This window comes from Puccinia triticina, chromosome 12A (genome assembly GCF_026914185.1).
Source record: "Puccinia triticina chromosome 12A, complete sequence".
Lineage (NCBI taxonomy): Eukaryota > Fungi > Basidiomycota > Pucciniomycetes > Pucciniales > Pucciniaceae > Puccinia > Puccinia triticina.
Window position 1 is genome coordinate 824,592 of NC_070569.1, and position 52,452 is coordinate 877,043.

The 52,452-nt window shown below is 50.5% G+C and overlaps 7 protein-coding genes across 7 annotated transcripts; 2 read left to right on the plus strand and 5 right to left on the minus strand.

The window, feature by feature from the left end:
* Nucleotides 1-100: 100 nt before the first annotated feature.
* On the minus strand, nt 101-3,647 carry PtA15_12A76 (uncharacterized protein; the record flags this gene model as incomplete). The annotated part of the gene is made up of 2 exons (XM_053162237.1): nt 101-514; nt 3,213-3,647. 2 exons carry the CDS (start codon nt 3,645-3,647, stop codon nt 101-103), a joined length of 849 nt encoding a protein of 282 aa, XP_053025646.1.
* Nucleotides 3,648-16,789: 13,142 nt separating this feature from the next.
* On the minus strand, nt 16,790-18,505 carry PtA15_12A77 (uncharacterized protein; the record flags this gene model as incomplete). Its single annotated transcript, XM_053162238.1, has 3 exons — nt 16,790-17,004; nt 17,837-18,064; nt 18,148-18,505. The coding sequence occupies 3 exons, from the start codon at nt 18,503-18,505 to the stop codon at nt 16,790-16,792; spliced, it is 801 nt and encodes a 266-aa protein (XP_053025647.1).
* Nucleotides 18,506-25,688: 7,183 nt separating this feature from the next.
* PtA15_12A78 (uncharacterized protein) lies at nt 25,689-26,390 on the minus strand (the record flags this gene model as incomplete). Its single annotated transcript, XM_053162239.1, has 2 exons — nt 25,689-25,865; nt 26,001-26,390. The coding sequence occupies 2 exons, from the start codon at nt 26,388-26,390 to the stop codon at nt 25,689-25,691; spliced, it is 567 nt and encodes a 188-aa protein (XP_053025648.1).
* A 458-nt stretch (nt 26,391-26,848) lies between these two features.
* Nucleotides 26,849-27,721, plus strand: PtA15_12A79 (uncharacterized protein; the record flags this gene model as incomplete). Its single annotated transcript, XM_053162240.1, has 4 exons — nt 26,849-26,859; nt 26,940-27,060; nt 27,167-27,279; nt 27,373-27,721. The coding sequence occupies 4 exons, from the start codon at nt 26,849-26,851 to the stop codon at nt 27,719-27,721; spliced, it is 594 nt and encodes a 197-aa protein (XP_053025649.1).
* A 13,083-nt stretch (nt 27,722-40,804) lies between these two features.
* Nucleotides 40,805-41,769, minus strand: PtA15_12A80 (uncharacterized protein; the record flags this gene model as incomplete). The annotated part of the gene is made up of 3 exons (XM_053162242.1): nt 40,805-40,999; nt 41,060-41,449; nt 41,710-41,769. 3 exons carry the CDS (start codon nt 41,767-41,769, stop codon nt 40,805-40,807), a joined length of 645 nt encoding a protein of 214 aa, XP_053025650.1.
* Nucleotides 41,770-45,117: 3,348 nt separating this feature from the next.
* Nucleotides 45,118-46,835, minus strand: PtA15_12A81 (uncharacterized protein; the record flags this gene model as incomplete). The annotated part of the gene is made up of 3 exons (XM_053162243.1): nt 45,118-45,332; nt 46,162-46,389; nt 46,478-46,835. 3 exons carry the CDS (start codon nt 46,833-46,835, stop codon nt 45,118-45,120), a joined length of 801 nt encoding a protein of 266 aa, XP_053025651.1.
* Nucleotides 46,836-47,114: 279 nt separating this feature from the next.
* On the plus strand, nt 47,115-47,374 carry PtA15_12A82 (uncharacterized protein; the record flags this gene model as incomplete). The annotated part of the gene is made up of 2 exons (XM_053162244.1): nt 47,115-47,263; nt 47,335-47,374. 2 exons carry the CDS (start codon nt 47,115-47,117, stop codon nt 47,372-47,374), a joined length of 189 nt encoding a protein of 62 aa, XP_053025652.1.
* Nucleotides 47,375-52,452: the final 5,078 nt, after the last annotated feature.

Consider the following 52,452-nt stretch of genomic DNA (forward strand, 5'->3'; position numbering starts at 1 on the left):
CTGAAACAGGAACTGAATAGGCATGTTTCAACACCAAACACAAGTACATTGTACTAAGCAGAATTTGTAAACAATACAAGAAATCAAACAAACAATCATGTCAAGGTGCGTGTGCATATGGATTAATAGTACCAGATTGATGATCTGTTTCTTCATCAACAGAAACAGGAGTTTCAGCTGCTTCATGGAAAAGATTGGCGCGCATTGTTTCAGAGAGTATATGTTCCATGTTTTCGAAATATTCTTGCTCGTTGTCATCTTCATCTGGTCCATTTTCATTGAGAGGCAACAGCAAGTCCAGGTGATTGTTTTGATTCATAAATGGAACAAGATCAGCACAGTCGCCTGGGATGCCTGAGAGAAGATTGTTAGTGATTGCATGTTTGATTCGCAAAACTTGTTTGTTCCATGTGCTGAGTAGATTCTTGTCTCCATCTTGTGACATCGTCCTTTGAAACACCTTGATAAGTTTGTCGTTCCAGTCTAGCTGTAATGTGCATACTTCAACATAAGCCTGATGAATAAGTAACTCAACAGCACAAATATTGTATATATCAAACTCATTGCTCTGCAGGAGAAAATGGTTAACAAGTGGAACCAACGGCGGTGGGATTGGTACAGGTTCAGTCTGTTGGTCATACTCGTCTTGATAGTGTACTAAGAGGGTCAATAAAGATAACAAGTGACTGTGATGTTGAACAGCCCATCTTGCAGTGCGTCTAACTTCCCATGCAAGGCGTCTTTTTTCTTCAAGAGCACGGTTTCTACAGGCAAGCGCTCGAATACCTCGTTGAGTCAGGGGGTCAACTGCCCATGCTTCATTCGCATTGGTGAATAAACCGTCATTCCAGAACGTGTCGTCCGGCTGAAGGGCAAGCAGTGCAGAATAGTCAATGATGGGCGGGGCGGCATGTGTTGGATTGCTTTGGATAAAACTGCGAGCTAAGCGGTTGTAATCATTGAGGGTAGTGCGCAGCTGCGCTACTCGCTTGCGCAGGGCTTCTGAAAGTTTCTGCTGTCCTTGGGTCCCTGAATTGAATTTTGAGTGATTTTCAGTGAAGACTGATGGACGATGTGCAAACTTACCAAGGGTGGTTGCTTCACCTGCACGACATACACAAAGCAAGGGTTGCTTCTCTTCCACAAGTGCTAAGAAGCTCCGTCGCAGCTCGGTCTTAGCAAACCAGACCTTGCTCAACTTGTCTTGATTGGATGCTGGATTATATTGCTGCTCAGCTCGGGGTATTAGATCATTATTGAGCATAAAATAATCAGCTACTCACCAGTCAAGTTGCTATTCTCACTGTTTGGGGGGGCCAGTCTCCTTTGTGCTTCTAGCTTCCTGGCGAGGGTGGCACAACTGCGTGCGCGTGTCAGGGCTTGCTCTGGCGTCATCGCAATAGCAGACCTGGTTAAACAAACATTGCAATAAGCTGGATATTGTTTGTCATTTAAATATCAAGCCCATTTCTTGGTGTCATCAACTCTTACCAGGCGTCATTCAATTCTTCTTCCATACATAACAGACGTCCAAGTTCAACCTGTGCTCGTTCAGATGACTGGTTAGTTGTAACATGGTACGCTTGTTCATCACGCCATTGCTGCTCAAAAAAAGAGTTTGTATAGTTGCTCCCTGGGGTGTGACGGTTAGGCTCTTGATGAAGCTTTTCTAAAGCCGCAATCAAGTCAATGTATACTGAATGGGCATATTCTAGCTTTTGCAGAAGCCAGTGAGCTATGAAGATGAGACCAGTTAGGCATTTTACTTTCGCTTGAGAAGTGCAAAGTTGATACTGATAGAAAAGATGAACATCTTACCGCCCATCTCATTAAGCAGCTTGGTGTAGTATTGTGATCGTGCATCAAGAGAATTGAATCGGTGCAATCGTGTGGAAACACGGTTGGTAGAGATCAAGGGGGACTGAAATGACCACAGCCTCTCTAGTCCCTCGCCATCTGAAAGCCCCCAAAATTTGTTGAGGCGGGGGTTATATTTTACCTGGCAGGACCATTCATGCACATATGCATGAAAGACCGATGTCCCAAACCGTAGATCTGCTCGACGCTCCTCTAAGAGATTCCGCTGCAGATGTTGAAGGCAGTGAGTGAGACTACTGCAGGTCAAATTACTAAGAAATTTAACAATACCATACCCTGTTAACATGGGCTTCCATGTGGCAACCAAGGTCGTACAGGATTCCCACTTTGTGCTGGGGAAAGTCGGCCAAGATTGTCCGAAGAATTGACACCGGATAGTATAACCTACAATTGTCCGTTCTCAGATGTGATTGATGAGCAATTGAGGGGAAGGGAGTTACATACTTCTCCCCCGTCTTGTATATGTTGATGTACTTGAGTGGTATGTCATGGCAACATGCACTGGCAAACAACCCATTGTCATCACACTTCTCCCAGGTTGTTTCATTGCGGGTATCATTGGCTGCCTTGTGTGTGTCGGCGCATGGTGGCTTCAGGAGTAAACCCTGTTATCAGATTAAATGCAAGGCGGTTTGTCAAGAGCAGATTGATGAAACTTGCTCACATCAATTCCAACTGCAGCAGCTTCGGTGGAAGTGAAAAGGGTGGCATTGGGGGCAATCTTTGAAGGAGGAATGAAGCTAGAGGGATATTTTGACTCGGGAGGATTGTCTTTGCTGGCATATGCGTAGTGACGCTGCTGGAAGTTCCCATCCATGGCAATAATTATGTCGGGTTCGTCTTGGTGAGCTTTAATTTCGTTTTCTTGAGGTCCAAAGCAGCGGGGGCACTTCATTGCCCATTGCTCGATGGCAGTTAGTTGCATGCCTTCATTTGTAATCTTAGTTTGGTTGGTTAAGACGCGCGAGTAGAGGTCGGTACTGTTGGAGAAAGGGACTTCAAGGTTTTGTTTTCAAAAGTTATTGCCACAAGCGTAACACGGCTTTTTGTGGCGAGTATTCAAATATGACAAGAGCGCTTTGACAAACGACGAAGTTGATAAGGCTGAGGTTTGCCAAAGCATGTGATGGAATTGGAGAAGTCGGATTGAGAACGCGGTGCGGGGTGTCTCGGGAGAGCTGGCAATGTATCCAAAATACACCAATCAAACGACGTCAGGCAAGCATTTGCAAAAGGGGACGGGCTCGCTAGTAAGTTGAACTGTGCAAACAAGTAGATATGTTTAGTGAGCAGTGCAAAATCGGCTAGACAACTGGAATGTGAAAACAACTTACAGAGCATGTCAAATAGGTCAACCTTTCTCGTGTGTATTTCTGATGGGCTGCAGGTGCAGGTATCTGGGGGTAATTCGTACCCACTTGGTTGCGTGGTGAAGTTGGTGGTGATTCTCTGACGAAGAGTGAATGTAGCTGTGACACTTGACTCGAGTTGACTCCAGAGTTGACTGGTCCTCTCCCGTGTCTCTGCATAACGGCGGGCCCGATGGTATGCAGCATGCGCAGTACTTGGGAGGTCTTCTTCAGGTGTAGCAAGTCGATCATCATTGCCGCCAAGATGTGGCTCAAAAGGTGGGTATTGATTTTCGGTATTGAGAGCTTCTTGAGCCACTGCTTGAGGAGGACGACGAGGGGGCGACACATGTCCCAGCTGTTCGGCGATGGAGCGGTCTCGGAGTTCAGCTGATCGTTCTCGCCTCTCCATAGAGGCATTTCTCATCTGAAATCGTCGGGTCCGAGTACGGCGGGAGGACCCAGTAGAAATTGAGTGAGCGACACTGTTGGCCTCATTTCGGCGTCCGCGGGCCATGCTGTAGTCTAAGGAAAAAGTAATCAATAGAAGTATAAGACAAACATTGAGATGGTTTGGTAGGAGTCAAAAGGAAAGCTGGCGGGAAAGGATTTGGGGAACCTACTATTGGAAACAGGCAGTTGTCTATTTTTGGCCAGAATCCGCGTTGAAAAACAGGCAGTTGTCTATTTTCGGCCAGAATCCGCGTTCGAGGTTGACTTGGACAGACAGCTGAGCAGAGAGATGAGAGCGAGTTTTCCCGTTGAAGTGTTGGAATATGTAGTCGGATCAGGGACCGAGTCGAGCAGAGAGATTGATGGGGAAGTGCCGCGATGGATATTGTGTTGGGTAAGGTTAATGTCAATACCCTTATCTTTAAAAGGTAGGTCGGCGATGCCGACGGATACCGGATGCGGGTTGCCTTGTCCCGCGGTACGACCTCAACTCATGGTCGATCCCGACGGGCGGGCCGGCTTGTCCCGCGGGGGCCGGGGCTGCAGACCGGGACATGTACATGTATTTGCATACAAGAGGGGCGGCGGGGGCCGATGCTCAGCGAGCAGAAGCGAGATGGAGATCATACTATAGTAAAGCCCCGAGGCAGGCTTCCCACGGGCTATACTATAGTCTGTAGAGTATCGCATGGGGTGGTTCCCATCGCAAGTCGTGATCACTCTGTGCAGCTCTGTGCACTCCGGGCCACGTGTGACGTCAGGCCGGCCGGAGCCATTCGTGAGCATCGTTGGCCTGGCCGGCGCCCTCTTCTATAAATACGTAGGCCCTTCCGGCCTGGTCACCTTCCGCACACACCTTACGTAGGCCGCATCACCCCGTTGTGCACTTCCACTCTCTGAACAAACACTCGCTACCACTCGTCTTCCTTCGAGCGCGTGAGACATTTAATTCTCGTCGTCCGACACAAGCTCCGGCTGTCCGATCTACATAAATATATTCCCATCTCGTGAGCCCATTTCATCTTCTGCATCCCCGTTCCAGCGGCGAGACAGCGTCCTAAACACCCTTATGTCGCGCCAGGAACATGGTCTCGTTCTCGGCGATCGCGCGCACCCCGCTTGCCGTCCTCTGCCTGGTCTTCGTCGCCATTTACTCCGCCCACGGGACCGTCATCGATCAAGGCTTGTCTCAAAAGTGTTACGGCGGCGCCTGCAGGATGCGCATTGGTGCGGGCCCCTCTCGGGGCTGCCAAGCTGTATACGGCTGCGTAATGTAGCCCGTCCCGGTCGAGGTTCCCCCAAATGGACCGATGCTCTGTGGTCTCCTCACCCTTGCTCCGTCCACCCACTTTGTAATACACAGCCTATTTATCATACTTACATAACACTCTTTCCAACCAGCCCCACCTTTTGCATGCTTTCGCCGCCTGTCGCTTCGGTCTTGTCGTCTAAGCTGTTGTATCGAGGCTCTCAACCATCTCGATGGCCGACATCTGCCCTAGTCTACCACGTTCTCCCAATCATAATCTTGCGTTGAATGGGTTCAGCTTTCTTGGTATTTATATCAGTTTTCAACCTATTGTGTTTTGAAATAAGCTTGGTCTCAAAAACACGAAAAAGTGAATTTCTAAATGAAATTTCATCTTAGATTATGGCTTTGAAAAAACCATGATGTAATCACCAATCATATGATAATGATGACATCACATCATCAGTGATCATAACTCGCTCCAAACTCCGCCAGACCAAGCTCCGCTCCAAACCCCGCCAGCCCAAGCTTCATCAAGGATCGCCTTTATTATAAACCCTACAGCATGTCACAATTGGGGATCGACCTCTTCGCAAGGGACCATCCTCCACGGTCGATGGGATACCTTTCGAATTCCGAGTACGCTCGCATCCATGGCAATGGCTTAGACAGGGAACAAGCAGCTCACGTCAACGTGAGTATTTTCCTTTCAAGGTTGGTTTGGTTCAAAGTTAAGTTGAACTTAAACCTTTTTGCTTCTGACAGCCGCAGACAGTGCATTGCAGCACATCCTTTAAGCTCTACTGCCCGAAGCAGGGCAGCAAAACAGGGTCAAACCTTGTTAAATCCAAGAAGGTTTTTGCTATTGCCTTCGAGATAGGATCATTAAGCCTTGGAGCCTTTCGAAACCTTGTTGCTGTCGAGGCCGGGAAGGTTGTGGACGGTGCCGATGGACTCATGAATAAGGCGATAGCCTCAGGATCTCCGCCTCTTTCCTGGCAGGTCTCCTTGGCTTTCAAGTCAACCCCCAAATTCCACAAAAAGCTGAACTACACCGTTAACGATGAAGCAACCTATGCTCATTGGATCCAAACCATGAAGGATCTCAATGCGGATCACATTCAGGCCGGCCTCCATGTTGATATGGTGGATCCGGTGGCCATCGCAAAACAAGCTAGGATCGCCGTTGATATCAAAACCCATGTTTTGACTCAGATGGCGGCTCAGAACGCAAACGCGGCTGTTGGCTCATCTTCATCAGCGGCTTCCAATCCGGTTTCAGCCAGTGATTTCAAAGGGATCAACGTGATCATGAACCAGATTTACGCCAAGCATCCCCCCAACGTCAAGTATCTGGCGAAATGGCCAGTGTTCATCGATCCAACTGACCCCACCCAATACATCCCTTTGACCATGCAGAATGCCCAACTTTGGGCACATGACATAGTGAGGTTTTTTTTTGTCATCTCGCCTGAGTCTGATGACTGACTTGCCTGACTACTTGCCTGACTGTAGTTAAAAGAGGTCGAAGGGGTCAACTATCATTCTCCCCCATCAGCGCTTCATTTTGAAAAGCTCTTGGCCTACAAGAAGAGGAAGCTCTCTCACGTCATCGAGGAAGCCCGCCCGCAACCAAATCTACCTTCTTCCCCAGCTGAAGCCTCGGACGCCTCCTCGGTAGTTGCGCCTGACGAGGCCCTTATGTCCCAGTACATCGACTTCATCAAAATCAAGCCTAGTAAGAAAGCCGACGTCCTCAGCATTCTCGAGGAGAAAGACATTACCCATCCGAAGATGTTCCAATCCGCAAACATTACCCGAGAGGATATGGTTGGTTGGGGCTTGTCTCCTGGAATTATTGCCCAATTGCGAGACAACACCAAGAAATTTGACAGGCGCGCTCAATAGCTGTATTCATCTCGTTATCATCCTTCTTTTTTCAATGTCTCTTTTCGCTGTTGGATCTCATTCTTTTTTCTCAGTCTTTATCTTCTCCCACCCGTAGATCTGGACATGTATCCTTGTATTGTGAATTAAATGAACATGTATTTCTTTTTTCGCGCTTCTCTTTATCTTTTCCCTCTTAGAACACCTTATCTTCTCCCACCCGTAGATCTGGACATGAATCCTTGTATTGTGAATCAAATAAACATGTACGCTTGTATTGCCAATTTACAAAGTGACAGGAGAAGACACATAGAGACTCAGACAGGTTAAGTAGACTCGGAGAAGACGTGTAGAGACTCGGACAGTAGACTCGGACAGGTTTTTTATTGCCAACTTACAGGATAAGACGGGTAGAGACTTGGACAGTAGACAGTAGACTCAGACAGGTTAAAGAACAGGTTAAGTAGACATGGATAAGACATGTAGAGAGACTTGGACAGTAGACTCGGACAGGTGGTCAAGTGACAGGATAAGACGTGTAGAGACTCGGACAGGTTAAGCAGACTCGGACAGGTTAAGCAGACTCGGACAGGTTAAGCAGACTCGGACAGAGAGGATGTTGAAGTTCATTCAAGACTCGGACAGGTTAAGACGTATAGAGAAGACTCGGATCGGCTATTGGCTAAGAGAGGACGTTGAAGTTCATTCAAGACTCGGACAGGTTAAGACGTATAGAGAAGACTCGGATCGGCTATTGGCTAAGAGAGGACGTTGAAGTTCATTGGTTCGGAACGAAGTAGCCACAATGGCGGTAGACTTTAAGGCACAGCTCCTCCGTCATGATTTTGGCGGCTGCTCATTGGATTTCCCATTCTGGGTCGTTCGTTCTGTTCAGAATTTGGCTAGCCCTTAAGTCTTGCTTGATTGAAGCAAAACAGAGTTTGATGGGGTTCAACTCTGGGCAGTAGGGTGGCAGGAAAAGTACTTTGATCCCAGCCGCATTGCAAAGTTCTCTGACACGGTCGCCTCGGTGGATCACAGCATTGTCGCACACCAGGAACGAGTTCACATCGGGGTACCTGTTCATTCGGGGGAGCTAGAAAAGAAGAGGTTGTCAGCTTGATTGAAAAGGAGACGGATGAGTTGTGAGGAATATGATTTGGACTCACCAAGTTGAATTTCAAGAAGTGCTCGAACTTTTGACCGGTAAAAGTGTCAAACGTGGTGGTGAGGGCCAACAATCCATCAATTGAGATGGCTGGGAGTAAACTGAGTCGATCTGGGTTCTGGTTGACAAGATACTTTGCCGAGGGGGTTCCTTTTTCCGACCTCGCATAAGTTCGGAGGAGGTCCTTGTGAGCAAAGGAGCATTCATCTGAACACAAACAAATACAACAACAACATTAAAGTAATCAGCTGATAGCGTTGACCAAGGGAATATAGGGATAGAGGACTGACCGGTGAATACTAAGAAATCAGCAGGGAAGAACTCCATGCGCTCAACGTACGCATACTTCAAAACAAGGGACTTGCGGATGTTCTTCGTGTCCGGCTTCTTTAAGGTAATCGACAGCTTTTCGACGAGAGCCCTGTGAACGCCTGAGGTGCTGAGGAGGACACCGGAATTTTCGTACAACTTCTCTTGTATTTCGTCCAGGAAGAGGCCAGGTTCAGAACGGACAAGCTCGATCATGAATAAAGATGGCAATCAGGACACGGGTACCGCCCGCGTGTAAGGACTTCAATTAGGAGTCCTTCACTGTCCGTCGAGTGGGGCACAGAGAGGGGGACCTCGAGACAAAATCTAGTTCACAGGGCTGTATATTGCAGATGGAGGGGACAATCTGGCTCAGAGAGAGGGGAAATCAGTTCTCTGCTAAGTATAACTAGAAGAAGGACAGAGTAAAAAGGAATAAAAGGGCTTGCCTGGCTCAGAGAGAAGGGAAATCAGTTCTCTGCTGAGCCAGGGAAGGAAGGGGAACTGGCTATGTATCTAAGTGTGAAATGTCTTGTGTCACCTTGTGAACCCCAAGTGAGGGAGGGGGTTTACACCGCGTGTCCGGGTACCTCCTCATTTTTTGGCCAAAATCAGATACCCGTACCCGTACTTGGCACCCGCGGCGGCGGTACCCGTGTATTTTTGGAGGGTACCGGCGGTACTTTTCAGTGTTTTTTGCACTTTTTCTTGTATTTCATGCCTTGATATCACTAAAAAAATTACAAAGGATATATTACAATATTTCTATCACTTTTGCCTTGCCTTTCCCCTTTGTCATCATTATTTTCCCCCTCTTTCCGTCTTTGATGCCTTTGTTCCACTTGTTGAGCAAACCTGGTTTTATTTTGTTATTCTTAGAGTAGAAAGCAACCGTCATTCCCCTGCTCACCGACTTCGCGCTAAGCCGGTGCCTCTTGACAGTGAAATAGTCTCGCCCAAAGCTAAATGCCCGCTCAACATCCACTGATGTAGCTGGAAAAGAAAGAGCCAGTTAGATTTCAGGAACAAGCATCAATTTAGCTAGCAAAAGACTACATACCTGGGCAGCTTAATACATTGAGGGCCATGTTTAAAAGCCCCCCATAGGTGTTTCCTCCTTGCTTTTGTTGCAGCCACCAACTGAGGCCATCGACAGGTTGGGATCAATCCAAGACCAGGGCACCAGCAAGCCAGATGTCGAGTGGGTCGCTTGACGAGTTACCTGAGCGTGCTGCTGATGCAGCACCGAGTCGAGATAAAAAGCCAGATTGGGGCTGAAAATACCAATCAGCACAATTTCTCTAATAAAGACAGGATTGATCGGAAAGGGGCGTACTTTGGCGTTTGGACTAGGTTCTTTGGTTGTTGTGGATTCGACTTCAGGCTTGTAATGAGTCTCCCACATCTCTCGGGTATGTCTGATAGCCTCATCGATCCATTCTTTATCCCACTTCGCTATTTTAAAATACTCATCTTTAAATGAGGGATGGAGTACTGGAAGGGAAGATTGATGAACATAAGTCACAACAAAAACAAATCAAACGGTTAATAAACACTGAACTTACCCATTGCTATTCGGTATAAAGGTGAACAGTCAGTTAATGTATAGCACTTGCAACAATGGGAAGTTACTTACGTTACGTTATCCAGCGGGATTTTCGTAACGTAACTTCCCACCGTTACCAGATAACGCGTTATTGTTATCTGGTGAAATACTCCTGCGCTCTTTTGGATAACGTAACAGAGGCTAATTTCCGCCTTGATGCCGCAAAAAATAACACCAATAACGCGCTAACCGCGTTATCTGGCGTAAAAGCACCGTAAAATAGGCAAAAAACCCGCGTTATCCGCACGTTATCCTCCTCAGATTGCGGGGGATAACGTAACGGGTCTAATAAAACAGAAAAAAAATCAAAAAATAACGTAACTAAAACAATGCTGCCGTTAGCGCAAGGATAACGGCACCAATTTAGTTACGTTATCCGTTACTTTTTGTTACGGATAACGTAACTTCCCATTGTTGGCACTTGTTAGTGAGCTGGAGACCAGCACGGCAGGTGTTCCTCAAAGCAGGTGAATATTTTTTCTCCGAAATAACCGTTGATAAGTGTTTGGTGATCTGGTCAATGAACACCACAACTTGTGACAGCCGTGCCGAGCTTTCTGTTGAGACTTGCAAGGTGATTTCGTAAAATGGCTGGAGTACCGAGGCCAAATCTTCCGCTAATGCCATATCAGATCGGTCGAGTTGAAGGCTTCGACTGAGGCCATATTTTTTGTCGCGCTGCCACTCCAAGCTAGAAAGAAATTTCAGTTTTTCATTGATGTGAAACAATTTATGAAACAACTTACACAGCAGACTGACACCAAAGAATGCTACTGATTTGAAGGTAGGTTGAGTTCCACCTTGTACATACATCTCGTTGGATAGAATGTGGTTTATCGATTGTGTGGCCTTCACAAATATCAACAAACAACACTTTGGAGTTGGGTGATTTTTTCATTTTCCGGGCAATTGCTTGAAACTATGTTCAACATCTGATGTAAGTAGTATTCTATGAAACATCGAAAATCAATAGTATTTACCTTGGAGAGACTTTGGTGGCAAGTCTCTGTTGTGTATGTATCTTGGTCGGTGTCTTCATCACTAAGATCTGCGATATCATCAGCATCTAGCTCTTGCTCATCACCAATTTGGCTGATCTCGTTTTGCTCTTCTGGATCTGATTCACTGCTATCATCGTCATCCAACTCAGGATCGGGTCGGCCTTTGCTGCGACTAGAGTTCAAATGGAATGAATCAAAAATGATGTTTCTAGAAAAGAAAAAGAGAAAACTTACTGATTAATAGATTGTTCCACCTCATGAAACTCATCCTCTGAATTGTCTGAAGCATCATTGATCCCTTCTTTTGATTGGTTACCGTTGTTGGATCCAAACGGTCGCAAGATTGCCTTGGCAATCAAATTGAGGATATGCGCAAAACAGCGTATCCATTGGGGTTCACCCTTGAAGCGGGGCCACTTGAGCTGATTGATCATCGCTTTGTTGTTAGACGCGTTATCTGAAACAATTCCGCAAATCTAGGGAAATGCCGTGAATAATCAGTTCAAGAGACATGTTGGTGATAATTAAAAAAAATGAATTACGTACCTTATCTTGGACTCCAAACTTCTCAACAACCATTTGAACAATCTCGGCCAAGTATTTGCCGGTGTGGCTCTGTGATAGTTTAATGAAGTCGAGGGGCATAGATTCCACTTTGTGTTTCGTACTGTCCTCCTGACGAAGCCAGTAGATGATAATACCAAGAATGTCGAAGCCGTTTGGAGACTGCCAAGCATTGACTCCAAGATACATTGCCCCCTTATGGTCCTGTGGAAAAAAAAACACATTGCATCAGCGTAAAAGTAAGAAAGCAACACTCATCTTTGCTCACCTTCAACTGGAGCTTGAAGTCTTCCTGTACAGCGGTGTACAGAGCATGGATAGACCGCAAGATTGTGCGTCAATTGGGTAAGTGCTTGAGGACAGTTGGATGTAAAATGCCTTTGAGGCTTTTGTCTTCCAGTGCCGAGAAAGGACGTGCAGCCTCCGCACACCACATAGCACACTTTTGAGCAACCTGTTCAAAGGGAAAAGTCAAAGTGTGTAAAAACATAACATTGGACACTCAGAACTTACTTCGTGTGCATCAATTTCTCCAGTACCTGTGACTCCAAGCGATTCCAGATTCTGCATTTCTTGCTTGGCTTGTTTTTTCTTGAGACAGACAGCCGCATGCTTCAGGAGGTTGCTACAAGATGAGTCGGTTGTTGGGCGATTGATCCTGACACCACACCTAGATGGAGGAGACGAATCAGCATGGATTTGGGTGGTAAGGAGATGTGTGCTTGTAAAGAAACTCACTCTTTACAAGGGTATGCAATCATTCTTCGGCCGTGCTTGTCGAGATGGTTGGATAGCTCGGGGACATCATATGAAGTGTAACTAGAACTGACCGCGGTCCTAGCTATTTTTTGTGCTTGAACTGTTGGTTTTATTTAGATTCATTCCATCAGCACGCTTTAGCAAGCAGGTCAGAAAAAAAAGAACAAGACACTGACACAGCTCCTCTTGATCCGTTGGCGGTTGGGTTGATCCAGGACCAGGTGCCGCACTGGTTGTTTGATCTGATTTTCCCCTCTCGTCATTTGATTCACCCTTGTGCAGTGACGTTGATATAGGCACATGTCTCCCTTGAGCCGATGGGGTAGCTGGGCTGGGAGAACTGGAGATAGAGCGTCGGTTTCTCTTGCGCGGACAAGAGCTGGTGGACATGGACGTTTGATTTTTGCGACGGGATCTCATGGAGGGCTGATGTGGGAAGTGATTGGAATTGGAGTCAAATCCAGAAGGGGGGCGGGGATCGAACTTGAGTGTGGCCCACTCCGATCGGAGACGGGGCGGGGGATATACCCAGCTGAAATTGGATATTGGCGGGTATCAAGCAGAGGTACCCGGGTACCGCCTCATTTTTCGGCCAAAATCAGATACCCGGACCCGTACTTGGCACCCGCGGCGGCGGTACCCGCCAAGCTGATGAGTACCGCCCGGCGGGTGCCGGGTACCGCCCGGGCGGTACCCGATTGCCATCTTTAATCATGAAGGCGCACTCGTCTCGGGTGAGTCTTGCAGGGCGACCACGTCTCTCGTAGTCAATCGGATCCTTGATGACGCATCGAGTTTCTTCAAAGAGGCACTTCCATCGGCGGAACAACTGGGGTGAGAACTGAATACCAAGTCCATTCTCACGCTGCTCCAAATCTGAACAGATTCGGGGAGCGCACCACTGCTAGCCCGCTAGGGCCTTAGTCAGTGTCACGCCCCCCTAGCCTAGGCCGCGCGCCCCACTTTTAGCGGGGGCTTGGCCTAGGCGCTGTGTGGGCCAGGGGGGGGGGGGCTACCACCCGGGGCCGGGGGTGTCTTTGGGTGTGGCACCATCCGAAGATGGTTCCCAAAGACCCCAACAGACCGAGTGGGGATCAAAAGAGCCCCCCGAGCAGAAACAGAGCAGAGAATGCACAGGGAAGAAGGGGGGTCCGTACAGACCCAGATGCTCAGACTAGGAAGCCTGAGCCCCGCGTACACCCCTAACTTCCGTCGGTGCATCCTCCGCCAGTTAATCCACACCTTTGGTTTTCCAGCGGTTTTTGACTGTGTTTTTATTTCAAAACTAGACCTCGACCGGTTTTTCACTCATTGAGTTGCTTTATGATTTGCACCGTCTCGAGCAGCTCGTCATTTGAGTATTCTCGGATATATAGGAGGTAGGCGTTTGACTTCCACCTGCCGATGGTGCATATCTCCTCGGCGGAGATTCCAAGGGCGAAGCGGAGGGAGGCTCCTCCCACCCGGAAGGAGTGGCCAGTGATTCCGTGAAAACCGCCAAGTTCCCAGATCGCATGAGCCACCCGCGTTACCCTCCCCCTAGTCAGGTGTTGTCTTGCGCCGTCTAGGTGGTAGCCGAATAGGGAGGTGACCGCCCCGTCCGCTTCTTTGAGCCGTCTGAGTACCGCTCGTACCGGGCAAAGTTTATTTGGTTGGCCGTTTAGCACAATGCATTGGGTTTCCCCGGGTGCGCTGGTTTTAGTGTCCCGTAATATCAGCAACACTGAGTTCGTTGATGAAGCTTGAACGTTGCTAGTGAGTAGCGAAGTTGACTGGTCTAGCGTTCCGCATTGCTTGTCGTAAGTCAGCTCTGCCAAGCGCGCTAGGCCCCAGAAAGCAACAATCGCAAGGTCGGAAATCGCCTGTGATTCGGCATCCTTGCCTTCCAGGTGCTCCACCAAGAACAGTAGGTGTTTGAGGTGTACCGCGCCCTTCGGTGGTTTCTCCGGTATGGCCGCATCTTGCTTGGCTGAGACTTTGAGCATTAGCGTCACGTAATGTTCAATCACGTTTGGATAGCGTAGCTTGTGATAAGTGTGCCACGCGTGGATGCCGTGTAGGTATCGTTCCAGCGACTTTGATGAGATGTCGGTGGACAGTGGTATCAGGCCGTTTCTGCCTGCCCAGAAGCAAAAATCATATATGTCGTCTTCCAACGCTGGGAGTCGGAAAGGGGACTCTGAGTGCTGCCTCTTGAACTGCAGGAATTTCTTCACCGCCGCGTTGTAGGTTTTCAAGGTGTTTGGTTTCCATCCCGCAAGAACGTAACGCTGCGATAGTGTCGGGGCGAGTTCATCCGTCCCGTTGGAGAGGAATTCCTTGACTTTATTGAGTTCGATCGTGCTTGCGCGGCTTAATGGAAGGTTCCCCGGGAACGTTGCCCTGGTCTCTATCCGCCTTATCTGTGGCCATACAACGTTTCACGGGTTTCGTGTCCGTCGACTCCCCTTCTAGGGGGGGCAGGAGGTTTCCTCTCCTGTATTCGCGGCACCGGGTTGCTATTGCTTCCCCCTTTTTTTTTTTTTTTTTGACGTTCTCGTCAGGCTTGACAAGAGGATGCATTACTACTCTTCCTCTCTCTTTTTTTTTTTTTTTTTTTTTTTGTACCATGTGACAATGGATTAAGAGATCTGCTCAAAAACGAGCGCAAGATCCTCTGGCATAGTTATGGCTACCGCCTTGCTCGGGTTTGACAGGGAGCAATCCCCTCTGGAGAGGCCGTCTGCCCGGTTGTCTGCCGAGCAGACCCTTCTAGCAACTATGTCAAGTTGCTTGCAGACTAGGAGGTCCTGGATGATTTTCCATTCCTCGTTGACCTCCTGGTCTGCTGACTTCCGCTTGTTTATCACTGACTCGGTGGTCGTGTTATCGGTCCAGACGATGAGAAGCCTACCAGGTTTTACCCGGAGTTTCAGCAGCATGATGATTCCAAAACAGACCACAACGGTCTCTAACCAGGCGATGCCGCGAGGCTCTTTGCCGCTAGCTCTCCATCCGTCGCGGAGCTTGAACTGGGCCCAGTCTTCACCGACCAATACCCCAATACCGTAGCCGGTGGACGCGTCGCCGACCCAGTGTATGTCGGTGGGGTCTGGGCTAGGGATGAGGCGTGTGTGCTCAAAAATCGAAAGCGTTGCTGTCCACCTGTTGAGGTCCTCTCGGAAGTCTTCTGGGGTCGCGCGTGCCGAGCGTCTGTGTTTCCAGCTCGTGAGCCAGCGGTATAGGCTACAGAGGTAGCACCAAAGTTGGGGCAGGAGGTAGGACACGTGATTGAGCCTCCCTGCCAGGACTTCGACTTCGTTGTATTTGAACTTCGATTTTGGTCTTAGGAAGACTGCTATCTGCTCCAGTCGTTTCTCGATCTTGCCTGGTGGGAGGCGGACCGTCTTCTCGACTCTGTTCCATACGAAGCCAATGAATTTTTGGCCAGAAGGACAAGCACTTCTTGACGTTTGTCGCGACTCCTAGTCTATCTGATCTGGCTACTATGTCGTCCATTGACGTGGTGCAGCTTGCCTCTTTGACGAACAAATTGTCGTCGACCCATCAAAAGATCTTTTCGAGTTGGAACTCGTTTAGCATGATTTGCTTCCAGGCGTCCGCTGGCCTACCAAAAGACCCGCACCCGGCGACGCCGCCGAAAGTGATACGAGTGTCAAGGAGTAAACCTCCGTCAAAGTCTTGGATCATGAGGTAGGGCCATTGCGACATGGCCGTTGGGATTTGGCGATACGCCTTTTCCCAGTCGAAAACCGCCAGATGGAAACTGGTCTTGTTATTTGGAAAGAAACGAGCTACGATGTTAAAGTCGTCCCAGGTCGTCTCAAAGTCTTTTGCTTCCACGAAGGAGTTAACCGAAGGGATACACGGGTGGTTGCGCAGGAAGCTTAGGTCGTTGATTGGCCTGGTGGATCCGTCCCCGTTGACTACCGCCCCTAGGGGGTTCGTCCTGAAGAAGGGGAACTTGGATGCCACTTCGAGATGTGTGAAGGGTCCAAACATTTGTCCCGCCGCTAGTTCTTTCTGGATTGATTTCTCAATCTTGTCCTTAGCCTGAAGGGCTGAGGAGTGGTTAGGTGGGGTGTAGTGGCTCATCCCGGCGATTGTGTGGTCAGGGATGCCCTGATGGAAACCGGCTTTAAAGCCATGAAGTACGTCCGCAAAAGTTTGGTCAAGACCCGCCTTTCTAAGCGCGGCTTCCCATTCTGGGATGTTCATTTCGCACCGACTTCCTCCGGCCAGTTTGCTAGGGCTGCTTTGGCAAGCTTGTCTTTGCTCACGATCAGAATTCTCACAGGTTGCGCATTGTCACGAGTTGGTACGTTACTGCGAGGACTGCATTTCACAAATTCCTTTTTTTTTTTTTTTTGGAAATTTTGTAAACAGAAAAACAACTAAGTTTCGCTACGCGCAAAGGGCTTCTGGGGGTGTGATTTTTGTGGGGAACAAATTGGGGTAACTCTAGGTTGTGACATGACAAGTCTAAGGTATTCTCGGGTGATGCGAGGCCAGTACTAGGAGGGTACTTTAGAGGGGGAGGAGGAACTCTAAACTCGAGCAGGCGACCTACTGGGCTGATTCTACACTAGGCTTTGCACCTTGGCTGCCCTTCTTGTGGTTGGAGCCTTCGGTTCCGTTGTTGTTGGATGCTCCGCGGTCTTGGTTGGATGAGTTCCCGGCTCTTTTGTCAACGTAGTTTGGGTCGAAATTCAAGCCCTTGTATCCCGACTTCCTTTCGTGGCGCTCTTGCCCGCCGCCTCCGCCGGAGCCTGGGTTAGGGCCTGCCGAGTAGGATTTCGCTCCGGGCCTGCCGGCCGTCGGCGCCCCCGTGAGGGGGTCCCAAGTGGCCCTCGGGCCGTCCTTGGCGTATGGGTTGTCAGTGAAGCCCAATTCGTTGAACTTCCGACATTGGGCGTAACAGATAGCCGCGATGTCCTCTTGTAAAACCGAGATGTCCGGGATGGACTCGACACCGCCAACGCTGACTCTGTGGGAGAAGGGGTTGGATCGCACCTGGGTTGGGGAGGTGGTTTTTGTAAGTGTTTGTAAAACAGCTCCCTTTTTTTTTTTTTTTTTGGTGTGGTAGTCGCGTGCATACCTGTATGTCATAGCGGAAGGCTGGCATGAAGCCGTCTCAGCTTTGGATGAGGTCCACATTTGCCTTGTGTCGGAGGACCCAGTCTGAGAACGTCGCAAAGTTATACACGTCTTTCAAGGTCGTGTAGAAGTTGCGGTGATTCACCGTCCAGGTGGAGAAGGACTGAGTGAACTCGTTTGGGTATGGGTACCCCGAGTACCTAGTGCCCTTATCGGCCAAGTTTTCATCCGACTTGGATCTTTTCTCGACGTGATGGGTAATGGCTTTGTCTGTTCGGCGAAGATGGTCCTTGGTCAGACGGTTCTCTTTGCGTTTACTAACGGGGTATGAGTTTGGCTTACCTTGCCATTCCTTGTTAAAGATGGTCAACGGTATCGGAGCTCGCAACTCCCGTATATTTTTGTCGAAAAAGGGTGTGAAGCCCACATCCAAATGAGTCGTGATGGCTCCTGAGACGAAGTTGAGGCCTCCCTCGTTCGAGGGGGCTGGCATTGGGGTGCCGATCAATCCTTGACAGTTGACCGGGTTTGCCAGGTGGGCATTGGCCTTGGGGGTCGACATCGCCTTATAAAGGTTGAACAGCGCATTTGCCGTTGCTGTCTCGCCTGCCAGTTCGGCTTCGATCGCCTTGATGCCGATCATCTTGCACTCTTCCGACGCGCCCGAGGGCGGGTGGAGTTCTGGGGCTGGTCCGTTTCCGGCGAGCGGGTTTTTTACCGCAATTGGTTTATTCAGGGACTCAACTGTTACAGGGTTTTTAGACGTAAGTCAGTTTTGATGTTCTGGCCTAGGGGCTTTTTTTTTTTTTTTTTTTTTTTGGACTAACCTGATTTAGAGCCGAGGCTTTTGATGTAGTCTGGGCCCACTGCGCTAAGCAGGGTGGGTGGGATCGTATCAGTCAAGGATGACTTTTGAGCTGGGCTCGCGTCCACGTTGATTACCGCGGACTTTGCGGTTTTAGATTTGGGTTCCTTGGGAACGTTGCTCTTGCTGGGTGCTTTCGCGGAGTGGGCTGGCTCGCCTGGGTTTGTGTCCTTCGACTTGGACGTGGTTGCGGTGGGTTCTCCCGCGCTTGGGGCCGGGACGGCTGAGGCCGTGGCGGGGGCTGCGGGGGCCCCGCTGCTGGGGTCGGCCTCTCCTGCTTTCTGTGATCTGGTCACCGGGTTCTTCGGGGCTTGGGACATGATGTCTTTGGGGTATGAGGACTTTACGAAGAAAAGGAGGTATGATGGAGTGTGTTTGTAATCTGAAAAAGCTCAAGGCCTGGGAAACTCAAAGCAGAAGGAGGCTGAATCGCGAAGCTAGATGTCGCTGGGGAAAGCGTCCTCAGCCTCTGAGGCTGCTGCTTTATAGGCTTCTCTGGGCCACCCACAAGTCGGCCGCTATGCCTGGATCCTGAGGGGATCCAGCTGTGCGGCGGGGAAGTCGTGCCTTCCTAGCCCAAAGGGGACTAGTTTGGCGGAGATGGGTGAAACCCAGCCGATACAGTTCCATATCCGTGAGGCCGTGACGACGGGCCCTCCCGGAAAGGTGAGGGCTGGCGGAGGCCGCACCACCGCCCCCTTTGAGCAGCGTCGCGGCTCCGCCGCCCGATGGATACGCGTATCATGGACGTAGGTCTAACTCCCACGTGCCGTGTACGTCAACTGTTCATAATTGCTGGATTGACTGGATAGAGAGGCCTTGCTGGGACATTTGGATTATGGCGATTTTCGTTTTGGGGGGGTGGGTGCGGTAGGCCATCAAGGGTAGTGTTGGTAGAACCGAGAGGGTTGGCGAGGTTAGTGTTGATGGGAAAGGGGGCTGTTGGTGAGGGTTTGCTGGAGGATATTCCAACTGCCCGGATTGGATGTGATGATATCACTGCTGTGTTGGGCAGAAACACTGGGATTAAACCTGTGATATGCTTACTAAGCGCATACCTCAGAAATACGAAAATATGAAAAAGACCAAGCTTATTTCAAAAGACAATATGTGCATTGGCTCAATAAAATAGTGCTCTTTCCAAGCAGTAGCAAGCAATAGCTATGCAAATCCATCTCCGAAACGGATTCAACATAGGCTGAGAATCCTCGCAACCAAGGCTCAATTGCTTGAAGGAGCTCCGTGTCAAGACTCCTCCGGACTTAACAGAAGTCCCTCCCGTGCTCGACTCCGCGAGCACCCTCGCCCAGTGCGAGCACCCTCCCTGGGGGAGGGTGCTTAAGCCCGAGACTCGTCATGACAGTATATCAACACAACAGGTACAGATGTAAAGGAAGTTGGAACTCCGAGTCACGTTAGACTCTGTCAGACCAATTGGAAATATTTGAGCTGTGCTTGGCAGCGTGATATGACACAGCGGAATGTTTACAGCTTGTTGTGACCTGGGCCGGACCACAGGGCTTAGTCTCACCTAGACCCCTTTTGTGCTTATGTCATCACATGTATATAGATTGTTTTCCTCTCTCTATACATGTAATTTCATTATTCCTACGGCAAACCATCCTGAGGTTCCACTAGGTTATGAGCCCTTAAAACGGATTATCTCGTCTATTTTCTTTTCTCTCTTGTCAAATCTTGAAAATCTTCGTTACGATTGAGATTCTCTCTCAGTAAGAACGGTGGATATCTATCACCGCAAGCATACCTTTCTCTAAAACGTGTCATCATCCCCAAAGTTTTTCTCTAGTGTTTTGTTTCTGTCTTCTCTATCAGTCGGTCTTCATCCTTATTGCTTGTCCAGAACTCTGTCACTCTACTGTCATCAACTTTCAAGGTCCTCTGTTTTCATTTTACCTACTAAGTTACGCAAGGATTTGCTATCCGAGCGTATATCTTGACTCAGGACGCTGAGTTCAAGGGCCAAAAAGTATTTTCATATTCATTGACCCGCCGCCGACTTCACCAATTCCTTTTTTCTTGCCGTCTCGTCTCTTTTGCATCTCTTGATCTCAACATCAATCAATCGTCTCAACTACTGGTCTATTTCCTTCTCTGTGTCTATCCAATCTATCTTTTCTTCCCTTTTCCTGTCTATCCGTCAACTATAACATAAAAAAAAAAAAAAAAATCGATATCCCTTCGTTCTTCCTCATCATACTTGCTTCCAACCCTATCTCTCCTTAACATAACCATTTTTTTTACCATCTCTCTCTCTATCTCCTCTTACTCCTTTTCATTCCCCTATCCGCCGATCTTCACTTCTACCTCTCTCACTTTCTCCCGCCAAAACTTTCATTTCCCGCTATCTCCCACCAAATCGACAAGATCTCCTACCCTATTGATTTCACAACATGGATCCCAACGCCAGAAACATCGATAATGTTGAAATCGGTGAGGCACAACAGCCACAACCTCGTCTCCCGGTAGCCGTGAACCTAGCCGATGATCGCAATGCCTCAGCTATCATATCCTCAGTCAGCGGGCAAATCAGAGCTGAAGATCGTCTACTCCCTGATGGTAGTAATCTGGGTGTCTGGGAAGAATTTGTCGAGGAACGACTCCGCGATGCAATCAATGACCCGGACTACCTCGCCTACGCATCAACAAGTGCGTTGCACAAACGGATTGCCCACTCCATTCTGCTCTCCTCAGTCGACAGGTCACTCCGCCGAGATCTACAACGGCTTCCTTTTGCGTCTGGGATGCTAATTGAAATCCGGGCTCGATTTAGTGTGGTCAGTTGAGCAGCTCAGCTCAACAGTTTCCGTCATCTTCTACGTTTCAACGCACGAGATCATCCGACGACGGCCACTATGGCTGCAGCCATCAATGATGAGTTTGACAAGTTGGCCAGACTGAACATTACCCTCACCAGAAACCAGCTAGCCGGTCTCATTCTTCAGAACAGCCTTGGAACGGAACCGGAGTTGATGGAAGAAGTCGACCGCCGCATAGAACAGTCTTTATCAAGGTCGAGGACGGGAACGGTTGAAGATTTTGAATCGATCATCAGAACGGTCGGGATTGTGCGTCAAAACCTCCAACATCAGGGCGAATTGCGAAGTCAAGGACAACAACCATCTTCTACCCTGGCACTAGCGATTAGAACACAGTTGGGGAACAATGAAGGCCTTTCACTGACTCAACAGCCAGTTTTCCCTAGCAATGGACACTTCAGCGAGGTTGAGGCGGCGGCAATGAGGGCCGGTGTCTGTTTCTTGTGTAGATCCCCGGGCCACATCCAACGCAACTGCCCCAGTCTTCAACACAATCGACTGGGACCTGGACGTTTTCCCCCTCCCCGTCCTTACAATCAATATCCGGTCCCGAATCAGATGTCCGGTTTTCAACCCTTCTACCCCATCATCGCCCCGATTGGCTCGACTGGCACCTATCCGAATGTGGTGCAACCTGGGAGAACGCCACCTCAAGCTACCACCAACCAGACCAACAGACAAGGCGGAATTGACCGATTAGGGATGGCCTTGGGTACCCATTGGCGGGTACCCGGTATCCGTTGGCGGGTACCCGCAGCTTGCGCAGGTACCCGCCGACGGATACCGGGTGCGGGTGCGGGTGTTTAATTTTGCTAGAAAAAGGGCGGGTACCCGGGTACCCGGCGCAGGTACCCACCTGTCTGACTGGTCTTGGGACCCAATCAATGGGTCTTCACAAAGACCCATTGATCGGGTCCGAAGACCCATCCATTGATCGGGTCCAAAGACCCATCGATTGGGTCCGAAGACCCATTGATCGGGTCCGAAGACCCATCGATCGGGTCCGAAGACCCATTGATCGGGTCCGAAGACCCATTGGTTGGGTCCGAAGACCCAATTTGATCTGGTCCGAAGACCCATTGATTGGGTCCGAAGTGAATTGGGTCTTCAGACCCAATCGATGGGTCTTTGGACGTCTCGGACCCAATTGTACCCGCGGGCTGCGGGTACTTGCCTCTTGCACCCGGGTACCCGCCATTCGCACCCGGGTACCCGCTCCGCGGGTGCGGGTGCGGGTGCGGGTGTCTGATTTTAGTGAAATTCTGTCCGGGTACCCGCACCCGTTTGGGTACCCGGGTACAAAGTGCCATCCCTATGACCAATCCAGAGGCGATTTTTACCGCCCTCAGTACCGCCTTCAGCGCGTGGAATCACAGACACCGGGGGGATCAACGGGCCGAACACCGCAAGCAACCGCAAGAATGGCGGAGGCGGCATCCAACGAAGGCCCGCAAATGGTCGAGCTTGGTGATCTGGCGGATGATCTTGCCGATTTGCACTTTGGGCAAATTGATGTCGACATGGCTGATGGGGCGCCGATTGTAGATTCAGGTGTGTCACACCATTTGTGTGGTGAAAGGCGTTTCTTTTTCAACTTCCGCTCATTTCCATCCCCTGTCCCTCTTAAAGTTGCGACCGAAGGCAACTCCGCCTATATCACCGGCCAAGGAGACCTAATGTTCAATGGTGTTGACAACCAACGTGTCACAAGACATGGAGTATTGTACTGTAAGCTGGCACGGACTATCTTGATCTCCCTAGCCGCAATTAGGAAGGCTAACTCCTTCTTTACGTATGACATACAGAAGGACTCGTATGAGATTTTCAGTCCGGCTGGCCGCCACGTTTTTTCCTGCCCTTTTGTTGCGCGGCAAAACAAATGGACTTTCCCTTTTCCTATTGTCAACCCGAGTTTCCCAGATCCTTGTCCATTGAAAGTGTCCACTGTTACCCCTGTCTTGACACCGAAATTTTGCCCAATGACAACTGCTGAACGCCTACAACTCAAGCCAGCTTTCCTGATTCCAGTAGATGTGTCGCCAAAAGACCATCTAAGTGAGAGAGACCTGACGCCTTTGGAGAAGTCGCTGATGTACTGGCATCGACTGTTTGGGCATGCCAGCTTGAGGAAGATAAGGCACCTATGCAAACTTGGCCTTGTGTTGGGGTTACCTAAGATCCTTCCGCCGGGGGATCTGAGATGTTCAACATGCGCGATTGGCAAGAGTCTCCTAAAAAACAGGCTTACTGAGACTGACAGAGAACTAAAACGTCTATCAGTGGTTTCGAGCGATATCATAGGTCCTTTCCAGGTACCCACTTTCAACGGCGGGACGTACGTGCTAACAATTCGGGACGTTGGAACGGGATACTCTGAGGCAAAAATCATGAAGAGCAAGGACCAGGCGTGTGGCCTCCTGATTGCCACAATCAAACGGTGGGAAATTTTGACTGGTGACAAGGTGAAGACCATCAGGAGCAAGAATGAAGGCGAGTACAATAGTGCGGTGTTTCTATCTTTTCTTGCCGATAAGGGGATCACAGCTGAGCGCGCTCTACCTTATCATCACTATCAGAATGGTGCTATCGAGAGATATAACAGAACTCTGAGTGAGATGGGAAGAACACTGCTGATTGATAGTGGTTTTGAGAAGTCCTTTTGGGGATTTAGCTACATTTGGGCAAGCAACACCCTCAACAGGTTACCGAACAAAAGGAGCGGAGACAGAACGTCCTGGGAGGCGTTTTTTGGTCACAAGCCTAACTTCAACACAACGCGCATCTTCAGCGAGATTGGATTTGCACATGTTCTGGTCGAGAAGCGCAAGAAATTGGATGATTGTGCGGTCGAAGGGCGGGTTGTGGCCAACTGTGACAACAGCAAAGGATGGATTTTTTGGGTTCCGTCCTCGAATCAGCTGGTGGCCTCAGCAGTTGTGGAATGGAAAGAAAGACGCCCTGCTCCATACAAGCAGCTAAGTAAAACAGTCTCACCTCCTATGTCTCTCTCTTCCTCGCAACCTTTGAGTGCCGCCACATCCTCCGCAGAAAAAGCACCTGAGAAGCTCAAACTACAATTCATAATGAATAAATTGACGCTTGGCGACTACAGCGCTGACATTTTGATTCAAGAACAAGAACTTGTCGTAGACAAGCTACTCCAGGAGTGTGCATTCTTCGCAGCAACGGTACCAAGGACGTACAAGCAAGCAACCAAGTCCCCTCAATGGGATAAATGGAAATTCGCAATTGAAGAAGAACTTGGGAACCTGCTACGAATGAAGGTCTGGTCTGCGCTACCTTGTCCATCAGACAGGACCCCACTCGACGGACGGTGGGTTTTTGCGGAGAAGGCAAATGATCAATCCGAAGTGGTGCAATGGAAAGTGTGGTATGTCGCGAAAGGTTTTACCCAGGTTGAAGGGTACGACTTCAACAAGACTTTTGCGCCAACGGCGACTCTTGTCTCCATGAGACTACTTTTTACAATGGCGGCAAAATTTAACTGGCCGGTACGTTCCTTTGACTTCGTGGCAGCCTACCTTTAATTATGGCACATGGATGTTGTTGCTCCATGCGCTCAAGGCTGACACACACTCTCTGCTGTGACCTGTCTCAGGTGAGTGATCAGTTGTTTCCTCATTTCTTCTTTTCTTACTTCTCTCTTTCTATTTCCTTTCTCTCATGATGCAATGAAGACCTTTCCACACGCGCACACTCACTCTGCTGCCTCAGGATTTTTCATTGCAACAGTTCTTACATTTTCCATGATGTTTATGATGGAGTTAATCGTTTTCACGGTGGAGCTTTACTTTATACCTCTACTTTAGGGCGGAGTTATTTTTGAGATGTCCATATGCTTATAAATCATATGTTGTATGCTTCAATAAAATCACAAGCAATCTTGTATATAATCTACACTAGATTACTGCTGACTTTTTTCCTCTTAGTGAATCAGAACATATATCTCACTTCCAAAGTGTCACAGATTGCCATCCTGTGAACTTTAGGTCCTTTCATCTTGTGTCCCCTGCAACAGTTATTTCCTTATGTGCTTTTCTTTATTGGAGGACTTCCTCTCAAGTCTGGGAGCCTCCCAGATCTCAATTCACACACCCAAATTCTTATTTTTTTTTACAAAAAGGGAAATGTTTTCCTAACCCTACAGTTCATTAATTTCATGTGCAACGGTAAAGTTTTTGATGGGGGTCTTAATTTAGGATTTAGAGGGACATCTAGTGCTCACAACAGGAAGTCATCCATTTACCTCTGCTCTGAGCTCTACGGCACTTTGCGGAGAGACAGAGCGGAGTTCTTAGGACCACACGAGCTTGGTGGGATATTTTTTGCGGGTTCCGTGGACACTTGGTGTGCAGACCACTTCCTCCTACCACATTGGGTACACCACAGCTGAATATTTTTGTCAGCCCTGCATATTTTGGCTGGACTTCGCAGACGTTGTCTGGCCCTTTTTTTCTTTTGTTTCTTTAAAAGAACTAGTGCATGCCCTCGCCAATCTTGCTGAGGTTTCATTCTAGTTGGTTCATTGGTTCAGGAAAAGAAGGTTGGGTGCGTTAAGTTTTGATCAAGTCTGACTGACGGCGAAAGGGTTATAAGAGGAGGACTGAAAGATGGCTGGTGGTCCCGGATGGTTTGATGGATGCAGCTACGGAAGGCTCGCAAGGAATCCCACCACCTCCGTCCTCCCGGCCTCCTGAGCCAACTCGATCCCCGTCAACCCATCCGTCTCGTCCTTCAATCCCCGATCAACCCCTGCCCCACACAACATCTGTACTTTTTTCAGGTCGCCTGCATCGCATGCTTGGTGGAAAGCTGTGTACCCCTTTTGTATGTTTTTTTTTTTTCAAGTTTTTCCGTGATGGTTATATTGATACGGGGAAGAAATGAATCGAGTTCATGACCAACAACCAAAACACCCCCAGCTTTCGCTTGAGGGGAGAGAGTAGTGAGGACTTACGTTAAGATATCCGTTAATGATTCTTGAGAATTCCTGAGGGTCAGGATGGTCGTTGGCGGACTGGCTGAGGAAGAGTTCGAGTTCGGAGTTGGGATGATCGAGGATAAGGTCATGAAGGAGAACGATTCGAGGACGGAGTAGGGGATCGGCCTGGTCGGATTGTAGCTGCTGCTGGCTGAGGCCGTGAAGGGAGGCCGGGGGCAATGGCTTTGAGACTGCTGAGCTTCCGAACTTGAGTGCGGTCGATGGCTTGGCTTTGGGGTTCTTGGCTTCAGTCGACGGCGGCCGGTTGAGCTCTAGTCCATACTCGTCTCTTTCCACTCCCTCTTCCTCCTCTTGCGTCTTCTTCCTGTGTTCGAACGTCGGGATTGATTTGAGCAGATACTCCATCGAGCAAGTTCGCCTCGTCAATTTCAACCAGCCCGCTGCAGGCTCAAAATACCCCCGGGCGCACCACCGGGGCCCTCGATTCTGCGCCGAACTCCCCCGGGCTGAGACCCTCAATTCTCCGTCAATCAGAGGAAAGAGCTTAATTCAGTCTTCTCCAGGAGCATCACGGCTGCGTCTCTTGGGATACCAGAGCGGGGACAGAACACATGGGTTTTTGACCCCTGCAAATTTCAGAGTGTCCTGTTCAAGTGGGATGTATGCAGTCAAGCCCCCCTCCGGGATCTTGCATTGCATCGATGCAGCATGCGCCCAGAGGGGGTTTAAGGAAATTTAAGAACAGGCCAATTCGCAGTTGAACCCAAGAAAACCACCAAGAAGCGCCATCTCCCGACACATTCAACTGCCATAACCCACGCCAACCGCCGGAAACAAAGAAGCTCAGTACTCAAACCGATCCGATGTCACACTCGTCAGTCATCCTGGAAAGAACCTTCAACCAAGTCCCTCCCCCCGGGCATAACTGACTCCATCTTTCGATCGATAATACAGCGATCATTCTCGCGATCCATGTCCTTGGGTCATCCTCAACGACTTCGGAGGTGCATTCGCAATGGGTGCTATCGGAGGCACGGTATGGCATGGTGTCAAAGGAATGCGGAATAGTCCTAAAGTCGGTCCCCCGATTGCTTCGAGCACCCCACACGGTCACAATCATCTCCACCCTGCAAACGTGATTCCATTCTCACCAGTATATTCCCGATTGTTGTTCGTTGTAGGGCGACAGGTTGAGTGGATCGCTAGCGGCCATCAAAGCCCGGGCTCCAGTCGTAGGAGGCAACTTTGGCGTGTGGGGAGGGATGTTTTCCAGTTTCGATTGTCTGGTCAAAGGGTCAGCTAGCGATCATCTTCCTGGAAGCCCAGCGTCCGAATAAAATACCCTCCTTCCTGGTCACTGACTTGGTTCGAGCCACCATCTGCTCAGATATCGGCAGAAGGAAGATCCCTGGAATGCAATCTTGTCCGGGTTCATGACGGGAGGCGCCTTAGCTGCACGAGGAGGGGTCCGGAGCATGGTGGGAAGTGCAATCGGCTGCGGAGTCTTACTTGGCGTCTTCGAGGGTGATCTCGCTCTTCTGCTGATCCGTCTTCTCAACCTCCTTTTGTTGATTCTTTCCTTGGGCTTATCCTCTTCAGGTGTTGGAGTGCTCTTCCAGAGACTTTTTGCAGAAAACAACCGTCCAATCGCACCCCCGGTATGTTCCACTTCTCTCTCTCCCCCCTTCCTTGTCCAAACACTATCCGAAAACTGGGGAAAAATCTTGATGTTTTGATCGGCGGTTTGCATTTTCTGTCCCGAATTGTCGGCCTTGGCGTTCGAGCAGATCGAACCTGTGGCCGCTCCTCAGACACCAACAAATGTGCTCACATCCTCATGATTGATCATCTCCTATCCCCACTCTTTGAAAAAAAATGACATCATTCACCCTTGCAAAGGCACCTTGAGTCTGAAACTCTGGAACATGCACTTCAAACATTGTTGGATTTCCCGCGCGGAATATCCGGTAGCGGTCGCGTGATATCCGGTATATACCCGGAATATCTGGTCGGATTCTCGGATTGGGCTCCCCACTCTCACGCCCATCGGGCCCTGTCTCGCACACATCTCAGATCATGGATGCAAAGCTGCCAACTCTCTTGCATCCATTGGGCCCTGTCTTGCCCGCATCTGATCAGATTGTGAAACTACCATAAAACCCCTAGCTTAACTAAGCCTCTCAAACAGAGGGTCTGGGGGACCCCGCCCAGAGGGCTCTCCGTAGGAGAGGCTTATGCACAATGTCTGAAAGCTGGCAGACAAGGGAAGGATTTTCAACCCTAAAAACACAAAAACAGAATTTAAAAATCAACAACACATGTACAGAGAAATCTGAGTAGACAGTTCTCTCAGCAGTACTGATGCGCACCCTTGCCCAAGTTTTTGAGGCATAAACTCCAAAACTGATTGAAGGAACCTGTTTTGAAGGTCAAAGGAATCCTGAAGGATATTCCATTGCTCTGAAGATCCAATTTTGGATATTCTGATAATATGCACAATTGAATATCCTATCTGCAACAATTGAGTGGCTACAGGTGTAGGATCTGCACATATCTGCAGGCTTGTGAATCCAATATCCACAAGGCATGATGGTTGTAATTCCTTGGTTTACATTTCTTTGTGTTTTTGTATTTTTAAAAGATTAGTACAAGGAAAACGGTTGGGATGGGGGAGATGAGACCAGCCCCATTTGAAAGCTGAGGTTCTGAAGTATACTTTGGCTATGGGACAGGTCCGCAGGAGCTGAGGGGGAGGCTGGGTGATGCTAAGTATTTTTCCTCCAGCCATTCATGATTTCTTTCTCAGCCAAATTTTTGACTTTGTGCACAAGTCCCTCCCTGTGGGAGGGGCCGCTTTGCGGCCAGCCTCAGCAAGCCTCCCACCAGGGGGGACTTGTGTCAAGTTAGATAAAACCCCCAGTTGTATGTGTGACTTGCACCCAGACAACATGAAAATAAATGAAATAACAACAGGCCATGAACGGGTCAAGGGGCTTCATTTTTTTTTTTTTTTTTTTTTTTCAAGTGCAGATTTGATTTAACATTGCGCACTTTGCATATTCAACTAGCTTACAAATTTAACTACGTAGCAGAACCACACAGCCTTACAATTGAAAATAGAGGGGAGAACTTTAACGGGCTTTCTGGGAGTTTGATTTTGAGAGTTTTTTTTTTGCTATTTATTTATTTAGAAGAGAAGAAAGAAAAAGGAGAAAAAAGATGGGTGAAAAAGGGAAGAACCCGTGGGGAGAAGTTGGGTCCAAAGAGCTGGAAGGGGGATCTCAAAGGGTATCCCCGAATTCGCTTTCCCATTGGAATTGAGGGAGTCTGGCCAAGAGTTCAATGAAGGATTTTGTGGCCAGGAAGGCCAAGGGGTTGTGGAGGAGAGTTCTGGTCGTGATCGTGGTGATCCTCTTGTTGCGGAGGATTGTCCTGGCTACTGCCTAGCCCCGGTGTACCTGGAACAAGAGACAAGGTAGTGATCCACTGTCTTGGGGACCCCACACTCCAAGCAAATTGGGTATGGAGCTTGACTGCACTTGAATTGGAAAGCATTCAAATGGAAGTGCCCTGAGCAAAGTTGATGGAATGCCGCCTGGACAAGAAAGGTCATTCGCGGGGACCCTTTCCATAGCTTCTCCTTCCGGAGCAAATTGGTCTTCTCGGCTGACAGGCTGCCCCTGATCGACTTGTCAAGGAGGGAAGCTCCTCTGGCCTCTGCCGCTTTTCTGTTGGCCAGCTCTTTGCCCTTGATCCCAATGTGGCCCGGGCAGCATCGGACCATAATCTGTGTTGAGATCGGGATAGAGTCAGCTGTATCCTGGATTCAAGAAAGAATGTATTGGCCTGATTTTGGAGCCCTTGGGTTCCTCAACCTGTCAATGGCCGCTTGGCTGTCCTTCAAGATGATTATTTGGGCCCCAGTTACCGGGAGCTTTGCCGTGCTGCCTATCTCCAGTTCAAGCCGGATGCCTACCAATTTGCACTCGAAGTTGGAGGCCGTGCCCGGCGGACCTAAGAATGCAAGTTCAGACAGAATTCCATCTATTGAGACCACCGCTGCTCCTAGCCCTTCCTCTGGGTGAGCAGAGCCGTCAGTGAAGATAACAAGGTCAGAAGCGGGGTTTATTGTTTCAAGGAACGATACCACCGATTGTTTTGCCTCCTGCTTGCTGGCCCTGTCAACGACGAGCTCCATATGTCTTTTGGTTCGCCATGGGGGCCTGTTAACTTTGACAAAATTCACCACCTTGAGCCTTTTCTCTGCGAGGCCAGCCATGAGTACCTCCCGGTTGAGGGAGGCGTGGACCGGGCTAGGGAAAGTCCTGGCCGTCCACAACAGTTCAGTTTGAATCTGCTGCTCTATTGCCGTAGCCCTGTGAGTCACCCTACTCAGCTTAGTCAGGTAAAAGTTTTTAATCCGGTTTATAGTGGTTGTTTTGATGCATCTGAAGGGCCAATACTTGTCAAGGTATTTGACCGGTGTGGACTTCAGAGCCCCTAATGCAAAACACGCCGCCAAGCGTTCTATGAGATCATGTTTGAAACTTTCTGCCTGTTCAGGGAGGTGAACCAGACCTGCGCCCCGGAGAGAACCCTGGGCACGAGAACGGCCGAGATCAGAAGCCCGCGCTCCTGCTCCCGTATTCCCCACGCTGAGCTGCCAATCCTAAGGAGCTGGCCTAGAGTTTTATCGGCTTTTTTCCTAACCTGTGCGTGTTGCTTCCTGAACGTCAGTTTCTCATCGAGGCAAAGGCCCAGACATTTGACGTCCCGCTGCGGGGCCAATTCCTGGTTATTAAAGAGGAGAGGGGACTTAGCCGCTTTTGAATGTGTGAAGATCACGAATTGTGCCTTTGGGCTATCGAAGATAGCCCCATGGCTCCTGCCCCACAAGAGCAACTCCTCCCCTATCTGATTCAATTGCGCCCTGGCCTCTTCTACGGTCCTTCCCGCCAAGAGGTGAACAACATCATTGATGAAGCCTAATGACACCTCATCCCTATCAAAGTCAAATTGCCTTAGCAACAGATTGGAGCTGTAGATGATGTACAGGATGACTGATAGGGGTGAGCCCTGCGGGAGCCCCTTATCAACTTCAAACTCAGCTGATTCGTAATCCGCATTGTGCGTCGACCTTCCAGGAAACGGCCTATGATCTTCCACAAATAGGTGGGGCATCCCTTCCGACGGAGGGAATGAACCAGGCGGTAGGGGTTGACCAACAGGTAGGCCGACTTCACATCTAAGAACAGAGCCGTGACTGTCTTGCCCTCCCTCCATTTCCGCTTTACCCACATAGTAAGTGCCAGCAGAGCGTCTTTGCACCCTTTACCTCGGCATCCTCCTGAGTGTCCGTTGGGGATGATTTTCTGCAATTCTGCCCAGAAAGTAAGTTGGTCAGCAATGGTTGACTCAAAGACTTCGCTGATCATGTTGAGCAGGGCTATTAGCCGGTACGTCCCTGGGTTGGTGTAATCCGGTTTTGCAAACTTCCTGATAATGAATGTGGTGGCGATGCGCCAGGCAGCAAGAAACCAGTCCTCGCGTATGCATCTGTTGAAAAGGGTAGCAAGATTGTCAGCCAGCTCTGCCGCACATATGGAGAGGATTTCATTGGGAATGTGATGATCAATCAGGCCATGATGCCTTCTTCTTTGCCAGTCTACTTAGCACTTTAGTTACCTCCTCGCAGGTGACAAAGGGGTATACCACAAAAGAAGAGGCATCCACCAGGGAGACATCTGAAAATTTGCAGCCACTCGATACCACTGATGTGCCTGCAAAAAGGAGCTCAGCCTGCTCCTTCTTGTTCAAGGTGAAGGTGCTATCCCGCCGTCTCAGCGGAAGGATGTCCCCGCCGCTTCTGGGTTTGGTGAACTGGAGGGCCTGAAAAACCGTTGTTGTGTTGGTTGAAGCTAGGAAATCCTGCCAGTGTTGCTGCTTGAGTCGGTGAACTTCCTCCCAAAACCTGCCATTCCAGTAGCTATATTGGTCAGCGTTAGTCGGCGAGGGGGACATCACTAGGAGACGTTGACACTTGTTCCTTGCTTTCATGAGGGGACCCAAGATATCCTTGTCCCACCAATTCTTGACTTTTCCTGGATTAACGTGGATCTTCTTTCCCTGGCCCTGCCAAGCACCAAAAATGCATGAAGTGAGTCCTTCTTCCACTGAGTCCACATCCAGCCGTGATGATTCAAGACTTAGCTGGTTGAGCTTGCATTCCAGCACCCTCCTCAGGTTGTCTTCGTCCAACTCCCCCGGCCAAGGGGCCACCGTGTGGTATACCGGCTTTGGGGGGGAAAGCCTGAGAGTCGTAACAAGTTTCTGGTGGTCAGAGCCATGGTTATCCAAACAAGTATTTGTCCTGTGGATCATCTGGGAAGCGAGGAGGTTTGCCCAAGTCAGGTTGATTGTTGTCCTGGCGCCCCGGCTGGAAACAAAAGTGGGAGAATCCCTTTGAGAGACCAATCTGAACCCGCGCCTTCCACACAACAAGACAAGGGACTTGACGTCCTTGTGGACATGGAAGTAGCCCGGCGGGTTCCAGGAACGGTGATGCAGATTTGAGTCCATCCCAATGAGTGTTGCCACCTTGCTATTGTTGGCCGTATCCAGCCACCCTTGTACCTGATCCAGACCTGTCGTGGTACCTGGTGGTTTGTAAACATTTAGGGCCCGTAGATGGGCCCCGGTCAGTAGTGTCAAATCCAAACCAATAAAAAACTTACCTCTGCCTCCCAGAACTTTAATATTCTGGGATGCGAGTGATTTGCAGACGTAGGAGACCACCCGGTGCTTGTCCTTGAGGTCCTTTGGCTGGTGCTTGGGGCTGTAGAAAGTCCACCATGCCTCATGGTCAGGGGGAAGACATGTCAGCGGGTTTATCCAAGGCTCCTGAATGAGAAGGGAAATTACTGAGTCCGGCTAAGTGTTAAGGATACTATACGTGGTCGCTTGGCTATTGTGAGAGTTCAACTGCACAATAAAGGAGGGCACAAAGTCTTCATTGCTACAAAGGGAAGAATGGTTATCTAAAACAGAATTACTAGGAACATTAGGGGTTAGTGTAGGGCCTAAATTATTCATGACGTAAGTTATTTTTAGAGACAAGCCATGCCCGTTTCACCTCACACACCTTATCAAAAGGCGTGTGGGTTTCCCAAATTTCCTTGCCCTTTCCCGTGTCCCTAAAAATGACACATTGATTCCCCTTTTGGTAAGCCATGTCCGGACAATCTGTCTTGTGCTTCCCGCCGCATTTGCCGCACTTGGGATCCACTCGGCACCATTTTACAAAATGGCCCATCTGCAGGCACGTGAAGCACTGCGGCAGGAACTTCTTGAAGCGTTCAGCCCGGTGGAAACAACCATTCAAAAACATGCCCCGCTGCTTGACCAAGAGATCAGCTATCGCGGGTTCCATAAGAGCTATGACAACCGTACCAGCCTGACGGGGGTCCATGGGATCCCTGAATCCTCCCAACCAGCGCATCTTGAAAATTTTGTTTGAGAGGAAGTTGTTGTCCAACACAATGACAATCTTGCTGGCAGCCGCATCAACATTGAATGCCTGGGGGATTCCATGAGCTAGGACGGAGTAGGTGCTCGGTGACGCCTCCAAGTCGTGCTTTGGCACACTCCTATTACGGAGTGCACTTTGGCACACTCCTATTACGGAGTGTGCTTTGGCACACTCCTATTACGGAGTGTGCTTTGGCACACTCCTATTACGGAGTGTGCTTTGGCACACTCCTATTACGGAGTGTGCTTTGGCACACTCCTATTACGGAGTGTGCTTTGGCACACTCCTATTGCGGAGTGTGCTTTGGCACACTCCTATTACGGAGTGTGCTTTGGCACACTCCTATTACGGAGTGTGCTTTGGCACACTCCTATTACGGAGTGTGCTTTGGCACACTCCTATTACGGAGTGTGCTTTGGCACACTCCTATTACGGAGTGTGCTTTGGCACACTCCTATTACGGAGTGTGCTTTGGCACACTCCTATTACGGAGTGTGCTTTGGCACACTCCTATTACGGAGTGTGCTTTGGCACACTCCTATTACGGAGTGTGCTTTGGCACACTCCTATTACGGAGTGTGCTTTGGCACACTCCTATTACGGAGTGTGCTTTGGCACACTCCTATTACGGAGTGTGCTTTGGCACACTCCTATTACGGAGTGTGCTTTGGCACACTCCTATTACGGAGTGTGCTTTGGCACACTCCTATTACGGAGTGTGCTTTGGCACACTCCTATTACGGAGTGTGCTTTGGCACACTCCTATTACGGAGTGTGCTTTGGCACACTCCTATTACGGAGTGTGCTTTGGCACACTCCTATTACGGAGTGTGCTTTGGCACACTCCTATTACGGAGTGTGCTTTGGCACACTCCTATTACGGAGTGTGCTTTGGCACACTCCTATTACGGAGTGTGCTTTGGCACACTCCTATTACGGAGTGTGCTTTGGCACACTCCTATTACGGAGTGTGCTTTGGCACACTCCTATTACGGAGTGTGCTTTGGCACACTCCTATTACGGAGTGTGCTTTGGCACACTCCTATTACGGAGTGTGCTTTGGCACACTCCTATTACGGAGTGTGCTTTGGCACACTCCTATTACGGAGTGTGCTTTGGCACACTCCTATTACGGAGTGTGCTTTGGCACACTCCTATTACGGAGTGTGCTTTGGCACACTCCTATTACGGAGTGTGCTTTGGCACACTCCTATTACGGAGTGTGCTTTGGCACACTCCTATTACGGAGTGTGCTTTGGCACACTCCTATTACGGAGTGTGCTTTGGCACACTCCTATTACGGAGTGTGCTTTGGCACACTCCTATTACGGAGTGTGCTTTGGCACACTCCTATTGCGGAGTGTGCTTTGGCACACTCCTATTGCGGAGTGTGCTTTGGCACACTCCTATTGCGGAGTGTGATTTGGCACACTCCTATTGCGGAGTGTGCTTTGGCACACTCCTATTGCGGAGTGTGCTTTGGCACACTCCTATTGCGGAGTGTGCTTTGGCACACTCCTATTGCGGAGTGTGCTTTGGCACACTCCTATTGCGGAGTGTGCTTTGGCACACTCCTATTGCGCAGTGTGCTTTGGCACACTCCTATTGCGCAGTGTGCTTTGGCACACTCCTATTGCGCAGTGTGCTTTGGCACACTCCTATTGCGCAGTGTGCTTTGGCACACTCCTATTGCGCAGTGTGCTTTGGCACACTCCTATTGCGGAGTGTGCTTTGGCACACTCCCATCTATTATGGAGTGTGCTTTGGGATACAGGGTATACTGGGTTTCTTACTGGATATCCCACTCAGGATATCTGGTAGTGGATGAAGTGATGGGCATTTTGCTTTGTCTGAGCCCTCCTTTTGATAACCTGCCATTCAAATCACTTCTCACCTCTAGCATGTCATATTCCTTCGTCCCCCCAGCTCATTGACTTTGTCCTCACTTCTCATGTGCACACTATCCTCCCTTACATCACATTATTGCTCCTGCCATTCGGCATTCCCTTTCCAAAAATCCCATCACCTAAACTTGGACTCTCAAAGACTCCTTTTCTTATTTTTACAATCCCCTGTCATAATTCCTCCTATGTGCCAAAAGCCAAATAAGATTGCAATATTCTAAGACTGGGATTTTTTCATCTGATGTATGGCTTGGCCACACACTAACTGTAAAACCAGTCCCAGAGCCTGTAGCATTATTACTCAGCTATTCTGATCTACACGGCGGGGGTGCTTCCTGGCCTGCGCGTTTGTGGAGACGACGGGATCCTGTGAAATCCACGTGGATTTCACTGCCCCCCCCGTTGTCTCCACCCTCCTGTGGAAAATGCGTGGAGACGACGAGATTTCCCGTCGTCTCCACCCGCCTGGGATTTCCACGTCAAGAATGTCGAGGATTACACGGCCGCCTGCGGGATCGCGGTGTGTAGAGTTTGTGAGGTAGCAACATGTAGAACTTTGTTTAGGTCTAAATTCTAGTTTTATTCTCATCTAAGTTTTTTCTCATCTACTACTTTCTCAATCTAGTTTTTCTCATCTCCATATCCCAATAGTCCATAATCTTGTGTATATACATAGTCTGTACCCGCGGCTGGTTGAGGATTTCCTCATCTCTCTATCACTCAGCCAGTGGCGGACTCTAACCGGTTTTGTCCCATTTCCTTATAGGTCCGTTTCTTTATTCTTTTTTCCATCTATTTCTCATTATTGTTTTTTTCTTCTTATCCACATGCAATAAATCTCTCTATCACTCAGCCAGTCGCGGACTCTAACCGGTTTTGTCCCATTTCCTTATAGGTTAAAAGGCAGCTCCCATATCGCTAACCATGTCGAAACGTCAGGGCTCAACCTCAAAAGGAAAATCAGCTGCACCGCAAGAGAGATCCAGCTCCCCATTGGCCAACCTAGCATCCATCAGCCAAGTCAACGCCGGGGACCTGACCAACAATCACATTGTGAAACAATTCAACAACGCCGATTCGAACTTCCAAGCACTCCAGCTCAGCAACCACGAGAATTGCAACCTAATTGGTGCACTTGACTTCAAGCAGACCAAACTTGAAGGAAAAATTGACAACATCATTGACACTGTCAACAAGATCACTGATCACATCAAGGCGAATCGCAAACAACCCCCGCATCTCAAACAGGAGCCATCAGGCGTACTTCCAGCACCAGCGTACTCCCTGAATCAGAAACAATTCATGAAGGACCCAATGGCGCTACACCAATCGATCCTCTCAGATGTCGAATACCTGCAATTCGGCGGCGAAAACTACTTGGCCTGCACTACAAACATGGATGAATTTGGGAAGGCATATATTGATCAATATGGCATATATTGATCACTTTTTTTTTTTTTGAAATTTCTCTGTAATTTGTTTCCTTCCTGCAAAATCATAACCCTTCTATCATCTCTTTTGCTCTTGATTTCCTCCTTTCTTAGTTTTCAACCATAGTAAAAGCTTCATTTTGTTGCCAGATCAAATAGGTCATTTTTACATACTCACTAGAGGAAAAGGCGGCTGCGCCGCTGCAGGGACCAGGTGCCCAGCTCATCTCCTTACTCTGTGGCAGTAGTTCATGTGTCCATGTTTTTGAATTATGAATTTACAGAGGGTTTTGAGATATTTTCCATCCAGGTTGATCTGTCTTTGGTGCCAAAAACTATGCCTTAACCATGAATACAGTCAAACACTTGAAACCCCAAACCCCTTTGTGGACAGAATTTGCTATGTGGTTAGGCAGGTTATGTGGTTTCAAGAGTTAGCAACACACCAAAATTAAATTTTGGTGGACCCAAATGAGTGTGGGGTTTGGAAAGTTACTCCCTTGAAAAAGAATGTGGTTTCATAGGTTTGACTGTAACTTGCATTATCCACAATTGACAAGCATCATTTGTCTTTCCAGGGTTTCAAAATTGGAATTTGAAAAACTTTAGTACCCATTTTATTGGGGATGTAGCTCACATTAAAGATGATTTTATCACTTTGTATAAAATCATGTATCTAGCTCAGAAACTCCTATGACATTTGTCTCAGTGAAGAACTTAATACCTGTCACAAAAATTTTAAGCTTTTTAAATTGATAAACTGTATAGTTCAATCAGCAATATTCAATCATGAATAAGATGAGGTCTTTATTTGAATGGGTAGTAGCAATTTGGAATGAGAGATATATTGAAGTTATAGCTGTAAAAATTGATCAGAAAGTTGGAGGAGTGGATTGGGCGGTGTAGGACTCCAGGGATGGATGGGTAATCGAAGTTCCTTTGAGGGGGAAATAAATTGTATGATAGGTTGAAAGGCTATTACAATCTACGGGTGGTTTGAAAGACCTGCCCCTCTAATAGTACTATGCAAATAACCAAGAGTCTTGTAATCAATATTTAAGAAAATGTGGCAGATTCCAAGATAGCTCTTACTTTTATATAGTAATCTCTATCAGACCTAAATATCTAATTCAATGTGTTTTCTCTTGCAATGAACCTAGCTCAACGGACAACAGTGATGAGTACGTGCGTGGAAGCATGAGATTCATTGCAACAACAAAGAAAGGAAAAGAAAGAAAAGAAAGAAGAGAAAGAAAAGAACTCACCTAGCTCAACAGACGACAGTGATGAGTACATGCGTGCAACACTGGGTCGCTACGCTAACCATAGCGGTTAGCGTAGCGTAGCGCAGCGCAAATGCGCTATTTTTTAGCTTAGCGTTAGCGCAATTGCATGCATATGCGCTAACGCTACGCGCACGGGGTGCGCAGCTATTTTAGCTGATAGCGTAGCGTTAGCGCAGATGCGCGCAATTGCGCTAACGCTACACATGCAGGGCGCAAAAGAGCGCGCGCTACGCTGCGCTACAGCGCCTTGAGCGGGAAAAAAGGGCTTTTTTTCCGCTAAAAGCGCTGTAGCGCAGCGCAGCGTAGCGTAGCGACTGTAGCGGCGCGCTAACGCTAACAAAGAATTGGCGCGCTGTTAGCGCCGCTGAAAATTAGCGCAGCGTAGCGGCGCTAACAGCGCGCTAACGCTATGCAAAACAGATGGACGCTTTTTGCCGCTACGCTAACGCGTAGTGCTGAAATAGCGTAGCGTAGCGTAGCGACCCAGTGTTGATGCGTGGAAGGATGAGGAAAAGGAGCTTCCACGCACGCACACCCGTTGAGCTAGATGCCTACATACACATGTCACAGAATGAAGAAAGATGAAAGACAAGTGATAGGTTGGAAGCATACTGAAACAGAAAGGAAAAACACAACACCTCAACACCCCCCCTTGCTGACAACCTAGAGAAGAAAAAAAATGAAAACATTTTAGAAGTGAGAAAAAGAAGGGGGAAATTTAGAGAGAAGGAAGAGAAAACAACCGGAAAGAAAAATTGAGAGTCAGAAATTAGACAATGCCAAATTGTGATCGCTGAGATTTGAGAGAAGTCCTGGAGAGTGGTTTTGTCAACATGTCTGCCAACATGTCCTTTGTTGACACGTGCATGACCACCAGTCTTTTGGCCTTGACACAGTCGCGCACAAAGTGGAAACGGGCGTGGATGTGCTTTGTCCGGGAATGATGCTCGGGGTTTTTCGCCAGGGCCTCAGCGCCCGCGTTATCGACATGGAGTGGGAGAGCTGATTTGGGCCGAAGGCGTAGCTCTGTGAGAGGAGCTGATGGGCGCCCGACATCTGCATTCAGAGGTCGCGCGAGCGCGAGCGCGAGGGCCCTTCGCGCCAGTCCAGGCTATGCTACACCCGGGGAAATCACGCGGTTTCCACGAGGACTCCACGTGGTGGCCGCGCGCGAGGTCGGACCAGCGGCTGTTGGTCCACACGTTCACGGGGACTCCACCAACTGGGCACGGCGAGGAATCCACGTGGGCTTTTGGCTCTCCGTGGATTTCTCGTGGCACCGACGGGATGGTCGGGTCCACGCCGGCCCCACCACACCACCGACGGCGATTCCACCGAGGAAAACCCGTGATCACAACGGGTTGGTCGAGCCCACGAGGCAGCGACACCTTGAGCGGTGGTCTCCACGTGGCTCGCCGGTCCGTTGCATTCACCTTTGGGGGGTGCAGTGGCTCAGTTAGCCTTGCGCGGAGCGGATCAAATCCGCGGGTTATATCTGCAGCAGAATGTGGTACCGCCTGGGTACCACGCACTGCATTGCATGGGGGACATGGAGGAGAACTGGACGAGGAAAGATAAGAAAAAAAAAACATAAAAAGGAAAAAAAATGAAAACAAGATAATTAGAAGCCGTCTGCGGCACCATCTTCATCTTCATCACCCGGGGCCTCCTGGGCTCTGTCACGCAGCATCGCCTGCACTTCTTCGTCAGAGGGGAGGGCAACTGAGATGCTGGCAATCTCACGCGCCGTCTTTGCGCCATCAAAAATGTGTCGGTCGTAGTCCAAGATGAGACGGCCATACCTGATAGGTAATCACACATCAGAAGATGTTCGTCCAATATACTGAGGACAAACATGTACTTACGCCACTTTGTAGTCTTGCGACTTGTGTCGCATGGTCTCCAGGTGTCGATCAATCAGCTCCCAAGGGGATCGAACCAAGGTAGTCGTTTGATCCTGTTGACGCTGCATGTACATATGCAACCAAAGGTGCGCCATGCGTACCACCAAGCTGATGTGGATTGATCGGGCCACATCGGCTCGCGTCATGAGTGCATGTTGAGGGCAAAACTCTTGCAAAACCTGATTTCTCCGCAACAAAGATTCCATCAGCCTCGGTCTTTTGGCTTTAGATTAGAGTGATAAGATGAGACTTACTGTGACAACCACATCAGTGATTTGTGGGATAGGCACAGCATTTTCCCGGGCCCCTGGCCTCGCACCGGCCATAATCTAAGAAAGGTCATTGTGATCAGCAAGCCAGTTTAAGAGATGCAGACCATGTGGAATGGTGACTGACCATCTTTGCAAGCGCACTCTTCTCGTATTTAAGTAAATCTCGGATGAGGAGGGAGACACTACTGACGGCGTGGTCTTCATGATCAATATAACCCGCCGGGAGGTAGGTAGTCTTCCACTCGTGGTCCATTGCATCCACCTCGCCCTGCAGTCCCAGCTATCCAGTCAGCCAGCTGACAGGTGGAAAGGATGTGGATTTAAGTCAACTCACCTTCACTAATACCAGGGGGGTTTGAGGAATGAGGGCGCGGGTATCCACGGTATGAGTTCGACCATATGACTGCAGGGCTGGCATGAGGAGCTTTTGGCGAGTTTTTGCGCGAATTAAGGCCTAGTTAAGTCATTCATACATATGGGTTAGTCCTGTATATCCTAATCTTGGGTGGGTTGACGTACTCGGACATCGCGATGGTAAATAAACCCCCTACTGGGATTGACATCAACAGGGGGGATATGGACGGGGGCTGGGACATGTTCGGGCCCACGCTGGGTACCAGATGGTTTGACTTGAGCTCGGATTGATTTGAGGTACATGAGCGTAGCCAGCACACGATCAGCCTCTGACAGCTGGGCCGGGGGAGATGTGTCAGATCAAGCGAGATGAACAGAGGATGAGGACATACTTACGGCTGCAACTCGTCGGACCCGCTCAATCTGACCGACATCTAGGCCCAGTTCATCTGCCAGTTGTTCAACTGACATGGCTTCCTGTTGGAGGGGAGTTTCATCTGGCGTCGGCTCACTGCGGTGATTTTCAGGTCCGTCTGGAACATCACCGGCGTTATCGGGCCCGGGGTTGCTATCTTCAGGTTTGTCTGGAACGTCACCGGAGTTATTGGGCCCGGGGTTGCTATCTTCATTCTTGCTACGCAGCATAGGGATGATAGGGGTCAGCTCTTCGTCTCGAGCCGCACCATCCAGGTCAGGATGGATTGCAGCCGATGCCCCTCGAGTTGGGCTCCTGACTGTTCCATTCTCACGCTGCTCCAAATCTGAACAGATTCGGGGAGCGCACCACTGCTAGCCCGCTAGGGCCTTAGTCAGTGTCACGCCCCCCTAGCCTAGGCCGCGCGCCCCACTTTTAGCGGGGGCTTGGCCTAGGCGCTGTGTGGGCCAGGGGGGGGGGGGCTACCACCCGGGGCCGGGGGTGTCTTTGGGTGTGGCACCATCCAAAGATGGTTCCCAAAGACCCCAACAGACCGAGTGGGGATCAAAAGAGCCCCCCGAGCAGAAACAGAGCAGAGAATGCACAGGGAAGAAGGGGGGTCTGTACAGACCCAGATGCTCAGACTAGGAAGCCTGAGCCCCGCGTACACCCCTAACTTCCGTCGGTGCATCCTCCGCCAGTTAATCCACACCTTTGGTTTTCCAGCGGTTTTTGACTGTGTTTTTATTTCAAAACTAGACCTCAACCGGTTTTTCACTCATTGAGTTGCTTTATGATTTGCACCGTCTCGAGCAGCTCGTCATTCAAGTATTCTCGGATATATAGGAGGTAGGCGTTTGACTTCCACCTGCCGATGGTGCATATCTCCTCGGCGGAGATTCCAAGGGCGAAGCAGAGGGAGGCTCCACCCACCCGGAAGGAGTGGCCAGTGATTCTGTGAAAACCGCCGAGTTCCCAGATCGCATGAGCCACCCGCGTTACCCTCCCCCTAGTCAGGTGTTGTCTTGCGCCGTCTAGGTGGTAGCCGAATAGGGAGGTGACCGCCCCGTCCGCTTCTTTGAGCCGTCTGAGTACCGCTCGTACTGGGCAAAGTTTATTTGGTTGGCCGTTTAGCACAATGCATTGGGTTTCCCCGGGTGCGCTGGTTTTAGTGTCCCGTAATATCAGCGACACTGAGTTTGTTGATGAAGCTTGAACGTTGCTAGTGAGTAGCAAAGTTGACTGGTCTAGCGTTCTGCATTGCTTGTTGTAAGTCAGCTCTGCCAAGCGCGCTAGGCCCCAGAAAGCAACAATCGCAAGGTTGGAAATCGCCTGTGATTCGGCATCCTTGCCTTCCAGGTGCTCCACCAAGAACAGTAGGTGTTTGAGGTGTACCGCGCCCTTTGGTGGTTTCTCCGGTATGGCCGCATCTTGCTTGGCTGAGGCTTTGAGCATTAGCGTCACGTAATGTTCAATCACGTTTGGATAGCGTAGCTTGTGATAAGTGTGCCACGCGTGGATGCCGTGTAGGTATCGTTCCAGCGACTTTGATGAGATGTCGGTGGACAGTGGTATCAGGCCGTTTCTGCCTGCCCAGAAGCAAAAATCATATATGTCGTCTTACGACGCTGGGAGTCGGAAAGGGGACTCTGAGTGCTGCCTCTTGAACTGCAGGAATTTCTTCACCGCCACGTTGTAGGTTTTCAAGGTGTTTGGTTTCCATCCTGCAAGAACGTAACGCTGCGATAGTGTTGGGGCGAGTTCATCCGTCCCGTTGGAGAGGAATTCCTTGACTTTATTGAGTTCGATCGTGCTTGCGCGGCTTAATGGAAGGTTCCCCGGGAACGTTGCCCTGGTCTCTATCCGCCTTATCTGTGGCCATACAACGTTTCACGGGTTTCGTGTCCGTCGACTCCCCTTCTAGGGGGGGCAGGAGGTTTCCTCTCCTGTATTCGCGGCACCGGGTTGCTATTGCTTCCCCCCTTTTTTTTTTTTTTTTTTGACGTTCTCGTCAGGCTTGACGAGAGGATGCATTACTACTCTTCCTCTCTCTTTTTTTTTTTTTTTTTTTGTACCATGTGACAACGGATTAAGAGATCTGCTCAAAAACGAGCGCAAGATCCTCTGGCATAGTTATGGCTACCGCCTTGCTCGGGTTTGACAGGGAGCGATCCCCTCTGGAGAGGCCGTCTGCCCGGTTGTCTGCCGAGCAGACCCTTCTAGCAACTATGTCAAGTTGCTCGCAGACTAGGAGGTCCTGGATGATTTTCCATTCCTCGTTGACCTCCTGGTCTCCTGACTTCCGCTTGTTTATCACCGACTTGGTGGTCGTGTTATCGGTCCAGACGATGAGGAGCCTACCAGGTTTTACCCGGAGTTTCAGCAGCATGATGATTCCAAAACGGACCGCAACGGTCTCTAACCAGGCGATGCCGCGAGGCTCTTTGCCGCTAGCTCTCCATCCGTCGCGGAGCTTGAACTGGGCCCAGTCTTCACCGACCAATACCCCAATACCGTAGCCGGTGGACGCGTTGCCGACCCAGTGTATGTCGGTGGGGTCTGGGCTAGGGATGAGGCGTGTGTGCTCGAAAATCGAAAGCGTTGCTGTCCACCTGTTGAGGTCCTCTCAGACGTCTTCTGGGTCGCGCGTGCCGAGCGTCTGTGTTTCCAGCTTGTGAGCCAGAGGTATAGGCTACAGAGGTAGCACCGAAGTTGGGGCAGGAGGTAGGACACGTGATTGAGCCTCCCTGCCAGGACTTCAACTTCGTTGTATTTGAACTTCGATTTTGGTCTTAGGAAGACTGCTATCTGCTCCAGTCGTTTCTCAATCTTGCCTGGTGGGAGGCGGACCGTCTTCTCGACTCTGTTCCATACAAAGCCGATGAATTTTTGTTCCGGCCGGAAGGACGAGCACTTCTCGACGTTTGTCGCGACTCCTAGTCTATCCGATCTGGCTACTATGTCGTCCATTGACGTGGTGCAGCTTGCCTCTTTGACGAACAAATTGTCGTCGACCCATCGAAAGATTGTTTTGAGTTGGAACTCGTTTAGCATGATTTGCTTCCAGGCGTCCGCCGGCCTACCAAAAGACCCGCACCCGACGACGCCGCCGAAATTGATACGAGTGTCAAGGAGTAAACCTCCGTCGAAGTCTTGGATCATGAGGTAGGGCCATTGCGACATGGCCGTTGGGATTTGGCGATACGCCTTTCCCCAGTTGAAAACCGCCAGATGGAAACTGGTCTTGTTATTTGGAAAGAAACGAGCTACAACGTTAAAGTTGTCCCAGGTCGTCTCAAAGTCTTTTGCTTCCACGAAGGAGTTAACCGAAGGGATACACGGGTTGTTGCGCGGGAAGCTTAGGTCGTTGATTGGCCTGGTGGATCCGTCCCCGTTGACTACCGCCCCTAGGGGGTTCGTCCTGAAGAAGGGGAACTTGGATGCTACTTCGAGATGTGTGAAGGGTCCGAACATTTGTCCCGCCGCTAGTTCTTTCTGGATTGATTTCTCAATCTTGTCCTTAGCCTGAAGGGCTGAGGAGTGGTTAGGTGGGGTGTAGTGGCTCATCCCGGCGATCGTGTGGTCAGGGATGCCCTGATGGAAACCGGCTTTAAAGCCATGAAGTACGTCCGCAAAAGTTTGGTCAAGACCCGCCTTTCTAAGCGCGGCTTCCCATTCTGGGATGTTCATTTCGCACCGACTTCCTCCGGCCAGTTTGCTAGGGCTGCTTTGGCAAGCTTGTCTTTGCTCACGATCGGAATTCTCACAGGTTGCGCATTGTCACGAGTTGGTACGTTACTGCGAGGACTGCATTTCACAAATTCCTTTTTTTTTTTTTTTTTGGAAATTTTGTAAACAGAAAAACAACTAAGTTTCGCTACGCGCAAAGGGCTTCTGGGGGTGTGATTTTTGTGGGGAACAAATTGGGGTAACTCTAGGTTGTGACATGACAAGTCTAAGGTATTCTCGGGTGATGCGAGGCCAGTACTAGGAGGGTACTTTAGAGGGGGAGGAGGAACTCTAAACTCGAGCAGGCGACCTACTGGGCTGATTCTACACTAGGCTTTGCACCTTGGCTGCCCTTCTTGTGGTTGGAGCCTTCGGTTCCGTTGTTGTTGGATGCTCCGCGGTCTTGGTTGGATGAGTTCCCGGCTCTTTTGTCAACGTAGTTTGGGTCGAAATTCGAGCCCTTGTATCCCGACTTCCTTTCGTGGTGCTCTCGCCCGCCGCCTCCGCCGGAGCCTGGGTTAGGGCCTGCCGAGTAGGATTTTGCTCCGGGCCTGCCGGCCGTCGGCGCCCCCGTGAGGGGGTCCCAAGTGGCCCTTGGGCCGTCCTTGGCGTATGGGTTGTCAGTGAAGCCCCATTCGTCGAACTTCCGACATTGGGCGTAACAGATAGCCGCGATGTCCTCTCGTAAAACCGAGATGTCCGGGATGGACTCAACACCGCCAACGCTGACTCTGTGGGAGAAGGCGTTGGATCGCACCTGGGTTGGGGAGGTGCTTTTCGTAAGTGTTTGTAAAACAGCTCCCTTTTTTTTTTTTTTGGTGTGGTAGTCGCGTGCATACCTGTATGTCATAGCGGAAGGCTGGCATGAAGCCGTCTCGGCTTTGGATGAGGTCCACATTTGCCTTGTGTTGGAGGACCCAGTCTGAGAACGTCGCGAAGTTATACACGTCTTTCAAGGTCGTGTAGAAGTTGCGGTGATTCACCGTCCAGGTGGAGAAGGACTGAGTGAACTTGTTTGGGTATGGGTACCCCGAGTACCTAGTGCCCTTATCGGCTGAGTTTTCATCCGACTTGGATCTTTTCTCGACGTGATGGGTAATGGCTTTGTCTGTTTGCCGAAGATGGTCCTTGGTCAGACGTTTCTCTTTGCGTTTACTAACGGGGTATGAGTTTGGCTTACCTTGCCATTCCTTGTTAAAGATGGTCAACGGTATCGGAGCTCGCAACTCCCGTATATTTTTGTCGAAAAAGGGTGTGAAGCCCACATCCGAATGAGTCGTGATGGCTCCTGAGACGAAGTTGAGGCCTCCCTCGTTCGAGGGGGCTGGCATTGGGGTGCCGATCAATCCTTGACAGTTGACCAGGTTCGCCAGGTGGGCATTGGCCTTGGGGGTCGACATCGCCTTATAAAGGTTGAACAGCGCATTTGCCGTTGCTGTCTCGCCTGCCAGTTCGGCTTCGATTGCCTTGATGCCGATCATCTTGCACTCTTCCGACGCGCCCGAGGGCGGGTGGAGTTCTGGGGCTGGTCCGTTTCCGGCGAGTGGGTTTTTTACCGCAATCGGTTTATTCAGGGACTCAACTGTTACAGGGTTTTTAGACGTAAGTCAGTTTTGATGTTCTGGCCTAGGGGCTTTTTTTTTTTTTTTTTTTTTTTTTTTTGGACTAACCTGATTTAGAGCCGAGGCTTTTGATGTAGTCTGGGCCCAGTGCGCTAAGCAGGGAGGGTGGGATCGTATCAGTCAAGGATGACTTTTGAGCTGGGCTCGCGTCCACGTCGATTACCGCAAACTTCGCGGTTTTAGATTTGGGTTCCTTGGGAGCGTTGCTCTTGCTGGGCGCTTTCGCGGAGTGGGCTGGCTCGCCTGGGTTTGTGTCCTTCGACTTGGACGTGGTTGCGGTGGGTTCTCCCGCGCTTGGGGCCGGGACGGCTGAGGCCGTGGCGGGGGCTGCGGGGGCCCCGCTGCTGGGGTCGGCCTCTCCTGCTTTCTGTGATCTGGTCACCGGGTTCTTTGGGGCTTGGGACATGATGTCTTTGGGGTATGAGGACTTTACGAAGAAAAGGAGGTATGATGGAGTGTGTTTGTAATCTGAAAAAGCTCAAGGCCTGGGAAACTCAAAGCAGAAGGAGGCTGAATCGCGAAGCTAGATGTCGCTGGGGAAAGCGTCCTCAGCCTCTGAGGCTGCTGCTTTATAGGCTTCTCTGGGCCACCCACAAGTCGGCCGCCAGCCTGGATCCTGAGGGGATCCAGCTGTGCGGCGGGGAAGTCGTGCCTTCCTAGCCCAAAGGAGACTAGTTCGGCGGAGATGGGTGAAACCCAGCCGATACAGTTCCCTATCCGTGAGGCCGTGACGACGGGCCCTCCCGGAACGGTGAGGGCTGGCGGAGGCCGCGCCACCGCCCCCTTTGAGCAGCGTCGCGGCTCCGCCGCCCGATGGATACGCGTATCATGGACGTAGGTCTAACTCCCACGTGCCGTGTACGTCAACTGTTCATCCATTCTCACGCTGCTCCAAATCTGAACAGATTCGGGGAGCGCACCACTGCTAGCCCGCTAGGGCCTTAGTCAGTGTCACGCCTCCCTAGCCCAGGCCGCGCGCCCCACTTCTAGCGGGGGCTTGGCCTAGGCGCTGTGTGGGCCAGGGGGGGGGCTACCACCCGGGGCCGGGGGTGTCTTTGGGTGTGGCACCATCCGAAGATGGTTCCCAAAGACCCCAACAGACCGAGTGGGGATCAAAAGAGCCCCCCGAGCAGAAACAGAGCAGAGAATGCACAGGGAAGAAGGGGGGTCCGTACAGACCCAGATGCTCAGACTAGGAAGCCTGAGCCCCACGTACACCCCTAACTTCCGTCGGTGCATCCTCCGCCAGTTAATCCACACCTTTGGTTTTCCAGCGGTTTTTGACTGTGTTTTTATTTCAAAACTAGACCTCGACCAGTTTTTCACTCATTGAGTTGCTTTATGATTTGCACCGTCTCAAGCAGCTTGTCATTCGAGTATTCTCGGATATATAGGAGGTAGGCGTTTGACTTCCACCTGCCAATGGTGCATATCTCCTCGGAACTCAAAGCAGAAGGAGGCTGAATCGCGAAGCTAGATGTCGCTGGGGAAAGCGTCCTCAGCCTCTGAGGCTGCTGCTTTATAGGCTTCTCTGGGCCACCCACAAGTCGGCCGCTATGCCTGGATCCTGAGGGGATCCAGCTGTGCGGCGGGGAAGTCGTGCCTTCCTAGCCCAAAGGGGACTAGTTCGGCGGAGATGGGTGAAACCCAGCCGATACAGTTCCCTATCCGTGAGGCCGTGACGACGGGCCCTCCCGGAACGGTGAGGACTGGCGGAGGCCGCGCCACCGCCCCCTTTGAGCAGCGTCGCGGCTCCGCCGCCCGATGGATACGCGTATCATGGACGTAGGTCTAACTCCCATGTGCCGTGTACGTCAACTGTTCAGTAAGGAGCCGCAGCCAGTCGGGCCGGGCTGATAGTAGCTCGCATGGGGCTGGTGACTCCTGCTGTTTCGTTCAATCAGTCATGTTTATACATAATAAACATGTGTTCAATGAATGCAGACTGACCTGTAACTGCCGGTATTGTGCGTGCAGGGAATCGAGGAGTAAAACGGCCTGTACGCGATGACAAGTTGTAAGGGTCGGGAGAACCTTCACTGTTCAGAGGCTGGTGGCTCGGAGGGACGAGGCACTAGGCCTGAGGATGTTCTAGTTCCAACGTCCTCGGGGGTCTGTATTGCAATGTCTAGCTCGGCAGAGAGGTCGAGGGGTCCGGAGGTCTCTCTGTTAGTCTATGTACAAAGGTCTTGAGGATGGGAAGGAAGGGGCCAGATAGAGAGGAAAGAAGAACTCACCTAGCTCGGCAGAGAGGTCGAGGGGTCCGGAGGTCTCTGCCGGGCTAGGAAGGAGGGGGAAAGCCTGAGACTAAATCCCTGGCTGTGTGGGTCATGTGATAGGTGTCGTGACACCTAGTGAACCCCGCAAGGGGTGCGGGGCTTCACAGTCTCCCCCCCTATAAAGAGATAAAAGAAGGGGGAGGAGCAATAGAAGTTGAATTGTGGAACCGGGGAGGAGTGACAAGGTGAGAAGGGAAAACAGTGGGGAAAAGTTTATTGGTTGGTGGCGGTCCTGCGGTTTTGTCCCCGGGGTCAATCGTCTTGGCCGGGCTGCTGAACTGAACTTTGGCTTGGGGTTGAGGTTGTTTGTGAGGAGTTCAGGTGTCGCCGGCGTCACGGGAGGCGGTGTCGCAGGCGCCTTTGGCGGATGTTGAGGGTTCTGGGTCGGCGTTGGCCATTGGGATCGGGCCCGGCTGAGCAATCTCTCTGTCGTCAGGTTCATCCTCAAAGCTGAACCAATCCACCGCCGTAAGTACGCTGCCGTTCGAAATTGTCTGAGTTTGGCAACCGGTGTTGGAACGCACCTCAAGCTCATCCCGGCTAGCTGAGCATACATTGCCACCGAGCTTGCCTTGAATTCCGGTGCCCGGGGCCCGTTGTCCCAATCTTCGAGAAGCTCCTCTTCCCGGATTTCCGCCAAGGCCGACACTTGGCCCTCGTCAAGGCCGAGGTTATCCGGAAAGAGGTTCGATGGGTGATCATCGCCGCCTTCGATTTCTGATGCAGCGGCCACGGACGCTGCCCGAGGCCCCGGACGGCCCGCTGGGGGTTGAGTTGCTCTTCCCGGGGTTGGACCTAGGGGGCCCAAAGCCGCCGGGCGGCGGTAATCCGCCGGTTTCGGAGGGGCAACAAAGGATTCGGGGATCTCGATGAACGATCTGTCAATGGGGTTGGTGCACGCCCCAGGTGCGCTGCCGCAGCGCTTCTTGCAAAAGTGACAGCGGCCCTGTGAGTCCAGAAAGGCGTGGACCCGCCAGACCGTCTCATTCGTGGGTCCCAGGGCTGCATGGTTGACCAAGGGTGTTGCGACGCGGGGGCGAGAGGCCGGTCTCTTCGGGAGGGATTGATAGTACCCGTTGGTACACATCTCGAACTCGCCATACTTGAAGGTCGGAGCTTTCAGGAGCTTGAAGTTCTTGACCATTGCCTTGAGCTCGTCCGGCATGCCGTACATCACCAGGCGAGCGAGCTCTAGGTCGCCCAATGCTGTTGGATCTTTGTGAGGGGGCTTGTCGAAATTTATCATGCGCTGGAGTGTTCGGGCCCGGATGCTGTAGCTCATGAAGTCTTCTGAGTCCAGCATTTTCAGCTGAACGATCCATTTGTGGAGCTCTTCTCGCCAGTCTGGGGTGATAGCCACTTCGAATAAGCGGTCTTTGAATTCTTGCCAGGGCTTTCCCACATACGAATCGACCTCGTTGGCGTAGACCGAAAGGAGGTTAGTTTCATCGATGAGACTCCCTACTACCCTGATTTTGTTGACGTCGGATTCGATCGCCTTTGTGGCGAAGAATACCTGCACTCCGTGAATCCACTTCAGGAACGGCTCGACTGCCTGCGCAGGGCCCGTGTAGCGGGGGGCGTCAGACGTCCTGATTCGTGGGAGCTCCGCTTCCGCAGATCGTGTTATCGGGGCTGGCGGTGCTGGGGTCTGTCGGACCGACTCGATGAGCGCCAGCGTGGCCTCTTCCATCCGCGCCATCCGCTTCGCATTGGCCTCCCGTTCCTCTCGGGCCGCATACCGGTCCTTACGGGCTTGTTCCACCGATGCTAATTGCGCGTCGATGAGCATCTTCATGTAATCAGGGGGGGGTTTCCCCCTTGATCCTGTTGAGATTGATCCATCGAAGGTTTGGTCGAAGAACAGGGTTGTGAAAGGAAGGGGTGTGGTGCAGGAGTGGATTGTGCGGGATGCTCGCCAGGCAATGGCTCCGCGGGTGATGTAGAGCAAATGGGCTGGGTGGACGGCCGGACAGTGCTGCTCGAGGACGACGAGCTTCCTGTTGATGAGTCGTCTGAGGTGGAAGCTTCCAGCTGTTTCTGGCGTCGTTTCTCAGCGTTGGCGGCTCTGATGATAGCGTCGGGGTCGGTGATGGGTAGTAGATCTTCAGGGGCCGTTGTCCGCCTTGTGGACATGGACTGGTCGATGGAGACGGAAGGATGGGGACCGAGTACGAAGGGAAAAGGGGACGGAGTGTTCGGCAAACAAAAGAAAAAAAAAGGAGAGCGGACAGAAACGGGCGGACGAAGTGGGTGGACGGAAACGGACGGAGCGGACGGACGGAGCGGACGGACGGAGAGGACGGACGGAGAGGACGGACGGAGAGGACGGACGGAGAGGACGGACGGAGCGGACGGACGGAGAGGACGGACGGAGCGGACGGACGGAAGCGGACGATGGAGCGGAGAAACGGACGAGGAGCGGTCGAATGGGCTGGTGTGTGGAGAGAAGTGATCCACACCAAAAAAAAAAGGAGTGGCCGAGTCGCCTGGAGGTGAGTGGGACTAGAAAAAAAAAGTGTAAGGGTCGGGAGACCCTTCACTGTTCGGAGGCTGGTGGCTCGGAGGGACGAGGCACTAGGCCTGAGGATGTTCTAGTTCCAACGTCCTCGGGGGTCTGTATTGCAATGTCTAGCTCGGCAGAGAGGTCGAGGGGTCCGGAGGTCTCTCTGTTAGTCTATGTACAAAGGTCTTGAGGATGGGAAGGAAGGGGCCAGATAGAGAGGAAAGAAGAACTCACCTAGCTCGGCAGAGAGGTCGAGGGGTCCGGAGGTCTCTGCCGGGCTAGGAAGGAGGGGGAAAGCCTGAGACTAAATCCCTGGCTGTGTGGGTCATGTGATAGGTTGTCGTGACACCTAGTGAACCCCGCAAGGGGTGCGGGGCTTCACAAAAGTTGGACATGATATCACAAATGAAGTGTCAGGTCTGTATTGACGGACTGTAACTGGGTGGGGAGATTGAGCTTACCTGCCACAGATTTTTTCGTTTTATTGTGAGCGGCGAATCTTGTCGGAGGTGGGGTTGCTTGGTGGGATGAGTTTGGCTGAGATGGTTGGAGCGATCCCGCTGGTTGGAGCGAGCAATCCACGATCACATGAGACATTTGAAATTCTACTTGGTGATCTCAACATGATATCAACTCCGGTGATTTCGACGGATCACTCTCTCCGAACTTAACACAAGTCCCTCCCTCACGCCTACGCTCGGGGGGGCCCAAAGGGCCCGCCTCCCGAAGGGAGGGACTTGCACCTAAAGTCGGCTTACAAGGGGGAGAGCTACCAGCCAAAGGGTGTGGAGTTGATCTCACCCCCCTCTTTTCTTCAGTAGCTCTCGTGTAAACCTCTGGCCCTTGGCACCATTAGAAGCGCAAGGCGTCCAGCATACTGATTCCAGCTTGAAAAGCCCCAATATCTCTATCCCCTCCCAATAATCTATGTGTAAATAAAATAATATTGTAACCGATCCGACCTCTTCAAGCCCGGATATCCCAATAGATATATCCGGTGCTAAATGCCTGAACAAGTATTGCACAGGAGCCACAATTGTACACACATATTATCCTGGTTACTGGGATCTCAGCACACTATGTACATAACCAAACCGTTGTTCAATGGTATTTTGACTAGACTAACAATCATGATCATCAGATTATCTATGGATTTAAAAAAAACCCGTGAGAGGGTCCATGGACCGATGATCCAAATGGATCCGCACCTGTCAAGCTCTACTTCCGAAAAAACCAGG